The sequence below is a fragment of the Homalodisca vitripennis genome, chromosome 6 (assembly GCF_021130785.1).
Source record: "Homalodisca vitripennis isolate AUS2020 chromosome 6, UT_GWSS_2.1, whole genome shotgun sequence".
Classification (NCBI taxonomy): Eukaryota; Metazoa; Arthropoda; class Insecta; order Hemiptera; family Cicadellidae; genus Homalodisca; species Homalodisca vitripennis.
Window position 1 is genome coordinate 27615493 of NC_060212.1, and position 72089 is coordinate 27687581.

Genomic DNA, 72089 nt, shown 5'->3' on the forward strand with positions numbered 1-72089 from the left:
GGAAATTACTCAATTATTTAAAAAAGATATTACAACTTTGCAAAGCATAAAATTTGTTATTTGAAGTTTTTTATTGTAAAAATAAATTTTGAAAAGTATAATTAAAATTCGGGTATTTTCCATCGGTATTTATTACATAAAAGTGTAAAACTATTTTCCAAGGTTATTTGTTTATTTTAGCTATGTAAATTTTAATAGGTCATGTCTCTAACAACTATATTGTTTCTACCCCAAACAAACTATCAAAATAGTTGGTACATATATTATATATAATTCTATACATAACGTAGTACTTTTAGTAAATATATATATATTGTGTAAAATGTCTACCAGTAAAAACAAAAATATGAAAATCTAAAAAAAATTACTACCATCAACGGTAGTTGTACCATTCATGCCGGTAGTATAACCTTAAACAAACTTTATGGCTAATCAAGCAAGATTAATATGTACCATGGCAGAAAAAAAGAAGTTTCAATTCTCTTAGCAATTATTGACTTGTTGTAACCCAAAAACGTACGAGTGGTGATGAAACCGCCTGATTAACCCTAATAGCTTAAGTACTCTATGATTTAATTTGTGATTGTACTGAATCGATTAATCGTTGAATAAATAAACATAATCAAGATCGGTAATGTGAACTGAAGGTATCTTAGACATAGTATAGAAGTATGGAATTTTTTGGCTTCATTATTATCTGATCATTATGATAACATGTTTACCAATATTTATTAAGTTTTATTAGTTTTTATAAAATAATTACAGAATTATATACATTACATGGGCTACGTGTCTTATAAAAATGTGTTTGCATTCAGGTTAAATTAACGATAAAATATTAAAAGCATAAGAAAATAAATAATATGTTTTAATAAAGGTAACATTAAATACATGTAAATGTAAAAAATATTTACCACGACACAACACAAACCCAAAAAACGGTTTAAAAGCAGCATATTTTGAAATCAAGCTATTGATTCTTCTGTGCGTTTTGATTATTTTTATTTACCCAAATCCAATTAGAAAAAGTCGGACTGAGGTTTCCTGAATCTACAAGAACAAGTGATTAAGTCGATAAGTGATTAAAAGACTAAACCATCTCGGGACAGAACTTCAAGTGGATATTGTCCAATAGACGTGTCTAACTTCAACTTCAAGTTGGCTAACTCGTTAGTATACTTATGTTACTGTACTATCACACAGATTGCGCCATTAGCTACTAACGATAATTCAGTATATTATTTTAGTACGTAATTAACTGTCTCATAAATCTAAACATACAAGAAATTAATAGCCGAGAAAGTTTTGTGCCATTGAAAAAGTACTAAAACTTAAACTTGTTCCATAAATCATTCTGCCCTTGCTAATAATATGTTTGTATGTTCATTTCTACTGTACGTCATGTAATGAATTTATATATACCATTCCATTCTCACTCTGAATTACGCAATAAAAAGGAACCTTGAAGCATTCTGTATACAATATAAAGATAGTTTCCGGATATTTTAAGTCAGTTATACACGCTACTAGAGTATGTTACAGTGTCCGGGAGAACATAAGCAAGGGGAGTGTCCTCTGCTATGTCATGTACCGTGTGATGTATAAAACTAGCAGCCCTGATGTAAACGGCGAGTTGGCCTGTAACACAGAACATGACCACTACGGTCACTCTGCAATACGATTTATCACTCCGGTACCTCTCTACGATTATTATTAGCTAAGCTCGGACGAAAATTGTATTCGTCTAAGTTTTTATATTTAGTGTATTTATCTAATAATATTTATATGCTTGTAATAAATAGAGTAATATAGAGTATTCCTTTATTGAATTCACCACAGTTAATTTTAAATATAGTTACTTGCAGTATCTACTTAACAGAAAGTCTCCCAAAGATGTATGATTTCAAAATGTGCTGTATCGGCTTTTAGTGCTTTATTCGCTCGATTCCAGAACTCAGATCACTGAAAAATAATACAAATGGCTGCGAAAGTAAGCGTTGCTATACGGTTCTTATCTCTGCCTCTTGTTCGCTGAGAACTGAGCCGGGGCCTGTGAACTTATGTCGCTTATCCTTGTGAGGTTACTTTTGGAAAAGTTAATAACGTTGATTCTAGTGTAAAGAGGCAGGGAACTGTCAATAAACGTAATTTATCGAAGATTGGTTTGCAATAATTTTTGGAATGTATGTTTGAGGTTATACTAACAGATATTTTATACAATCTGGTTTCCGTAAATTTAAGATTTCAAGATTCTTCCCACACTGCAATCTCATGGCAGAAATGGGGAAGGAACCTAATTGAGTCATTACAAACTTTAATACGAGATATATTCAAGTAATATTCTGAGAGAATTGTAAAATATATTTAAACGCATCATATAGGAATACAGTTTAGCTTTTATACTAACTAGAACTATCTGTAACCCTACCCATAAATGAAGATATTAAAAAATTAAGTACAAGCCAAAATGTATATACATGATAGAAGCATAATTTGCATAGAGATTATTCTATAAATTAGATAATTTGTAATTGCTTACAAAATATTTTTGAGCAATTGGCTTGTATTACGGTACTTTCTTTACTGTGTTTCTTTAGTGGTATAAAAGGGGATAAATTGTATTTAAATGAGGATTATAGTTTTAAAGTAAATGTTAGATCTACTCTATTTGAAACCCTGAGTTTTTAGAAACAATGACAAAAATTACAAATAAATTAAACAGATCAAGAATTTATTACGCTCAAATGAAAAAAATGGTAATACCAAAAGCAAATCCGTCGTCGCCATACTATTCTTAATCCATAACTACTTAATAGCGTACTGTAAAACAAAATGAAGAATATTTTCTGGGACGTTCTAATGCTGAATAAACACAATTGAATCTGAATATTAGTTTACAATAATTGTTATTCCTACCTTAATATTAGCCAATCTGTTCTTAAACCTGTAATGATTTTTGGTTACGTACATGGAGTTACTTGTGCATTATATTAATGGAAAATAATTACAGCAAAATTAAAAGTAACAGTACTGGAACAGGATTTACTTACTGCTGTTATTAAAGAAAAATCTTTTAGATAATATTTGTACAATTATATGAAATATATTCCTTTACTAAATTTTAAAGCATATTATTCGATCATAATGTCACACAATCAGGAACTATACAAAATTGTGTTCCTATAATTGAGTACATAGTATAAGTACCCTATACTCAATAGCAACAAAAAATATCCAAGTCGAATTCATAAACTCTAAGAATACATGTATGTTTTGAAACCTAGTTGTTCCAAAACTAAGTTTTTTAATGCCTCACATCCACTAAGTCTTAGTCAGGGAGAAGAAAAATAAATATTCGCTAAGGAGGTGTGTAACATAATTATGCGTAAAATATACGCAGTTATATGAAATATTTACATATTGGTGTCTAGATCGGTAGGTTAATTAATTAATATTTATTGTAATAAAGGTAGAGCGTAACAAAGAAGTATATTTCCTTTTTTCTGTTAAAATGTCTCTATCAATATTTTTGCATTTCCTTAACCTAATGCCGTCAGTCGTAAAATCTCGCGTACTTAATTGATTGGATACAAAAATCTCAAATTTCCTTCACTATCGGCTTATATAAATAGTGATGGAATATAATAATCCCAAAAACTAATCACAAATATAATATCGTTTCCTGTTCCATTACTTTTACCTATACCAGAATTGTACTTGATGAACACGTGTTGATTAAAGGGGAATCTTTACAGCATGAGTGGAGTCTTAGAAGAATTATATTGAGCAACAATATTTCAATATCGGTATAATAATTTTAAAACATGATATTTTCGTAAGCCTCAAAATTAAGACTCGTCGTTGTGAAGATCGATAAGGGCCTCCAAGTCTATAAGGGCTTCAATTTATAATAATATCAATTCTGAACGAAGAACCACTAAAAAGTCATTAGGAGCGCTGTAATATAGCGTAACGGTTATATCAATATCTCTTCACAGTGTCTGTTTGATAGGAACGGTTTCCCAATCAACACAACAGCCTGGGTCTGGTGGTTCACTGAAGACGTCATTGCACCGCTGTATCTAAGAACATTCACTATACTTGAACTCGTGTAGGTTTCATAACGTCTTTTGCGCAAGTAATTTGTTCTCAATTATCTTACTATACAACAATGAAAAATATAAATACAATAGTAGTTTGGTTTTAAAATTAGATTTAAACGTGAATTGTGATATAATGAATTTAAATATTAGAAAATGTGCATTAAACTGTAGTTACCTGATGGTTTCTTGAACTGTAATTCTCAACCAACCTGGAACAAAATTGAAATAAACTGTAATATATTTAAAATCCAATATACAATAATAAATTTTTCGGCATAACAAATTGCAATTATCGTATATAAACATATATTTTTATTGGATTTTAACTACATGAAAATGTATATATATATATATATAATATATATATATATAAATACATATTTATTTATTATAGATATAAAATTTAAAATAGTGTTACATATATTCTTGCATCTTATTGTCTAAAATAATACTTCCTTTTACGAATCTCAGTTAACATGTGACATTATTAATTGCTATTTATTACTTGATTTCACACAAAAATATTATCATCAATTGTAACAAAATTCAGGTAATTCTCATTGTCTCATCAGGTACACATGTATGCTAGTTTTGTAACTGATAAGACAAGAGAATACCACTTCACCTATTTAATCGTATAAGTAGCTCTGATGTCGAAACGATATAAATATTTCGTGTTTAGCTCCATCGTCGTGGATCTTCTGTGGATATCTTCAGACGAACGTGACTCCAGATTCCAGGAGTCAGGTCTGAAACAGTGTCAGATACCAGACGCTGCATTAAAAGGATGGTGAATTTAATGTTAGGCAAAATTCAATTGAATCAATCCTTTCTACCATAGCTACGATATTTTTTATTATTATGTTCAAAATGAGTGACTTGATTTTTTTAACGAACTTACCTTAAAAGTATCACAAAAGTTTGCGTAATAATTATTTTGGGCAACACCAGCTACCGGAATGTATTTTATATATGAGGCAGTGACCTAGTAAAACAAACCTTTACAGCGTTACGGCAATACCTTATTATAAATATTCACATCATTCTTTTAATTGTATAATAAAAATCTTCACATTGTTTCTATTGTCGTATATGTTATAATATTGTACTGCTAATATAATGAGAAATTTAAAACATTCTAGCCAAACTTGTACTATGTTTACTACTTGACATTATTAAAATGGCAATCGTCGTGGATCTTCTGTGGATCTCTTCAGACGAACATGACTCCAGATTCCAGGAGTCAGGTCTGAAACAGTGTTAGATACCAGACGCCGCAATAAAAGGATGGTGAATTTAATGTTACTCAAAATTCAATTGAATCAACCCTTTCCACCATAGTTACGATATATTTTATTATTATGATAAAAATGAGTGGCTTGATTTATTTTTTATGTTCTTACCTCAAAAGTATCACAAAAGTTTGCGTAATAATTATTTTGGGCAACACCAGCTACCGGAGTATATTTTGTATATAAGACAGTGACCTAGTAAATAAATCTTCACATCATTTTTTTAATTGTATTATAAAAATCTTCACACTGTTTCTATTGTGGTTTATTTTATAATATTGTACTGCTAATATCATAACAAATTTTAAAACATTCTAGCCAAACTTGTACCACGTTTTCTAATTCACATTCATAAAGTGGCAACTTCTTTTTGCCTCTATGGATGTACGTTTTGCACTAGAGAAAATCTTTCATTTCTCGTCAGGTAACGTCACATCACGCATTTAGCTCTGTAGCCACTAGAGGCAGGACTATCGTGGCCATTTTAATATCTGCGTTTCTTCATTCAGCAGCTATCGAGTCGAGCTAGTGAGAGGTTACTGTCACCACTTTTTTATAAATCATAAATATATTGTTTTACTAACATGTTCAACAATCTCATTCAATGAATGAAAGTTATTATAACAATAATTTTCAATAATAATGTTTCATATTTAATTTAATTTTCTTTCACAATTTTCAAAAGGAAATTGAAATATCTAAGTAAATCACTGTTTCAAATCATTATAACCTTCATATATCACCGCGTAATGGATAATTACATGTATTAAACCATTTTCAAAAAGTAGAAAAAGGTTATATTCCAGAAAAAGCCAGGTAAAACAGCTCGTCATTTGATTTAGTAACGCAGTATTTGTAATTTTCCATCACCAGTCTTAGATTTCTTCGTCTCTCGAATTCTTTTTCAACGTAATCTGCTTAAATAGGTTGGTGGCTCAATTTCTGTGAATCCCTTATCAGGTACACAACTAGCACACATGTGTACCTGATGAGACAATGAGACTACCACTTTACCTATTTATAGGTTAAAACGATGTAATTTTTCGTTTTGAGCTTTTTCGTCGTCGAATTTCTTTGGGTCTCTTCAGACGAACATGACTCCAACCTCCAGGAGTCAGGTCTAAGACAGTGCCAGATACCAGACGCTGCAATAAAAGAAAGGTGAACTGGAGCTAAAATCAAAATGAAAGCACAACACATTATTATTATTTAAAGGATGGTACTTTCATGTCTGACTTCAGCTTAGCATATGGGTAACTGTAAAATTTATATTATTTTACAGTTAATATATGTTTAATAAATAAAATACCATAATTAATTAGTATTAAGTAGTATAAAATACTATTATTGTTTAAAGTAAAGAAAATATACTTAAATGAATTTTAGATTTCAGTATAGTAATTATATGAATTTTTTAAAATATGGTACAAGGTTAGCTATATTATTGTATATGACTATGATCTCAATTGAAATGTGTAGAGGGGTTTTACACCTTTGACATTCCCTTCGTTGTGGACTTCAAAGAGACCAATTTAAAGGTGATAACTCTCGCTCCGTCACCCTCATACCTCTCACGGAGACCAAAAATGCCGCGAGAAAAACAGTTTAATACACAACTCCCATTCCACTTCTCATAAATAAATAAACATATAATTATACAATAAAAACTAAGTATATTTCTCTCCGTTGTTTTAAATCATTATTTTGTATTACCTCATTTAACAAATTATACATATGCTATGATTTTACAATACAATAATTATTCGAATAGAAGAATTTTACATTATAACACACATTACTGCAAAATTTTTTATTCTTCCACTAAAAATATTCAGAATATATGAGTAGTACATTTCACGAATAAACAGCTTCTTGAGATCATAATAATCACGGATTAATAGTTTTTACATTTTGTTACCAAGCAGGATATGTTATGATGGAAAATTTTTATCAGTAAACTATTATTTGTTTATTAATAGAATTGTATGTGTTTTATCCTCCATTACAATTCACAATCGTCATATCTCTTTGATTAATCATTTGTTTGAACTGAACGTTTGAGTTCTTATGTATAGGAGCGATCCTGAAATGTTTGAAATATCTCTTTACAACTTTACATTAATAACTCTATAATTTTAGAATTGAACTTTCATTTATACGAGACTATATGTGATTATGATGATCAATAATGATTTATCACAATGACGGTAAATACATTTTTGAGAGAGAAATCTGCTAAAAACTTAGAGTAAAATTTAATTTTATCTTATCTTATCGTTTTATATCGTCAAATTAATATTTGTCCATAGGACTCCGTTAGGTTGTCCATACGCAAGACACGATCCTATAGCACACATTCCTATTATACAGGGATCTTAGGTAATAAAATAACTATAACTCTTACATAAACACCTAATATATTACAATTTACTTCCCCCTTGCGGTGGCCTACAAGAATGAAGACGAGACTCCCTGATTATGTCATTCATTTCGTCGACCTGTGGGTAAGTTTATTTTATTGTCTTTTAATACATAACATTTATATTTACCATTGAATCGAATGAGATATAAAATAATAAAAGTTAATTATTATGAAATAAATGCAGTAGAAATACCAAAAACACAGCAGTCGTAGAACTATCAGAGGATAGTGATGACAGCTGATTAATGTAACACTATTCTGATGATTCTGATTAAATCTAAGCTCATTCAAAACCTTTTAATAACTCATAATACGAAGAAAGCAATTATTTAGGAGTTCAAAATTAAGGGTTATTATAAATAAATCTATTTAATTCTCTTTGTTAATAATACTACCATAATTCACTTTTATTACTGGTCTATTGTCTCAAAAATAAATGACCAAGCTTGAGATTTATCAATAAACGTCATATTTTGCTACTATAAAACAAGTAGTAAATTATTTGATATTTCATTCAAGTTGCTAATTCTATGGTCTCGACAGGTGCATTGCATAATTCCAAAGGGAAAAGTGTTAGTCTTCACGCATAATAATATAAAACATTATTAAATTGATAATACAGTCCCATGATATAAAACGTACATATAATATTAGGGATGTTACACAGGTCACTTTGCATTTACTAAATTGTTGATCCATCAATATCTGGTATTAATAGTTTACTACAAATAAATTTGTATAGGTATTATAATTGGTAAAAGGCTTGTAATAAGCAATAGTGTGTTTCCCTTAATTACCTTCAAAGTAGCATAATAACGCGTTATTGCAAAAATCTGTAACTTAAAAAAGGCTATTAGCACTGTACTAGGACAACCTATGAAAACATAGGATATTTGCACATATTTCAGAATACTTTTAGGTTAGATTAGGTTAGGTTAGGTTTAGCTGAGAAAATTAAAGTTTACTTGGATATTTTAGTTGCATAACTTTTACGGTCACTAAAGATGGTCCAGGATGTTAACAGAGTAAGTGCCTCTGGCTCTTAAGTCGATAGATGTATACTGCTTTATAACGGTTTCTCTCTAGTTATGTTGTTATAAAATTACTATTATTTGATAAATAAATATAGTTTCTTTGTTATATTGCATTTAGAAACACTATACTTCTCGTAGCTGTTAATTTTAGAAGAATTTTAATGTAATTTACTATTATTTAAATTAAATTATATTATAGATTGTTAAAAAAAATATAAAAATGTATGAATCTCTTTATCCTCCTAAAACCTTTAATTTAAATTACATACTATGCTTATTACTATTCTAAATTATATATTTGAGTTTTCATACCTAGGTCTTCAATAAACTGTAAGATTAGTTAGCTTGCAGTGTTTGGTAAGATAATGTAACTGTTATTAATTTTATGAAATTTTGTAATGGAGTAAGAGAAATGCTATTAAAATTAATAACAATGGCATGCTTTGTTTATAAAATATATAATGATGCCTTCCATTTTAGCCTCAGAAAGTAATAGGATATTACTGAGTTTCAACTTAATAACATTTTAGATTACGTTATAAGTCCAGAAAATAGAATTAAAAGGAATGACGTTATCTGTACTAAAATATTAGTTCACTGTGAGGTGACAAATAAACGAACCTCGTCTCAGGAAGATAATTATTGTTACGTTCTGTTTTACAGACCTTCTCGCCATTAACAACAGGGCCGCTAGTTTTATACACCACAAGGTACATAACATCCCAAAGGAGACTCTCCCTCCATCAGTGTTTTCCCTGACACAGTTATTAATTTACCTGTTTTTAGTTTTTATCCTTGACGGAAGTGTATGAACCTTTAACCTTACATTATGAATTATTTTTGTCACACTAGAACTCGACCGATACCATCAGTAAATATATTTTAAGGAAGTTTTTTTTTAATTGAGAAGTTTTCTAGACCTAAATTAGCTATGGCGAGAAAGGTCGAATCAATATGAATTTTAAGTTAAGCTCTAGTTTGTCTTTCTCTCAGTGCAGCGTCTAAATTCTGACGCTGTCATTGCCTTGATTTCTAGAATCTGTAATCATATTAACCTGAAGATTTATATAAACTACACATCTTAAAAACAGTCCATACAACATTAATAGTTTAAACTTTTTATATACCACAGAACTTACAAGATTATTTATAAATATATAAAAATTTTAGTAGGCCGAGTATGGCATACAAATACAAAAAATGGTTCCTTGGAATCTACATTCAAATACAATAGCTTTTGTTTGAATGAGTGAAATTAATAGCTTTTTTAATAAATGACAATACTACAAATGATATATTATTTATGTTTCACTTATACATATTAATAGCTATGTAATACTTTGATGCGTAGTAGTTATATATAATTTTATAGACAGAAGTAAACAACACTAAAACATGTTACAATGTCTTTGAAAAGGAGACGGTAGGAGTCCCCTCTGGGATGTGATGTATAAAACTAGCGGCCCTGTTATAAACGGCGAGCTTGTCTGTAACATGGGACGTGACCACATCTGTCGCTCTGCGACGCCATTCTTTAATATGTTACTTCGCAGTGAACTATCGTTATGTTTATGGTTTTAATTTTAACGTTATATTAACTTTTTTAAGTTCTATATGCATATTCTTAGAAGAAAGTTAAATATAAGTTAGGTAGAAATAGTGATTTTGGATTACTTTTAGTTGTAATAAACTTCTTCTTATCCTATTAATAAATGATTTGCTCACAACCAATGGTAATCAATACCCAGCTAGTTTAAACCTTTCACTTGAACCCATGCTGAGTACAGCAAAAAACCGATGGGTCGCTTAAATCTGGTCACTATATAAATGTTTATGAGCGGCACATCACTAACCGTAAATGTGTAAATTCTGAGGTGAAAGAGTAATTCGATAGGTCTATTCTACTGCGGGAGATGACTGGTGGAACTGGTAAGGTTCGTTCCCTAAGTGTTAAAGATTCTTGCTAGCTTATCTAAAAATTATATTCATAATAAAAGGTGTTATTAGAAGATGTAAATATAGTAATGAATTTTGTAAAAAACATTGTAATCTAAAGACAATTTATTTTCCTTTAACGTTTTTGAAAGTAGAGCATACCTCGTTATACATCATACCACAAGATCCTTCGAATACAGGATTTATGTGTATGTGTCTAGAACTGAAAGATTTTATATACAGCACAGATATAGTTCACTAGGTTAAGCTATTTTAGCAAAAAAGTGCTTTCCTTTTCAGTTCTTCTAATAAAACAAGAAGTATAAGAAAACGTTTCATCACAATTGAAATAATATACACAGTTTGATATACTAAATTTATGTACAAAACATGCAATATTTTTGGAAGTAAATAGTAGAATAGTAATAATAAGTTATTTACAATCTAAGCAAAAGCAAGAAATGTACGTCAAGTGAATTCTTTTATAAACAACCAGAGTTATGAAATATTATATCAAGGGATTGTTTGTGTGTAGCATAATTTAAAATAAAATCACTAAGTTTATGTTTACAAATTAAATTAAAATACAGTATAAACATTTATATGTATATTCTCTTAAGATCATGTCAGGTAAGCATGCAAGGTATATGGGGTCTCCTTTTTAAAAGTTGTACTTTAAACTTAACGTGTAGCTTTCAGTCTTTATTGACAACAGTTTTGAATTGTACATAAGAGTTTTTAAAAAACCTCCTAATCAGCGGGAAATGCCATTACAGTACGCTGCAGTGTCCAGGTAAACCAATGGGAGACCCCTCTGGGATGTGACGTACAAAACTAGCGTCCCTGATGTAAACAGCGAGCTAACCTGTAACACAGGACGTGATCACAGCTGTCGCTCTGGAACGCGATTTGGTACACTGTTACCTCACTGTGAAAATACTGGTTACAAATATATTACGTTTTAATTTTTTTGTGATTCTTCTGATCTTATTTAGTTTAAGAATCATAAAGTATTATCACTATGAGTCATATTTAAGTCATAACTATTTGGAGGCAAATTTGAAATTATTGTTAATGCATTGAATGAACACGTCATAGTCATTGTATCACTAAAAATGCTGCTTCTTAACTGGTTAATAAAGTATAGTTATATGATATGCAATAAATTGAGTGGTAATGTAATTTTTCCTAATGTTTTTGGGACCATTACACATGGGTACCCAGTGAAAAATACAAATATTATAAAAGATATAAGCCATTTGAAATGATTATGCTTTAAACGAGACCATTTGTTGCCAACTATTTTTTACCTAATGGGTTGTATTTTGGGTATTTTTAAGAAGTTTCATAGGAAATAAATTGATTCCAATAACCATTCAAATGTTAAACTAAATGCTACATCCACTTTATTTTCAACCAGAACCGTCTTTAGAATCCGTGACAAAAATTAAACGTGAATTAAACATATAATTAATTTCCTACGCTCAATTGAAAAATGGTAATAACAAAATTAAATCCACCGTCGCTATAAAGTTCTGTATACACAAATACTTAATAGCCTACTGTTACAAATAATGAAGAATTATTGCTGAGACGTTAAAACATTGGACAGAGATAAATTAATCTGAACATTAGTTTAATACTATTTTATACTCTTACAATAATATTAGACAACCTGTTCTTAAAATGTTAAACATATTTAGTTACGTACAAGTGTTGAATCTCATGTATCGTATTATATAAGTTTATTATAACAAAATTAAAAGTAACAAGTCGAATCTTAATTTAAAACAGGATTGTCTTAATAAATTATTTGATTACAATTGTACAATTATATGAAAATATATACCTTCTCTACACCGTAAAGTATATTATTTGATCAAGCGTAAAATGAACGTGAACTATATGAACTTCTGATCCTATACTTGAGTACATAGGGTAAGTACGAAAACCAAAAATGTTGAAGTTGAATTCCTAAATCTAAGAATTCATGTATTTTCTAAAATTTAGTTGTTCAAAAACTAAGATTTAAAATGTCATACAACCACTAAGATTTAGTCAGACAGAAGAATAAATATTCCCTAAGAAGGTGGTTAACATGAAATACATCATAATGAAGCGTGAAATCTATTCAGCTATATGAGATATTTACAGATAAGTGTCTGTTTCCATAAGTTAATTGATAAATTTTTACTGCTATAAAGGTAAATCGTAGCAAAGAACCATATTTCCCTGTGTCTATTAAAATGAAGACCCTTTTGATGTTTGTTTTATTTCCATAGTCTAATGCCGTCAGTCCTAGGATTTGGTAAACGTAATTTTTTAAATACAAAAATTGCAAATATCCTTCACTATCGGATTGGAAATAGTGGCGAAAAATAATAATTATGGAAACAAGTCACAAACATAATATCGTTTCCTGTTCCATTACTTTGACCAACAGCAGAATTGTTTTTGATGAACATGTGTTGATTGAAGAGAGCTATTTACAGCTTCAGTGGAATCTTAGAAGATTAAAACTGTGCAACAATATTTCAAGGTCGCTATAAAATTGTTTTAAATAATATTTTCGTTTGCCCCAAAATTAAAACTCATTGTTCTTAAGATCGATTCCTCCAAGACTATAAATGCTTCAATTTCTCATAATATTAATTCTGGAGCAAGAACAAAAAAAATTAGTAGCGCTGTAGTATAGCGTAACGGTTATATCAAAATCTCTTCAAAGTATCTGTTTGATAGGAACGGTTTCTAAAGCAACACAACATACTGGGACTGGTGGCTTACTGATGACGTCATTACACCGCTGTATCTGGGAACACTCAATAAACTTGAACTCGTACAGGCTTCATAACGTCTTTTACGCAAGTAATTTGTTCTCGATTATTTAAATATAACTGTTGAAATATATACATACACCAGTGATAAGATTTTAAAAAGTCTATTAAAACATGAATAAGTAACATAATGCAATTACAGATTAGAACATTTGAAATAAACCGGAATTACCTGTTGTTTTCTCAAACCGTTTTTCACTAACCCACCTGGAACAAAATTGAGATAAATTTTAAGATTTTTGAAAAAACAATGTTTAATAGTCCATTTTAGGCATAACATACTATTCTAATCGTATAGAAACACATTCTTTTTTTTATTTGATCTACAGCAAAACATGTTATACTCATGTACATTTGCTAAAAACACCTATTTTTGATTAAATATATACGTTAAATACTTAGTTTAACTCTCATCTGCCTGCAGAGTATTGCTACAACTATGACTAAACACGAAAATTCACCATACTTAAGGTGTCAGTAGGATAATATGGTTAAAATTTCGATGATTCACTATTTATCAAAACGTCGGAGATTATAATATTTCTTTACATAGAGATTTTCAGCAATAAATACCCTGGATATACATGTAATTTAAAGAAAAAATAGTCATGCCATGTCAAAAACACAGAACGTGTAAACGGTGGGATTTACAGAAACTGAGCCATTAACCTGTTTAAATCGATTACGTCGACTAAGGATTCGATATACTAAGAAATCTAAAACTGGTGACAGAACGTCATTGCGTTACTAGACAAATGACGAGTGACTGCTTTACCTGGCCTTTTCATGAATCTAACTTTTTTATACTTTAAGATAGTGGTTTCATTCATGTCATTATTTACTAGACAAAATATATGTAGGTTATAATGATGTAAAACAGTGATTTACTTAGATATTGAGATTATTAAAAAGATTTCTATAAAATGAAAGTTAAATAGTCAGCGAGACGTCCTTATTGAACGTTTTTAGTGTATATAACCTCTCACTAGCACACCGGATAGCCACTGAACGGAGAAACGCAGATATTAAATGGCCACCATAGTCCTGCCCGTATCGGCCACAGAGCGAACATGCGTGATGTGTCGTTATGTGACTCGAAATGAATGTTTTTTCTCCGTGCGAAACGTAGTACATCCGTAGCTCAACAAAAGAAGTAATAACTTTAAAATGTAATTTTACTTTTCAAACAAGGTACAAGTTTAGCTAGAATGGTTTGGAATTGTTTATTACATTAGAATTACGATATTATAAAATATACAACCATAAAACAGTGTGAATATTTTGATAATCAAATTAATAGAATAATATGTAGTTCTATAATAAGGTATTACTGGAACGTTGTAAATGTTGTTTTTACTAGTGCAAATGTTTTTGGTGCTTTAGAGGATAAATTCATTAAGAATACATTATGTTTATTATTCTTAACCCAACAACCACAATATATATTTGTTATTTAAAGTTCGCACCTTTCCTACCTTACTTCAGTTTACCTTATACGTAACAGTAAAATATAAATTATTATAAAATAATATAGGCGGAATATATAATTATAATACCATAACAACTTCAGTATAAGGTGGTAGAAAGTATTATTATTGTTTAATTTAAAGAAAACTATAATTGAATGAGTCTTTTAAATTACGTTTTTGTCATCATATGAAGATTTTAAACATGATACAATGTTAGCTATATTATGTTATATGACAATCATCTCATGTTATATGAATTGAAATGTTTAGAGGTATTTCACACCTTTCCCAATCTTCGTGGACTTCAAAGAGACCAATTTAAAGGTGATATCTCTCGCTTCGTCACCCTCATACCTCTCACGGAGAACAAAAAAGCCACGTAACAAACAGGTTAATACACAATTCCCATTCAAATTCTCATAAATAAATAAATACATAGTAATGCAATAAAAACTAAGTCTATTTCACTTTGCTGTTTTTAATAATTATTTTGTACTAATAATTAATTTACACAATACATAAGTACAATTAATTAATCAATATGGGGAATTTTACATTAAAACATACATTACTGCAGCATTTGTTATTCTTCCACTAAAAAGATTCAGAAAATATAAGAGTATTACATTTCACGAATAAATAGTTTCTAGGGTTCATAATTATCATGTTATAGTATTAGGTACCAACAGATTACATTATAATGTAAGATTTTTTCGGTAAACTATTATTTGTTTATTATTAAAATGAATGTGTTTCCTTAGCTATTCAAATTCACAATCGTCATAATACGTAGTCGTAATACTTAGTTTGAATTGAACCTTTGAGTTTTATGTATTTGTGCGACCACAAAATGTTTTAAATTTTTATTTCCAAATTTACATTAATGTCTATAATTTTATAATTGAACTTCCATCTATATAGGACTGTATAAAATTATAATGAGCAATAATTATTTATCACACTAACGGTAAAATATATTTAAAAGAGCAATCTACTAAAAAAAGTAAAGTAAAATTATATTTATTCTTATCTTATAGTTCTTATGTCGTCAGATGAATATTTGTTCCCAGGAATACGTTAGGTTGTGCAAACCTAGGCCACCAGCCCCTAGAAATGATTCCTAAAATACAGTAACCTTAGGTAATATAATAATTGTAACTAAGAATAATACATTGCAATTCCCTTCCCTCTCGTGGTGGCATAACAGAATGAAGATGCGTCTCTCTGATTAAGTTATTAATTTCGTAGACCTCTGGGTAAGTCTTATTTATGCACAATGATTATATGATTTATCATGAACAATGAATAAATATTAAATCCAACAATACCAGGAACACATCAGTTTTAGAACTACAAGAGATATTCTATAACGACGACTGATAGTTGTTTACTGTAACACTAGTCTGATGAGTCTGATTGTATCTCGGTTCTTTACAAATGTTATAATGACGAATATTACAAAGTAACCAATTATATTTATGAGATTAAAGCTCTATATAAATGAGATTGTAAATATCTCTGTGTTAAATATACTATTATAATTCGATTTTATTACTGGTCTCTTGTCTAAAAAATATATTACCAAGTATATTTATAAATAAACGTAATATTTTGGTCGTCATATTATGAAAACCAACTTTAAAGTTTCTTGATATCACATTCAAGGTATTCATTCTATGACCTCGAAATGTGCATAACTCCAAAGGCAAATGTGTTGGTATTTGTATATAATAATATAATACCTTATTTATTATTAATGACATAGTCTCGTAATATAAAACCTAAATTAAGGCTATACAGGTCACTTTGTAAACTGTATGTTAGTAAATTGTTGCACCATCCATATCATGCGTTAATAATTTACTGCAAATAAATTAGTACAAGTATTAAGATTCGTAAAATGCTTGTAATAAACAACAGTGTTTTATTTCTTTAGTTAGCTTCATATATTTTACGTTTCCATATATTTACGTTTCCATATACATTTTACTTACATAACTTTTACGGCCACTAAAGATGATGGTTCGGGATGTTAACGGAGTAACTGCCCTTGGCCCTTAAGTAAATAGATGTATTCTACCTTATAACGGGTCTTATGTTTCATATCTTCACTTATGCTGTTATAAAAAATATTGTTAGTGTAAAAATTATACTAACTTTATTATAATTTTTTTTTAATTCATCATGCCAGTTTTATAGTATTATATATAAAATATGAATTTTCATACTTAGATCTTTAATAAACTGCAAGATTGATTTGCATGCATTTGTTGGTCAGATAATGGAATTATTAATAATTTAATGAAATTTGTTTAGTTTAGTAAGAGAAATCCTATTAAAGTTAATAAAAATAGCATGTTTTGATTATACAAAACATTATGATGCATTTCGTATTAACCTTAATAAGTAATATAGTGTTACAGAGTCTCAACCTGTTAAAAGTTTGAGTTTGAGATATTTATGGATCATAAATCTATAAAATAGAATAAAAAAGCATGTCGTGATCTGTACAAAAATATTAGTTTACTGTGAGGTGACAGAATAAGGAACCGCGAGTCAGGACGATAATTATGGTCATATATAATGTAGATTTTCTTAATTTTTATTAAAATTTGATTTCCGCCTCATCAAAAAATTAGCTGCGTTTTCTATTTTAAATTCCGGTAATTGTAAGTGGAGAATTTGTAACATATTATTTCGTAAATTTATCGTAAGGAGTAATAAATTGAACAGAAAAAGTAGTTCTTACACCCACAAAAATCTTTCATCACCTTAAATAGTAGTCGTTGTATTTTTAACATCAGTCTTCACATTCCAAGAGGATCAATTAACAGGTTGAAATAAAAGTAGTCCTCAAGGAATTTAAAGATTTCTTTTAGCATTCTATATTAAGACTTTGTATTTCCGTATAAAGACACTTGGGCAACAGGGTGGCTGGCCGATCAGGACGGCTAATACTGCTAGCAGGGTGCGGAAAATACCAATGAGGACCACCGACCATCACTAAACCCATTACTTCCAAACGTTTCCCACCTGGTAATTATCATCAATCGTTTTGCCGCAACGAATGAGTTATCCAGTAAAAAAATGATTTTCACCATTCCAAGAAAAAATAAACCTGATGGATATTTATCCTTTGTCTTATTTTTTATGTACACCAGGAACATAAATATAACTTTTGCTGCTAAAATATTAGATTTCCTATTAGGCAGTTTTAAAAGTGGAATATTTTTTATTAATTATTATAATAAAAGGTGTTTGCAACCAGATGTAAGAATATTTTCAAATGAAATGATTTTGAGCGAAAAAATTTTATTATGTAGAAAATATTTTTCTACATAAGTTTTTGAAAGTAGAGCATACCTAGTTATATTTCATAGCACAAGATCCTTCGAATACAGGATTAATGTGTGTGTGTGTGTGTGTGTGTGTGTGTGTGGCATTGAAATACTTCATGTGGAGCATAGATCTAGTTCACTAGGTTAAGCTATCCTGTGCAAAAAGTGCTTTCCAATTTAGTTCTTGTAATAAAACAAGAAGTAGAAATAAAACATTTCATCATTTAATGGGCATAATATAAACAGTTTAATGTAATAAATTTATGTAAAAAACATGCAATCATTTTGGAAGTAAATAGTAATATTAAGTTATTTACAGTTTAAGCTAAAGCAAGAAATTTACCTCAAGTGAAAATGTTGTATAAATCCTTTAGAATTATGAATTATTATTTAAGAGATTTTTTTTGTGCAGCATCATCTGAAATGAAATCACAAAGTTTATGATTACAATTAAATTATAATACCGTATAAAATGTATATGTATATTATCATAAGCTCATGAAAAGAGATGTCAGATAACCATACAAAGTATATGGGATCTCCTTTTCAAGAGTTGTATTTAAAACGTGAAGTATGGCATTCGGTCTTATTGACAAAAGTTCCGAATTGAGGACAAGAGTTTTGAAAACTCCCCAGTCAGTGGTAAACATCATTATAGTATGCTGCAGTTTCCAGGTAAAGTCAAACAAGGGAGTCCCCTGTGGATGTGATGTACCACGTGATGTATAAAACTAGCGGCCCTGTTGTAAACTGCGAGCTGACCTGTAACACAGGACGTGAACCACAACTGTCGCTCTGCAACGCGATTTGGTACTCTGTTAACTCACTGTGAAAATACTGGTTACAAATATATTACATTTCCCTTTATTTGTGTTTCTTGTGATTCCATTCGGTTTAGGAACGTATTCATAATGTATTACCATTATGAGTCATACTTAAATGACTATTTGAAGCAAGATTGAAATTTTTTCATTGCATTGAATGAATACTTAATAGTATTGTATCAATCCATAACAGCTGATTTTTAACTGGTTTATTTAATACCCAACAAATTCAATGGTATCAAAATTCGTCCTAATGTTTTGGGAGCATTAAACATGGGTACCCAGTGATAAATCCAGATAGCACATTGTTTTTCTATGTTGAAATATATATTTAGCATTATAAAGTAGTCAATTAAACTTTTTTGAAGAGAGATGGCATTATTATCATACATTTTTAACAATTTTCTAAAAACGCATATTTCTACATCTTATAAATCATTCACACTAAAATGTACCTATCTTTAGAATCTATTGAATCTTTTAAACACTATCAAATTGTAACACAAAATGAAGCACATTACAGGTGCCACAAAAGAGCAACTCATAGTTAATGTAACTGTATTTCGTAATGTACTAAGTAATTACCAAGCTAAATGCATTAATTCTATGACATCATTACATAGAATTAAAAATAGAATTAAAAGGTCGATCATTTTCTTTACAGGGGAAATCAAAATGAACTCTCATTATAATTCCATTTTAAAGAGCTGTCTTGTACAAGGTATGAATAATTGTTTGCATATTTTTTAGCTGATCGTTAGAAAACACAACCGCTCAAGAGGCTGGAAATATTTTCATTTTCTGTCTGTCTTTCTGTATGAAAACCATTTTTCAAAAATTTAGTAGCCTCATCTTTCTTGCGTCAATGGCGGAGATTGCACTGGATATTGCGTCTTTATTATTGGTTGATGGCGTTGCGATACAATTTTGTGGGGATTAATTTATCCTATTAGGTGGAAATATGCAAAACAATCTTTTAAGTCATTCTTAGATTCATATTGAATAATGGCGTCAAGGTAAGGGAAGAAAAAAAACGCTCAGTGTTAAAGTTCCCTGCAAAAAATGTCTAAAACTTCAGATCTTTTACACAAGTGGGCATTATGCTAAAAAAGATCAATCTTATACCGTGTTCTGGAGACTAGAGAGTTCCCTTGTTTTGTAACTTCTCAGCATATTTCCGAGGGACGAGTAGATTGAAGATGCTGTATATGTAGTTAATGCTTTAACAATCCTGGTTCAGCACATCTTAAGCAATGGTAACGCAGAGGACATAAAAAGATGCAGAGATAGGTTTATACAGTGCAATCTAGGTAAAAATTATTCTAATTGTCATAGGTGCAAAACCGATTGCACTACGATGTTTAGTCACGTTTTTCTAAGCATGATGGAACAACCGTGGTTTCTACACCTAACTTAGCTATGGTGGGAAGGGTTCAATTAATATGAATGTTTCAGTTGAGCTCCAGTTTACCTTTCTTTTTAGTTTAGCGCTTGAGTCTGTCACAAAACTTGACTCGTGGATTCTAGAATCATATTCATCTGAAGATATCCATGTGTTTTAAATGAATAAGGTCAAAATGTATTCTGGTTATCGTATCGACATCACAGTCACCTAGACTATAACACACACACACACACACACACACACACACACACACACACACACACACCACACACACACACACACACACACACACACACACACACACACACACACACATATATATAAACTGCTGAAATTAAATAAACTTTAAAAACTAAACAAGATCAAAACAAAAAAATTATTAAATAATGATGATATTGATGGGGCTGTTTAAAAAAGGCATGGCAAATAACTGGAAATGCAAAATCAAAGAAAATTTCTATCGTAAGCCGTAATTTGTTTTTAACAATCAATAAATTTAAAGTTTTGATGAAATAAAATATCCTGGATATAAATGTACTTTAAAAAGAAATTTCCACGTCATTTTTAAAAACACATAAAGTGAAAACAGATTGGGACTTTGAGAATCTGTGCCACTAACCTATTGAAGTAAGTTAACAAAGAATTCGAGAGACTAAGAAATCTGAGACGGGTAACTTAACATCACTGCGTTTTAGACAATTGACGAGTGACGTTTTACCTGGATTTCTTTATGCAAATAAATTTTTCTTCTGTATAAAAATATTTTCATACTTACTATAATTACATTTATTTATTCATTACACGGCAAGATATGAAGGTTGTTATAATTTGAAACAGTGAGTTACAAGAATATTGTGATTTTTTTTTATTAAAGTAAATATATAAAAGAAAAGTTTATTGATATATAAAATGCTACTATTAATTTTTTGTTTTGTTTATAACACTGTTCAAATTACTCAAAGTTATGGCTAAAAATTCTCCGCTATCGGAATTGTGAGATTTTTTATTTATGCTACATTATGTATTATGTTAGTAAAATAAAAGTTTAATGATTTATAAACAAGTAGTGACAATAATATCTTACCAGCACTCCTGGATAGCCACTGATCGGAGAAACGCAGATATTAAAATGACCACTATAGTCCCGCCCCTATCGGCTACAGAGCGATCATGCGTGATGTTACGTTATGTAGGGCGAAACGAAAGCTTTTCCTCCGTGCGAAACATACAACCATATCCCACCAAAAGAAATTGTCACTTTATTAATGTGAATTTTTAAGCATGGTAAAAGTTTAGCTGGAATGTTTTAAAGTTTGTTATTAAATTAGCAATACGATAGCAAATAATATGTCACCATAGAGACAATATGAAGGTATTACCATAACCATGTGAAGATTGTTTTTACTAGTACACCGTCTTATATACAACATACTCTAATCGCCTATGCGGTAGCTAGTGTTTTGCAAAATAATTATTACACAAACGTCTGTGGTGCTTTAGAGGATACATTACTATATAAACTATTTATCATGTTATTTATCATTTATTATTATTATTTAAAGGACTATCCTTTCATATCTGACTTCAGTTTAACCTATAATTAACTGCAGTGTAAATTATTATACAATGAGTATATACGTGATAAATGTAATATCATAATAAATTAGTGTTATGTGGTACAGTATACTATTACTGTTCAATTTAAAGAAAAATAGTTAAATGAGACTTTTAAATTGAATTAGAGTAATCATGTGAAGTTTCAAACATAATACCAAGTTAGCCATACATGAGTCATTATTTATATGATTCTCAATTGAGATTTTTAGAGGTGTTTTATGCCTTTGACATCACCTTCGTCGCGGACTTCAAAGAGACCAATTTAAAGGTGATATCTCTCGCTCCGTCACCCTCATACCTCTCACGGAGAACAAAAAAGCCGCGAGAAAAAGCGTTTATTACGCAAGTCCTATTCAACTGTTCATAAATAAATAAATACACATTGATGCATTATATACTTAATCCATTTCATTTCATTGTTTCAAATAATTAATATATACTACCTCATTTAATAAATTATTCATATGTTAAGGTTTTATTAATTTATAAAATAAATAGGTACGATTACTTAATTGGATGTGGAAAATTTTACGATAAAAATTACATTTTTGCAGTATACATTGATCTTTCACAAAAACTACTGAAAGCATACGAGTAGTATGTCTCACGAATAAACAACTTCCATCATCTATAATATTGTAACGAAGTTATATATTTTAAATCTTGTTACCAAATAGAATACATACTGATTTAAGATTTTTTTCAAGAAACTATATTTTGTTTATTAATGAAATGAGTTGTGTTTCCTTCTAAATTACAATGCACAATCACCATAATATCTCACGTTATTAGTCATTTTGTTTTTTGAACGAAATTTTTAATTTTTTCTTAACAACTTTACATTATTAACTCTACAATTTTACATCTGAGCTTCTATCTATATGGGACGGTAAAAAATTATGATTTGCAATAATTGTTTATCAAACTTTGTAAACCAAACTTTTAGAAGAGCAATCTACTAAAAAGGTTAGGTATAACTATATTTGTCCCTAGTACACCGTTAGGTTGTCCATACGCAGGTAACCAGCCCCTAGGAATCATTCCTAAAATGCAGCAATCTTAGGTAATCAAATAGTTATAACCCTTAAATAAATACATAACATAGTACAATTTACTTCTATCTCGTGGCGGCCTTCAAGAATGAAGACGAAGCTCCCTTCTTATGTCATTCATTTCGTTTACCTTGGAGTAAGTTTATGTTATTCTGTTTCAATATAAGACATTTATATTTACCATCGTAGAATGACATACCAACATTAAACATTAAATATAAGTAAATTATTATTAATTAAATCCAGCAGAAATACCAAGAACTCAGCAGTTGTAGAGCTACCAGATATAGACTATAACAGTGACTGACAGTTGATTAATGTAACTCATGAGTCTCAATATATCTCGGCTCTCTTAATACCTTTTAGTAACTAATAATACGAATAAACCAATAATTCAGGTGGTTAAAAATTTAGGGTTAATATAAATTAATTTGTTTAAATATAATTAATTCTTAATATACATATATATATATATATATATATAATTCTTAATATATATATATAGCAGACCCGACAGACGTATATATATACACATATATATATATTAAGAATTATGTATATAAAATATGTAAATTTAATGTAATATAATAATGTAATATATAAATGATAAAATATTTATATTAAAAAAATAAAAATAAATCAAAATTAAAAAATAAACAATTTGGCAAAAAGTTGTGTTTTTATTAACATTTAGTAATATTTAAAGAATTTTCCAATTGATCAAAGAGTCTACAAGAGTGGTTTTGTTTCTTTTATTAGCTTCAAGGTTGGGTAATAACGAATTATTGCAAAAATCTGTAACTTAAATAAATAATAGTTTAAAAAATTTAAAAAAACACGCTTTTATAGCTAACGAAACTAAAAAAATGTTAAAATAATTTTTAATTACAAAGAGTTTATATTATGGTAGTAGAAGGCAGAACAATCATTCATAGTCAATCACCTCAAAATAAAATTATAATAAAATTTAATTTATTAACGGAATAAATTAATTCAAAGTAAAAAGCGTGGGGTGCTTGATAGGCTATATTAAATAGTACAATCATTCTATCGGTAATTGTATTTGAGAGGAGAATTATGAAATGTAGTAAAATGCACCCCACGCTTTTAACTCTGAATTAGTTTATTCTGTTAATAGCTAAACAAATTTGTGACTAGCAATATTGTTGTGTTTAAAAGTCTCTTGTGAACGTTATCCGCAAAAGAGCCTAAGTAATAGCTAAGGTCGGTGTTTAACTGTCATTTGAGACAAATATTTATTGAATTCAGCATTGTTTGTAATTATTTAAATTAAATACGGAGATTCAAGTCAAAGTATATTTATTAGCTGGTTTAACTATTTGTTGTTAAATATCTAATTATTTACAATTGCAATATTATATTTCTTGCATACTTCGATATTTAACTTAACCAAACTTTAATAAATTTATAAATTATTAATGTGAGCGAATCTACTATCTAACACAATTTACTTTAGGTCCGCCAATATATTCGTTTCTTACAATAGATAGGAAGTCTTTGAGAGTGTCCATATACGTCAAGAACATTTAGTTTAAAGTGCCCTGATCCATTTTAGGTATAGAAATAATTTTTTGTGCTATTTGTATAGATTTTTTGTACAGGGTGTCCAGTAACCATTCGAAACAAACTATGCCACATTTTTCAGCAGGCGAAAACTAACAAATAATGCAATATAACAGGTTCCCTATTTAACTTTGTTTAGCGTATGTCTGTCTGTATGTGTTTTATTGGGAAAAGAATTACTACTCAAAAACCACTTAAGATACAGAATTCAAACTTAACAGTTATGTTAACCTAGTGTTGGTCCTTTTCAGTGAAAAAATATAAAAAACATATCTCATTTCATTTCAAAATGACAGCCGGTTACAATTTTCAAATTGTATTAGCTTTGAAACGGCTACTTTAACAACAAATTCACCAGGATAACTTTTTTAGCGTATTATATTACCAATTCAAAAATTTTTTTTTCAAAAAGATTGAATAAAAAATAACTGAGTTACAGCACCAAACGTAAAAACAGGTTAAATCCATGCATTGCAAGTACATACAACAATGTAGTGGATTTTTACGAATAAACTTTTTAAGGTTCTTTATTAAAATAATGAACAATTATTAAAACCTGAAATTTAATATTTATTTTTTAAATTTTTTTTTAAGGTAAATTAAAAAAAAGTTCTTAACCAATTGTGAATCCTGGTTTTTTAAATCTTAAAAAAAATTTTAATAGGGATACGTTATGGTTGGGTATAGGGTTTTCTTACATGGCAATTATGTGAAACAGCGTAATTAACACATTGAGTGTTTGAAAAAACACAGCAAATAGTTCTTAAACCCAAAATCCAATTTTACCATCTTAAATAGAAGCCATTGGATTTTTAACGTCAGTCTTCACATTCCAGAAGGAATCAATTAACAAATTTGAATTAAAATATTTCACATGGCATTTACATATTTCTCTTAATATTCCAGATTAAAACTTTGTCATGACAGACAACAGGGTGGCTGGCCAATCAGGACGGCTGGTACTGCTAGCAGGGTGTGGACAATACCAATGAGGGCCACCGACCATCACTAAACCTATTACATTCCAAAAATGTCCCACCGGGTAATTAACATCACGCTTTTTGCCGCAACGGATGAGGTATCCATTAAAAAAAAATTATTTCACCATCCAAAAAATGTTAAAACCAGTAGACTATTTGTCTGTTGTATTATTTTTAATGTACACTAGTAAGAGACATATCGCTACTCCTATTAAAATAATATATGTTCACCTTGACTGTTTTAAAAAGCGAATGATTTTTATTAATTATTCATAATAAAGGTGTTTGTAACCATATGTAATAATAGTTAAAATTTATTGATTTTGAGGAAACAAACATTATAGACTAATATGAAGACGATTTATTTTTGTTTGAAGCTTTTGAATGTAGAGTATAACTTGATATACCTCGTACCACAGCATCCTTCGAATACAGGATTTATGTGTGTCTAACATTAGAAAACTTCATATGGAGCATAGATCTAGTTCACTAGGTTAAGCTATTCTATTAAAAAAGCGCTCCCTTTTCAGTTCATCTAATAAAACAAGAAGGAGAACGTTTCGTTGTATAATTTAAATGGAATAATAGAATCACAGTTTAATTGAATAAAGATATGTACAAAACATGACATTTTTTAGAAGTAAATGGTAAAAAAGTAATATAAAGACATTTACAATTACTACAACAAGAAGTTTACCTCAAATAAATTTTATTATCACACCTGGAAATATGAACAATATTATAAGTATTGGTTGCAGCATCATCCGTTAAAAATCAATAAATTTGTGATTACAATAAAATTATAATACAGTCTAAAATTTGATTTGAATAGTATCTTAAGCTCATGAAGAGGGATTTCATATAAGTGTACAAAGTATATGGGTTCTCCTCTGTAAAATTTTGTTAAAACTTGAAGTGTAGCATTCATTCTTTATTGACAACAGTTTTTAATTGAGGGCAAGAGATTTTTAAAACTCCCCAGTCAGTGGTAAACATCATTAAAGTATGCTGCAGTTTCCAGGTAAAATCAAACAAGGGAGTCCCCTGTGGGATGCCATGTACTCGTACCACGTGATGTATAAAACTAGCGGCCCTGTTGTAAACTGCGAGCTGACCTGTAACATGGGACGTGACCACAACTGTCGCTCTGCAAAGCTATTTTGTAGTCTCTTACCTCACTGTGAAAATACTGGTTACAAATATATTACGTTTTCCTTTCTTTGTGATTCTTCTGATTATATTCAATTTAAAAACGTAATTATATAGTATTACCACTATGAGTCATAATTACGTAACTATTTGGTGGCAAATGTGAAATTTGTTTTAATACATTGAATGAATACGTAATAGTCTTGTATCACAGCTGATTCTTACCTGTCAATAAAATCTAGTTATTTTATTGGCAATAAATGAAGTGGTAATCGAATTTGTCCTGACGTTTTTGGAGCATTAAACATGGGTACCCATTGATAAATACAAGTATTTCATTGTTTATATGGTGATATATATATATATATATATATATATAAATATTTAAAAAATATATATATATATATATATATATATATATATATATTGTTAGTTAATTATTGCTTGTTTGACCGACGGCATGACTTTTTGAACATATAAAAATGGCGTGAGTACAATTTATACAATAATAATTATAATTATAGAACTTAATTAATACGTACAGCGACAATAACGTCAGTAAGAAGAAATAAAGTAAGACGTGAGTATAAATTTAAATATTGAAAACAAAAATTATAAATATAACAAAAACACATTGTTGAATAAGATACAACATAAATATATACAATATTAGTTTAGAAATAATTAAATATAAAAGTAAGTAAATTACCAGAAAAACAATAATAGTAAATAAATATAATAATTACATATACAAATATAATAAACAATGTTGTGCATCCAATGATGATACAGAGGAGGAAAATACATGACTGGCATGTAAAGGAATTCTTCAATTTAGAAATGGTACGTAATTTTGTTTGATCATCTTCCTCAATTTATGTAGGCTGTTCAAATGAAAGTAACATTCGCCATTTGGTCGTCACTGATCGTATAGTAACAGCTGCCACTGTTACAGTACTCTGATTCGTTGAGCAATATTATATGCAATACGTGAAGCTTCACCACTTGGTAACACTTCTCTTGTTCCAACAAGTTTTTTAATCGTTTTAATATTTTAAAAACTGAGACATTTTTGAATTGTAACATTTTAATTTCATTATTAGCATCCATTTCATTTTTCATTTCTATGCCGTTCTTATTGTTATTTTTTACTGTTAAATAATGACTATAGGATTTAAAATATATATTTAAATATATTTATTTCAGACTAGAAACAGAAGTGAGAAGGTTTGTTTTAAAAGGTTCTCAATAACTGTAGTCCGTATAAATTCTGTTCAAAAATAAAACAGTAGTGTTTGAATAACCTTAAAATAATATGGAATAAAAATTTTAATATGTTTCGTTAAATTTAGTTTGTTTAAAGACTCATCCGAACTAAAAGAATTTGTCTAGTCAGGACTATGCCTGAGGTCACAATAAAACGTATAATATACTATTTAAAGTGCTTAGGTGTAACTATAACCGATTCAAAATTAGTTAAAGATCCATACGATTCAACATACCTCTTTAATGGGCTGGGAATTTATTATGTTTATGCAAATTTGTAATAGTTAACCACAATTTACATACTGCTTTTATAATTATTTTTTTTATTAAAAGAAGGATATAGACCAGGAAATAACTTATATAATTACATGTACATGCAAATTACATTTTCATTCTGAATGCCTCTCATAATATAACCTACACATAGTTTCTTTACTTCTTTTCCGTTCTACATACTACTTTTTCGCAGCCAATAATATTGGTTTAAAATACTAATTTAATTTGTATACCCGGAAGTACAGTGATTTGTTTTACAAGCAATCAGTTTTCCCTAGAAGGATGTTCAGTTTAAAAATTATTCCCAATGTGTAGCACTCGTGTCGGTGTCGAAGCGAGTACAAAGCTATTTTAAAAATCAGCGAAAAGGTCGGAGTCTAATTGCCTGAGAGTCACCAGAGACAATGGTTTGGGGAGTTTAGCGCTGTGTGGAACAAGTTCTTTGAATGAATACGCCTTTCCAAGTCGGTACTTTTTTATGTCACTTATTTTAATACTCTACTTTTTATTTGATTAGCAAAGTCCAATAATTTAGTAATTTGATATTATAAAAATAGCCTAGTAATTAATCGTTTTAATTTGCTTACTTTACCAATTAATGGTGTTAAATTTATGAGTATCAGATCTACTACGTACATGATCTAAAAGAAACGTGTTTTTCCTGATGAATGAATGTATTCTTATTGTGAACTATATTACAAATAACGGAGTTATATTAGAAAGAGATGGTTCAATGTGAATGCTGAGCTTCAGTTTACATTCCACTTAGAGCAGCGTCTGGAATTTAACGTTGTCGCAGACTTGGAATGTGGTTTCATGTTCATTTGAACATCTTAAAAATTCAGATCCTTTAAAAATTGGGGTTCTAAAACATTTGGTGTCGAAGAAACACAAAAAGTAAATACAGTATATTTAATAATTTTTTATATAGTGTAATCTAGGTCAAAGTATTCTCTTTCTTACAGCAGGTGCAGTTCCAAACAAGAGTTCTAAAAATGATGGAACATCCAGGATTTCTACACCTAAATTTGCTATGGCGGAAGGGGATCATTATGAATGTTGAGTTTAGCTCCAGATCACCTCTCTCTCAATGCAGCGTCTGGATTTTGACGCTGTCATGGCCATGACTTCTGGAATCTGGGATCATATTCGACTAAAGATATCCATAAATAGTTGATTATGAAGAAGCTCAAAATGTATTCTTTACATCATTTCAACATCACAGTTACCTAGACTACGAAATATATGTGAAGAGCTCTTCTTATTGCCTCATAAGGTTCTTAGTAGAGTGCACCACAATTCCTTAGAAACAATCTCTATGCAGCGTAAATAAACCAAACTTTTTAAACGTAACGTAGAAAACGTTGATTAAACGTAATAAATGATTTAACTCAGTTCACCTTCCTCTTAGTGCAGCGGTAGAAATTTGTGTGTAAATTCGTAATATACACAGTTTATAGTTACAACATTAGAATATCTAAATACATTTTAACTACCTAGGTAACAGCTCAATATAAATCAGAGTGCAAAACTAAATTATTGTTATAAATAATAAATTTCTGATAAAATACTTCTAAAATAAACAATACAACTAAAAAATATAGTTAACTTTAAAACTGCTAAGTTTAATCAATAATGGTTAAATTGTTGATTGTGTTAAAATATACATGGTAAATATTTGTAAACATACAAATCAAAGGAAAATGTAATTGCAACTATAGATTATTTTATCAATTGAACTTTTTGAGCGTAACCATATGAAATTTTTGGAAAATAATTATATTTAAGGATATTTAACGTATTGCTATTCCCACTTTACTTCTGTATGCCAAATCTGGCCTCATTGCTTTCGAAAAAATAATCCAAATATATGTGCTGTGCTATAAGGATTCTTTTTCAAGCATTTCCTGTAAGATCTGTTCTGCGAAATTCTAGTTTTTGCTAAAACGAGTAAAGACTCGTCTGAGATTTTATGTTATCTCAGGTCTGAAAAATAGAATATTTCTTAATCAGAAGATGTCCGTAAAACTTATACCTTAGGGATTACAAAAATTAAATCTAAGGAAAATTAAATGAAAATACAAAAACGAATTGAAGAAAAGAATAGTTTATACTAACAGTCGACAGATATCAGTTGTCTTATGTTTTCTTGGTAACCGTCAGAGAATTAAAATGGATACTCCTCTACAGTAATCATTTTGTAGTACCGAGTTTTTCCACAATTTCTTGTTACAATACTACTTTCTTCTTTTACCAAATTTGACACCGGGTGATTTCTTCCTTTGGGGTTTCGTTAAAGACAACGTTTCTGTACCACCACTCTAAAGAACCTTCGAGTTGAAGAACCAGATCCATACTACCATAGCATCAGAGACGAAGGACATGCTTGCCCGAACACATGAAATATTGAAAATCTGTAAAAGGGTCGCGAATATGTGTGTAAAATTGCATATCGTGTGTGTTACATTTTATTACATATAAGCAGTCGAAAGACGTATATCGTTTTTGAAACACCCTGTATTTTCAAATTTTCCACTAATATATTTTTAGGTGTGAAAACAATCAGCATCTTTAACATTGGTTACTGCCAGTCAGTGATATTATTTCATACTTCTATATTAGTCATTATATAAAAAATCTAACACAACATCCATCTTAAGTCAGTCAAAAAAAAAGTTATAATTTATACTTTTTTATTTACTACATTATTTAACACATTTTTCAAGATTATTTGATTATATATATACTATATATATAAATTGGAACAAGCCGATTATGGTATAAAAATTATAAAACTGTTCCTTGAAATTTATTTTCCATTTCAATATATTTTTTATAAAAGTTTGATATTCAAACCTTCTTAAAGAAATACAGTACAAAAATTGTTGTATTTATTTTGGACTTATGTTATACTTTGGTAGTCAGGGGTAAAAACCACAAAAGTACGGTACAGTGTCCTAGAGAAGCAGACGGTAGGAGTCCCCTCTGGGATGTGATGTACGTTGTGATGTATAAAACTAGTGGCCCTGTTTTAAACGGCAAGCTTGCCTGTAACATGGGACGTGACCACAACTGTCGCTCTGCAACACGATTCTTTACTTTGTTACTTCGCAGTGAACTACCATTTTGTTTATGGTTTTAATTTTAATTTTACAATTTCTTTAAAGTTTTATATGCCCATTAAAATACGAAAGTTAAATATAAGTTATAAGATATAGTAAATTTGGATTAGTTTGGTTAATAGTTGTGATAAATTTATTCTTATCCTATTATAAATATTTTTTCACAGACCAGTGGTAAGCAATATCTAGAAGGGGTCGCTTCTGGCTGGTTTAAACCTTCTTTTTAAACCCGCTATGGACACAGCAAGAACCGATCGGTAACCTGAATCTAAACCACAAAATTCACGTTACTGATGTGCAAAAATAATTTGATAGGTCTAGTCTGCTGCAGGAGACGACTGTTGGGCTTGGTAGGGATCATTCTCTAGGTGTATAAGGTTCTTGCTAGCCTACACATAAGGGTGTTCCACACCCTGCCTGCTTTTAATGGAGAGGCTGATTCAGAGCTGGCTACCCCTTATTCCGAGGGGACATGACTTGATGTCCCAACCATAACCATCCAATACATCCTGTCACTCCGGGAGCAGCACAAGAGTCCTTATAGGACTAGGTGCAATTTTTAAGCCTCTTGTCCTAAGAGCTAAGAGACTAAGAGAAATAGAATGAGCATTCCAATTTTAGGACGTATTATTAGTTTTTGGTACAGCCTTATTTTTAAACAATGAAAATCGCTTAGTTCATTATATATTTCGTATTATGTAGTGAAGTCCGAGTCACCCTGTGTTTAGCATAGTAAAGTATAGTGTTTTACGCTAATATATTATAAATGAACTATTCTCAAACACCGTACTTAAATTAATTAATTGGATATTACCTTGAATTAATATAGTGAAGGTTATAATCATAATAAATAGGCAAAGCTAGTCTTTTTAAAAGGCGACCACTGAATTATTATGTCCTTTCAGCACGAATATTCAAATATGGCTCCTAATGGTGGTTTGGAAGTCCAAGTGTCTTAAGAGAAATGGGTATACTTCTGTTTAATGCTTCATACAAAAAGAATAATAATCATTCATTAAAGAATGACTAGTAAAATAACATACATCAATACTGTTCCATCAGACATTTTACATTTACATTTATGGAAGTATAATTCCAAAAGGAGAACAGGAGTAAAAAAAACTTGGAGGAAAGGTCAATGGGTCTTGTTGGAGGCACGTACTCGGTTTACACGCTGGATCGTCTTCAGTGACCGTGACAAAATTACACAAGTAGAATAAATAAAAAATGTAACCTCTAATTCTGAAGTGACATAGTGGTATTAAGGGCTTATGATCTTTCTGTCTGGCTTAGCAAATATAACTGTACCTAATTAAATGTACTATTGTAGTATCATTGAGGTGTACTACTAATTTGAAACGGTTTGAGCATTAAATACTTCTTTATTGTAAATCAGTATAAATCATCTGTTCCAGTACATGCCAAAAATAATTTTACGCGTTTATTGAAGTACTAAAAACCGACTCATATATATAAATATATTGCATATATTTGCATGTATTTTTGTATTTTATAAGATTCAGGTTATGTAATAAAAGGGTAAGTGGTTGGTATAAATTGTTTTAGAACATTAATGTTGTCTGGGAATGATCGGTACAAGAATTTTTTATTCTAAAACCATTATTTTAATTTTATTTAAATTATTTTTTTCTAAAAGTTGAAAGCCAAATTGAACTGTATAAAGATATAATGGAAATCTGTCCTAACAAACAAATCAACCTTCTGCCACACTAACTACGGCGGAGGTTGAAATTTCATGGTATTAAAGGGTTGAGTATATGAAAAATTTCGCTCAGATTATATTTTTTCCTACATTGGTGAAGACACCGGTCACATATAGTTATATCACCTCTAGATAACGAGGTAAAGAGATTGGAAATCGCCACATTAAAGGGTATGTATATGATCAGCTGCCAGTGATTAACATTGATTTAACTGTTTAATGGTTTGTGTTAGCAGTGTAAAGCCAAGAAACACATGATGTGATGGACGAATTGAAATTTTATAAATGTAAACATTTTGATAATCTTCTACAATTTTAAGAAGACCTAGGTTGTGTGCTTATACCCGACTTACAAACTTGTTTTAGAACATAATTCCTATTTGGTAACGAACAGTATCAATATTTGTAAATACAAAATCGTAGCAGCATTTGAATATATTTTAAGTACTATTACCTATTAGCATTACAGTAAAGTTGAATTGGGCGTGTACTAAACAAACACTGCAGCCTCGTCTCGAGTGTTAGAACACACCTACACACGGAAGAGCAATTAAAACCATTTAGTAAATGAGTCACTAAATGGTGTTCCATACTGTAAGAGCTGGAGACACGCACTTTAACTTCACGTACTTATGTGCAAATTCAGCTCTCAGAAGTTCTATTACTGTATTATTTTTTAATACCCTGTAATTACATATAATAATCTGACGTTTTACACAAAATCGTTTTTTTATATCACCTGGTTACTGTATTTATGTAATAACAAATTGCAATAATATTCATATCAAAACCACAAATGAAAAATAACATATACAGTTTCTATAAGGCGCGAAGCTTCATACTCCTTTTTTGTAATGTTAGGTGTCTATATTGTTACACTACGTTTCAAGTGCAGAGTAACCTATACAAATAAACCAATTGTATTATAGTCTCCTACATAAATAATAGTTCTCGCGAACTTTTTTTACTTTAGAACTATTGGATACAGTGGTGTATGTACAACAATATTTATGGAGGAGTGAGGAACACACTGAGTAGACTTATAAAATACCTTTAAAAATAGGGTTCAGGAATCTTTGACCTGCAATTTTTTAAGTTTTATTCCTCACAAATATGTTTTAGCTCAAAGCAAACTATTGGGTACAATTAAACTGATGTCTTTAAAACTAGTGGAAGGGGGCTTGAGCTCTATGAGCTCCACTATTTACACACCCTTGATTAGTAAACCTTAAATTCAAACATATAACCAATACATTTGTTCAATTTACATTTACAAGTTATTATAAAAAAATATCGAAATGTTTATAATTTATCGCTTAAAATTATAAAATCGTTTGGAATAGTTCTAGTTATATCTGTAAATTGGACATCTCTGATATCACCCCCATAAAAATAAGGGCGTATAAGAGTAATAATGATCTTAGGGGTAAATTTGCAAGGTTAGGACTGTGAAAAAAGATGTAGTTTAAGTAATAAGTATTTCATATAAATAAATAAATAAATATATAAATATATATATATATATATATGTATATATATTTATTTATATGAAATTATGAGGTAACAGAAGATTCTTCCAAAATTCAATTACAAAATTTAGTACAAGCATATCAATTAGTCACTAATTCAAAATTACCTTTTGGATTAAATAAGAAATGATCTGTTAAAATAGTCTAAATTAATCAAGCAAATCTAAAACAATGTATTTTCTATATTTAAACTAATTATTTTATTTATTTTTTATGAATGTACAACTACAAATCTACAAAATTGTTAATATTTAATTTAATTTTAAGCTGTTAGAACGCATTTTAATATTATTAATCTAAATTTTAATTTTAATATAAAGCCCTTTTTAGTATAATATACCAAGGAGTTTAAAAAATTACACTATAAATCAGAATAGAATATTTTATCTGATTCTAAAAATTTACGTTTACTTTAAATTCTTAGATTATATGCACGTTTTGTACATTTTTGAAAACGACAATATATTTGAAATATTAAAGTATTTATGTGAAGTCTTTTTCTTCTATTGTTTAAAGAAGCCTCTGAGCATTTATTTTATGCATACAGTATATATATTATTCGGATAGTAATATTATTACAAACCTGCTCTTGATCTACTTGTTGCAAGTTTAAGTGGTGATTAAATCTTGAGTTTATTATAAACTCTTCAGACTTTATCCGTTGTGACTCGATTTTTTGGGCATATACATGAAGGTTTGTCTGTATGTCCTTTATGGAATCGTTAAACTGATAATTATAAAAAATTTATATATATATATGTATTTTTCGAAAGAAAAGGTTTATTTGGTATGCCCATTGATGTAACTCGCCCCCCAGCTGCGATTCAAAAATTAAAAGTTTCCATAACGCCTACACATTATTAACTGCGATTGCGACAAAGTTACATAATTTAATAGCCAAACACTATTTGAAGGAACTAAGTTATAATATATTTTTGCCTTTAAAATGAATTTCTATACCACTTTATAATAAAATACATGTACGTGTACAATGGCAATAAACACACACTTTTGACAGATATTCTTGATCGTAGAAGCGAAATAAACTCTACATCGGCATTGACATACATAACTCACTTGAACTAGCAGTGCTCTTTGAAAGGTAAAGCTTACAAAAAATGTGCGGAGTCGAGGGAAACAGCTAGTTTTAGATAAAGTTTGTTTTTGTTTACAAATATAATACACTTTTACATATGTGATGATCAGAAAACATACACTTAAGCTCCAAATTTGAATTAAGCTTCTAAGAAATTTAAAGTGAAACACATTACGTGTAAATTCATAAATGTTATTTTATTACACGATCATTATTTGTTCATTATAGACTAAAAATAATTATACGTTAGTCCATGTCCACTATTAAAGGAAAGAACAAAGTTTTTATAATTATGGAAGGACAACTAGCTACTTATAAAGAGTTTCAGATAAACTATTCTAATGACAGAAAAAAGGGAAGTCAACTTTTGTTTACTTTTAGAGGAAGTCTGAAAGTGAATCAGTCGTGTCACTTATTTTGCATCACTGAACGATGGAAAATCCTCAGAAAAACTCTGTCTGCATCAGAAAACTTTATCGTGAAAACAAACTTTAAACTAAGACCTTATAATAATTAAAAACACCGTTAATTTCATCCCCGCCTCTAAAAGGTTGACTAGACTGATTAGCTTACTTCACGAACCTCAGTAATCTCTGATTGTCAGAGACTCATTTAAGTTTGTTAGGATCCTATCACACTTTTTAGCTACTCTCTATTCTACAGTTGGTCGTATTACATTAGTGTTACACGAGATAACTCATTAAAAAAAATACGAGGCATGGCAAAAAAAGCTTTAAGGCTGCCATCTGAGGTGTAAGGGGTCACGTAGCTTGAACGATAACAATTAACGTTTCGTGGCGCAGCTCTAGCGTAGGACCTCAGAACTAACTGAAATAAGACCCCGGAACTCAGAACACCATGTTAATGATTTATGTCTGTGTAACTTATAAAATGAAATATCTACCTAGAGGGTAAAATGTGAAATGTGTGATGGAAATGGAAGTTAATAATCAAACCTGCATTTTTTTATCAATAGTCCTAGTTCTTTTCAAAAAGTAATTCAAAAAATGATTGCAATAACTTTAGGCCTATATCGCTCCTTTCAACATTTCCGAAGATTTATGAGCAAAGTAATGAAGAAAAAAATTAATAAAAATTCTTGAACAAAATAAATCTTTTCTTGTAAAAAGCAGTTTGGATGTAGAAAGTGGTTTAAATACAGAAGATGCTTTAAGAAATTTTTTAGAAAAAGTTTACTTTGGTTTGAATTCAGCTAAAAAGGTTACTGGTCTCTTTCTGGATATTAAGAAAGCTTTCGATACAGTGGATCATAGGATACTCTTAGAAAAAATGTTTGGCTGTGGAATTAGAGGTAAAGTTTTAAAATGGTTTCAAAGCTATTTAACAGATAGAAAACAATGTGTAAAAGTTTGTAAAACAATCAGTGACTTTGGCATAATAAAACACGGTGTACCCCAAGGATCTGTGCTTGGTCCGATCTTATTTTTAATTTATATTAATGATCTTTGCGATGCACGTTTTCACGGTCACATAACTTCTTTTGCTGATGGATACAGCCTTGTGCTATGTTGAAGATGATTGGGAAACGGTCAAAAATTCCCTTAGTTTTGATTTGAATGCACTTCAATGGTGGTTTTCTAGTAATAATATGCTGCTAAGTCCTGCCAAGACAAAATATATAAACTTTAATTTAAGGATTGAGAAGAAATTCCAAGACTGTATAGTTTATAAATGTGCTAAATGCCTTTGTTTTCAATCCAAATGCAATATTGAATGTGCTATAGTAGTCAGACAACTACTATGAAGTATTTAGGAGTTATATTAGTTCATTAGTTAAATTGGAAGAAACATATACAAAGTTTGAAGTCTAAACTTACTAATGTATTGAATTTTTTTACTTTTTGAAAACAATTTGTAGAGAACAAGTTTTTAAGAACGGTTTTATTTCTCATTAGTTAATAGTAGTAGATTGGAATATGGTTTAATTTTTTGGGGTGGGAATTACGAATCAAATATCAAACCGATTTTTTCTTTTGCAAAAGTTTTTTTTAAGATTAATGACAGGAAAGGTTAAGAACAGAAGACGAAGCTTCCTCTATTCGTTACTAGTAAAATTCTTCCTCTGAAGCATTTGTTTGTTTTCAAGGTCCTAAAGCTGTTTTATTGTAAGAAGTGGGAATTTATCACAAAAAAATAGTAGTTATATCTCTTAAATTAAGAAATGAACTTGTATTTACTGTGCCCAAGAATAATTTAACTTTTTTTCAAAAAAGGTTACATCTTTTTAGGACCCAAAATTTACAACGTTTTGCCAAGTTTAATATAAATTGTAATAATTCTAAATCATTTTCAAAAAAATTAAAAACGTGGTTATTGTCTTTTGAAAGTGTTGATTTTCTAGTAAATATAAATAGTTGATAATTAATTTTAGGTTTATTGTTAAGTCTGTACAAACGTTTAAGTCTATATGGAAGATATAATAACTGGATATGGTTATAATTTATATTTATGGCATTTTATGTACTGAATTAGCTTTAGACTTTGAAAATTATAAAATGTGTTTTTTATTCAAATTTGTTTTATTAAAGGCTTAGTTTAAATGGGAAGATTGATCGTATTTGAATTTAATTTGTTAATTTCATTTGCTTGAGTGTTGTTTTCTTTTTTTTCTAAGAAAGTTGGAGCCTCTACACAGGCAGTTCCTTGCCTTTTGAGGTCCTATTTTGTTTTCTTGAATTTTGTTTATTGATGTACAATATAAAAAAAAGACATGTTCATATTTCTTTAACAAAAAGTTACATTGTTTTATTTTTATTTTCATGTCAATTGTGTCTACAATTAAGGAGCAATGTTTGTGTTTGTGCTTAAGGTATAAAGATGTTTATATAATTTTACTATTGTACATATTTTCAAGAAAAATAAATAATTTTTTCTATTCTATTCTATTCTATTTTTTGCTAAAATATACAGGGTGATTCAAAACTAAAACGGCTGTATTAATATAAAAAAAAGACATGTTCATATTTCTTTAACAAAAAGTTACATTGTTTTATTTTTATTTTCATGTCAATTGTGTCTACAATTAAGGAGCAATGTTTGTGTTTGTGCTTAAGGTATAAAAGATGTTTATATAATTTTACTATTGTACATATTTTCAGAAAATAAATAATTTTTCTATTCTATTCTATTCTATTTTTTGCTAAAAATATACAGGGTGATTCAAAACTAAACGGCAATCTCTCGAGAGCTTATTCTATAGCTAAAAAAAGTAAAAAAGTTCATATAACCATATGCCCGGAAAAACGCTTCGTTAGCGAGTTACGCCTAGCGAAAGATTTCGCCCGGATTTCAGAACCCTTGGTTAAGTCAGGCCGTATAAAAATGGTAAAGGTAGTTACAATGATAGAAATACGATTGTTTTTTATGTTTTTATATCTTACAAAATTTATTAAAATTCGTCCCAGAGCTGTAAATGCAATACTTTCAGAGATATCTTACGTAAAACACAAGAATTGGTGCAAAGAAATAACACACATTTTTGTGTTTAACGTAAGATTACTTCCATAAAATGTTAAATAAAGGTGATTTTTTTCTTAAAACAGATTTGTAGAACATTTAATTCTGAAAAGATTCATGTGAATTACTTAGGAAAAAAATTAATAATAGGTATTGAAATTTAGCTTTATTTAAAAATAAAACAGACGCACAAAAATGCATATTCTTATCTGCATAAAATATTAACTAATGTTTTAGGTTGTGAGTAACAGCTGATCATTTATTCAACACTTTTTATCGTCATATTTTCTTTGCAAAGGTTGGCAATATCAGCTGATCAACAATTAAGTTCATGAAGTAATATTTGAATAACCTTTATGGAGGTTTTTGTATTGTGGCGTGTGAAGATTGTATTTTGTGAGATCCTGTGATTAATTGGAAATATTTATACAAGTGTAATAAAATATTTTATTAAAATATTTATTTTTAAAATATTTTATTAAATATTTTTATAAAAAGTGTATGTAATTATCTTAGTAAATAATGGCAGATAATGTAAATGGTATGTATTCGTTTGAAGAGTATACGGACATGATACTGATTTACGGCAAAGTTAACAAGAATGGTTTAGCTGCAGTTCCAGGAATATCGTGATACTTTTCCACATCGAAGAACACCTGATCGCAAAAACATTTGAAGCTGTGGAGAGACGACTTAGAGAAAACTGGTAGCTTTAAACCGAAGCGAATAGATACTGGTCGTCAACGTTAGCGCAAGGAACTATAATAATGAACAAGCAATAAATAAATGCTGTAGAATTATCACCAACCAAAAGCACCAGACGATTATCACGTCAGTTAAATATTTGCCAGTCAAGCGTATGGCGGACACTTCATGAAGCACAGTTGTACACCCATTCCATATAACACGTGTTCAAGACATATAACGCAAGATCTTAATAAACGGAAGATGTTCTGCCGCTGGTTAAGAAGAAATTGTTTACGACATCAGTATTTTCTTCGGCGTATTCTCGTTACTGATGAATCCTGTTTTACTAGAAATGGAATTGTAAATTTTCGTAATACCCATACTTGGGCGTACGACAACCCACATGAAACTGCGACAAGGCATTTTCAACATACATTTTCAGTCAATGTATGGCTTGGTGTTCTGGGTGATAATTTGATTGGTCAAATTTTTCCTCCCTAATCGACTTAATGGAGTAGCGTACTAAAATTTTTTAAGAAACAAACCTGCCTACCCTCTTGGAAGATATTCCTGTTCAAAACAGAATAAATGCATGGTTTATGCACGACGGAGCACCTCCACATTTTTCTAATGATGTGAAAAACTATTTTAAATGATACATACGGTAGACAGTGGATTGGTCGAAATGGACCAGTAAAATGGCCACCACGTTCTCCTGACCTCACGCCAGCAGACTTTTTTCTTATGGGGTTGGATGAAGTCAATTGTTTATTCAAAACGGATTAACACCATAGAGGAGTTACGTAATCGCATTACAGAGGCGGCAGAAACTATCAAGAATGCTCCAAACGTTATGAAAACGCGCTAGAAAAGAGTGGATTCGTTGTGCGAAAACGTGCATTGCTAACAACGGAGGACACTTTGAGCAACTATTATAGGTGATTATTACAGTTTTATAAAGGTAAATACATGTTATGTTAATGTTCAGTCTAGAATAAATGATCAGCTGTTACTCACAACCTAAACATTAGTTAATATTTTATGCAGATAAGAATATGCATTTTTGTGCGTCTGTTTTATTTTTAAATAAATCTAAATTTCAATACCTATTATTAATTTTTTTCCTAAGTAATTCCATGAATCTTTTCAGAATTAAATGTTCTACAAATCTGTTTAAGAAAAAAATCACCTTTATTTAACATTTATGGAAGTAATCTTACGTTAAACACAAAAATGTGTTATTTCTTTGCACCAATTCTTGTGTTTTACGTAAGATATCTCTGAAAGTATTGCATTTACAGCTCTGGGACGAATTTTAATAAATTTGTAAGATATAAAAACATAATAAAAACAATCGTATTTCTATCTTTGTAACTACCTTTACCATTTTTATACGGCCTGACTTCACCAAGGGTTCTGAAATCCGGGCGAAATATTTCGCTAGGCGTAACTCGCTAACGAAGCGTTTCCGGGCATATGGTTATATGTACTTTTTTACTTGTTTTTAGCAATAGAATAAGCTCTCGAGAGATTGCCGTTTAGTTTTGAATCACCCTGTATAATTAAATTTTATAAACATGTTCGATTATAATGCAGCATTGATACTTGAAAAATAGACATACTTGTATGTTCTTAATAAATTAATATTCTTTTTTTAGTTCGTTATGTTATAAAATGGAAATACTTTGTTATGTTTTAAAATGGAAATACTGTAGTTAAAAATCGAGCTATATTCTGTATTGTTCATAATACAAATGTACAAGCCGTTATGAAACACAACATAGTAAACTACTTACCCGGTTTCAAACATATCGTCGTACGGTTTTACCTGTGTGGTTGTTGGTCACAGTGGTCGGGCTGTGGTTATGCACCACACTGACCGCAGTTGTACATACATGTTGTGGTAACACAAGTACACGTTACATATACGGTTTCATGCACGATATCTGTAGCTACTATTGAAATTTACATATTGCGTAAATGCTTAACTGGAAGATATTTATTTTCCATAAGGAGCATAAAGATTCAGAAAAGTTTAAACAATTTTGTGTATCCTAATTTTATTCCAAAATATAAAGTAATAAGTTACACATGATGTAACTTTTTGAGAATTTAAAAGTATAATACGTTACAATGGTTTATAGTATAAAGCAGTAATATAAAGTATAAAAGACAAGCATTTCTTACAAACTTTTATATCATCTATCACGTTTTAAAGGAACGAAGTAAGAATCCTGCCAGTACCGTAAGGTATAAGGATATGAATCACAAAATATATTTACTGAAGGCATATACGAAATTAAACAATAAAATGCTTTTTATTTAAACAAATTTATTTTTGGTTTATTGTACATATATTTTTATACGAATATTTTCCGTAATTTCATAGTAAACTGTGTCACTGTAGACGACATTAAAATGCATGTTTTAATATATTAATAGCTATATGTTTTAAAACTGCAATATAAATGTATAATTAATAATAAATTAGAGGCACTTTTATGAGAAACTATTTTACTACAAGTGAAATAACTCATAACAATTAAAACTACTATTCGTAAAATATAATTAATATTTGTAAACTTTAACCCAAAACTTTAATGCAAATGTTAAGTTTCACACCATCTCAGCTAAGTGCATTGTTAAATTTCTCCATTTCTGAGACGTACCACTGTCACAAACTTGACTCCTAGAATCTCGAGTCAACGTCTGTCCTTCTAAAGGGATAAAACGAGACAGAAACAATACTTGTACACTAGAAACTGTACTTTTGCATTTACAATACTTGTATATTAGTACTTTTCAAGATGTACTCTATGGAACACGATGAGCTCTTAGTTGTTTTTGTTTGACGACAGTGAGGTATAGGCTACATAAGGGCTTCATCTGGTTTATAAAGCAAACATCCAGTGTTATATAGATGAAAAAGTGGGATATCACGATCCCAGAACAGTGAATTTTGACATCTGATGAATTAAACTATTCTTTCCAGTAAAACTAATATCTGGTCAAGAAATAATTTTAAATTTTAGTCGTTTATGTGATTTATCATTTATTCCAATGTAAATAAATTTCACTATAAAATTGCGATAAAATACTAAATTTGTCTTTTTATATGTTTTAAACCGATATTAAAAATTTATTTGAATAATCCAACGTAATACATAGCAATGGTTGTTAAAAGAATAACAACTCATAACTTTTATCCAAAAAGACTTTCTGGAAGAAAATTAACTCGGACACAAAGGGGGTTTAAAAGAGCAAAAGGTCAAGTCAAGCCAATAAATGGGGAAAGTCTAAAAGGATCGGCAGCGACAAACGTTTTAAGTGGATTAAATCGACAAAGAGATTATAAGACTAAGACCACTTAATTAGCGGCCTTGTATAACACACAGTGTAATGTACTTGTAGCTCTCTTTACTGGTCATTCCAGTTACATTCACAAACGAGTCGTTTTATTGCTCTACTTAAAAGAGCATAGCAATTTTGCATAAATATTCAAAAGGAGGCTTTTATGGTTTGAAAATGGCACTACATATATCATATCAATATATCACAATATATATTAAATTATACAAATGTATATATGATACGGAGATTGCAGATCTTTGAAATAATATTTTAATGAAGGTTAATAATTTAAATAAATTGTTAACGGAAGTTAATAATTTTTTAACAGAAAATAAGATAAATCTTGAACTAAAAAAAGTTCAATTTGAACGAATTGAAATCATAATAAGGAAAAGATCTATTCCTTTTAATTGAAGAATGGCAAATTGCTCTTGGCCTCATTAGATTTTTCATTGTGACTATTCAATACATTTAATATACTATTACATTATACAGGCTAGAAATAATTTCTGTAATCGCAAAAAAACCTCCTTTAATGTATTATCAAAGTTGCACAATTAAGTATACCAGGATACCAACTAAGTATTAAAATGAAGTATAAATAATGAGTATATCGCTTAAATAATAATGCATCTTAATCTATCTGTAAAGCACTTGCGTGAAAGTAAGGATTTCAATGTTCAAACAAACTTTAACATATATGAATAAATGCAACTGTTTTATTGGCTTAATATTTATCATATTCATGTAAATTTTTAATAAAAACCACGATTTGCATAAAGGAAATAGTTTTGTTTGTCTTGGATACCAGCGAAACATAGACCAGAGACAATAACTGATATATTACATTTACATACCATTTACGTTTTCATTCCTATTATCTCTTATAGTATACAAATATATTCTGTACTTATATAAATCCAAAATAAATTAATTTAAACGTGCATCTTAAGGGGAGAACGTCGCCTATGCTTAATATATGAGAACTTTTACTAACTTCGTGTACCTGCAGTTCTATAACCAGTAAAGATATTACAATACCATTTTTACAGTATGTTCTGGTATGTTAGTAGATGAGCCTGTAGTAGATTGAAACATTTTAGAGCAATATAAACAATTTTATTGCATTATCAATAAACAAGTAATTTTTTACCACACTAATTTATGATTTTTATTATTTATTTCAGTAAACATGTAAGATATACTCATGATTTTACTACTAGATAAGCTAAACAGTACCTTGGGATGGTATACAAAATTTAATCTTTCTAACTTAAACAATAGCTGAGCTACAGGTACATAAGTTCAACAAACACAATTTTCGGAAAACAGCAATTGAAATAAACATAGTAGTTGATCATATGTAAAAAGACCTACAAATAAATTTAGAATGCTCCAGCACCATAGTAGCTGGTCCCTTGGTTCTCTGCGTCTTCCAGCTTCCTTTTACATTGTCTTTTCTTCACCCTCATCACATTTGCAGCCTCTAGACTAGCTTAGAGGACGTACATTTAATATAGCACATAAATTTTTCGCACCAGCTAGGCGTACTCCTATGCAACGTAGGCCTTAAACAAACCTAGTATTTAGTTTGTAGAGTTTGTTTTTCTTTTCTGATGTGTCTTTTGATACTTCATTAGCACAGTTTGTGCATGATAAGACTTGAAACAATACCTTATCTTTTACTCGAGTCTTCAGAAAATTTTAAATTGCCAATAGAGTCACAATGTTTGCATTTACATAAGGTATTGAGAGTACTTAGTGTATTTACATCAACAATAATATTTACAACATTTGATTGATATATGTCTTCAATTTCTTTACTAGGCTTATTCAAATAGGAAAGTTTTTTCTTTGATGCACTTTCAAAACTAGGCCTAGGATTTCCATAACCTAGAGTTGAGCTAATGCTAGACTCAGCAGTTTCATTACTTCTAATGTCTAATGTTGTTTGTTTAGTATATTTATTCCCTCTGAAGGTTCTTCTTTTAGTATAACTTAGTCATTTAGGCATATTGAAATACAAAACTGATTATAACTAATAAGCTCAAACTTCACAACCACTTGAAACGGTTTGTAAACAAACTACTGCACATAATATATAAACATAAAACTTTCCAAGACTAAAATACAGCTGCAGCTGGTGACAGTACAGTATCTCATAAAACTGCATAGATAATAAAAATATCACCAGGAAAGAAAATATATATGAGAATGAATACAGAAGTATAAGTTCTGGGACGATTTCTCTACAGAAAATGCGCTAAAACACTTGAACACATAATATATTTTCATTTTTACCAAGATCTTCCGTGGTTTAAAATACCAAGTGTTATATATTGCCATTTTCAGGAAGAATCCAAGAATTTTTCAGTAAAATAAAAAAAAATTCTATTTTTTAGCGATGTTATCCCCTACATTAGGATAATAACTAAATATTTAGATGCAGGCGGGTAGTAAGATCTTTACAAGCCATTAGATCAGTCTAGAAGTACGTTGATTAAAAAAATGTATGTCCAAAATGTGGCACTCGTTTGAATGTCGAAGCGAGTAAAAATCTCTTTTTGAAATAGGAGAAAACGTCAGGGGTCTAACTGGCTCAGATTTATCAGAGACAATGGTTTTGGTGAGCACAGCGCTGTGCGGAACGATTTTTTTCGAATTAATACGCTTTTTACGTTAGTACTTCCTATACTCAGTCACTTATGTTAATAGTACAATGTGGTTTATTTGATTAGAAACACTCAATAAATTTAGCAATTTATTATAATAAATAATATCGTGCTACTTAATAGTTTTATATTTTTACTTAAAAGTATTAAAATTTAGAGCAGGAGTTCTACTAAGTTACATGACGTACAAAGTTTTGTATGTCTGTTTGTGTGTCTTTGTTCCACTGAATACATTTATCCGTACTGTACATAAAGTAGCTATGGTGGGAAGTGTCTATTAAGAGTGAATATTGAGTTTATCTCTAGCTCACCTTCTTGGGCAGCGTCAGATTCTTAAAGCTGTCACAGACTGGACTGTTGGAATCTGGAGCCATTCGTCTGAAGAGATTAAAAAGAAATTCGGTGATAAAGAAACTCAGCAAGGTCTATTTGTGAGTTTCTTTGTGGAAAAATTTTTTGATCTCTTAAAAGGAAAAGGAACATGACTCTGCAGTTTCAAGGTGTAAAGTGTGAGACAGCGTCGTTCTTCAGACAATGCACTAAGAGTATGACGAGCTGGCCCTCTGATCATTTACCAATCTATTTCATTCTTCGCCTTCCCAGGAAGGCCTATTCAACATCTGTGTTTACAATTCTAAACAGCAAGTCGCCCTCCAATGTACCTTGTGATATATAAAACTAGCGACCCTCGTGTAAACGGCGAGCCGGTCTGTAACGTAGGACGTGACCACAACTGTCGCTCTGCTACGCGATTATTTACTATGTTTCTTCGCAGTGAACTACAGTTTTGTTGTTTGTCCTGTAAATTTTTATTTTATATTACATTTATAAGTCTACATGTCCATTTCATATAGCAAGGTAATTTATTCAACAGTTTTAAATGATTCTTTTAAGTTTTGTATTAGTTTAGATAAATGTCTTCCTAGTTTATTGTTAAAGTTATGTAAATTATTTGTTCAGAGGTCAGTGATAAGCCATTGAGTATTCTAATTTTAAGGAGTCATTGTATAGTGATCCTTGATTTTGGTAAATCTTATCTTTGGCACGAAAAAGTCGTTTGGTTCAACGGTATTCGGAGTAATGTAGAATTGGTTCACACAGCTAAATAGAATTTAGTATTTTACAAACAGTGAAAATTTGGAATAAAGTATCGCATACAACGTATTGAACCAAATAAAAGGGTTATCACCTTTAAACTATGCGTTATATCAAGATAAAAACGCCAAGCTAAAACTAGTATCTTGGATGGGCGACTACTGAAAGATCATGTCATTTCAGTAGCAGTATCCATACTGAACTTTTCTATCCATACTCCTAGTGGTATTTTTGAATTCTAAGAGGCTTAAAAGAAATGGGTATACGCCTATTGATATCTTCACTGGGGGGTTTCTTTTTAATAAATACGCTGTGCAGTTTAAGTGTTAGCTTTTTACTCAAAACAGCGTGTAAAAACTCTATAAAAGAAGAACATGCAATATTATATTTATTATAACTTTATATTTACTTGGTATTCTAACCTAGGTTACGATCATTTAACTAGATCCGAGTAAAATGTTCTTATGTGAAAACTTTGAATAAAGATAAATAAATGTTAGATTTGAAGAAAAGACAGTACAAACTGACTAAAGTAGGATCATTGCAGACTTTCTTTTAACGAACCGATCGATTTAGCAGAAGACTGAGTCTGGTGGCTTACCGGGGATCTCATTAAACGCTGCATCTCCCACAATTCAATACACTTGCACTCGTATGAGCTTCAGACTGTCTTTTAACAAACCGATTTTTTTACATAAGACTGAGTCTGGTGGTTTGCCGGGGATCTCATTAAACACTGCATCTCCCACAATTCAATACACTTGCACTCGTATGAGCTTCAGGCTGTTTCTTGTGCAAATAATAGTTCTTGATGGTTTATTCAACTTTGATGTCATTAGATCTGTCATAAAATCCTCTAAGAACTGCCATTTTGAGTAATATTGCACGTTTTTAATGCATTCAAGGTTTAAACATTTAAGGACCACCATCTTAAAAATGCTAAAGATAATTTCATGATATGTTTGTAAGTAATTTTTATTTTTATCATAAACCTATGAACAAAAATTGCAACATAATGTGTATATCTCATGATAATCTTGGAATATTATTAGATGAAAGATATGGTTAAGTCGAAACCTTCAATATTGTTTTCATCGAAACATATAAAGCAACTAAATTTAAATTACCTGCAAACATCTGAAGCCGTCTTTTTAAAACTGACCTGTAACAAAATGAAATCGTTAATAAAATTACAGTTTGGTAAAAAAATTTATATGATAGTAATATTAAACATAACTTCTGTTAATTACACAACAATGAAAACTAAACTGTATAGTCAAACGAACAACTCCATATATAAATATTATTATTATATATGTTTTTCAATAGTTAGTTGTAAGGCTAGCCAAGTTAATACAATACCATTTTTTCAGTGATAAATGTTACCTTTTTCAGGTCATAGATTTTATAATAAATTAATATTCATGTATTTACATCTTTATTTTATCACAATCTAGTTATTAAATTTATATTTATGTTAACGTCAGCTATTGGACCACATACGAGCATCTACTTGTTGGAAATTTAAAGTAAGCTTTTAATCTGGAGGTTATTATAAAATCTCCAGGCCACATACCTTGCGAGTCCAGTTTTTTACCATTTTAAATAACCATTGTTCTAGCTTACAAATAAGAGACACAATTCCATATGCTATGTTCCCCAGGCAAATAGACATATTAGCTTAAAAATTAAATTAATCCTCTAAGCAATCTATTATAAAATACATTAAATATCAACTAACTAAAAACTATTATTTTACTAAAAGCTCATAATTAGATAGATAATTAGATGCCATTATTAATAAATTATAATTTACGTCCATGTCCATAATAGAAAGAACAAAGACTTTTAATATAGAGGAAAGGACAACTAGGTGCTTAAAAAGCTCCAGCCAATTTTTTTATTTAAAAAATATGGGTTGACAACTTTAGCTGACAACTTTTAGTGGAAACCTGAGAATTTGTCAATCTTGTTATTATTTTTTGTTCTAGTCAACGATGGGAAACATTATAAAAAAACTATGTCACTATTAACAACCTTTATCATAAAAAAAAAACATTTAAAGAAAGAACCCGGTAGTCATAAAAAACACTGCAATTTCATCCCAACCACTTACAGGGAGGCTACCTAATTATCTTACCTCAGAAGCTCTGGTATCTCTGATTGCCACCCACTCACAAAAGTTTGTTAAGCTCCTATCACATCGTGTAAATACTCTTCATTCTTTTGTTGATTGTATTTCAGTAGTTACACCCGAGATAATTCATCAAATGCTAAAAGATGAAGCAGGAAAATATTGAGCACTCAAACTGCCATCTGTGGAGTGAAAGGTCAAGTAGTAAATATAGGGTGTCGCATAACTCTCTGGACAAAGGTATCCCATGTTTGCTCAGGTCAAGACAGATATATTTTACTATATGAACATTGGTCTCCGATGCTCAGTTTCAACGTGTTGCTTTTAATTAATATTTAAAAACTAATTAGTTAAATTTTACTAAATTTGGCTCAAATCTTTATAATAACAAGGCAGTTACTAAAAATATATATCATGAAATTACCTTTAGTATTTTTTGAATGGCGGCCATTAACACTTTTTAACTTTGAATACCTTAAGAACCTGCAATTCCTCTGAAGAATTACAAGAATACCGGTTTTAGAGGATTTTATTACAAATCTAATAACACCAGAATGTTTTAAATCGAATAATAAATAGCTGATTTAGAGCACATTAACTGTGACAAGACATCACCCATATTGAGAGCATCCGTTTATTCAGTGTTTGTATTTTTGGCCAAACACTGAGAACCTCAATGTGGGCCATGACTTCTCACACTAAATCTCCTATAAATCAGCTATTTATTATTTGATTTAACTTTGATGTCATTAGATCTGTCATAAAATCCTGTAAGAACTGTCATTTTGAGAAATATTGCAGGTTGTTAATGTATTCAAGGTTTAAACATTTAAGGACCACCATCTTAAAAATGCTAAAGATAATTTCATGATATATTTGTAATTAATTGGTTTTTTTTTCATAAACATTTGAACCACAATTTGGTATGATGTAATTGACTAATTTTTAAGATATTAATAAAAAAACACATATATACAGTTAGATGGGAAACTAAGCATCGGAGACCCATTTTAAGGTGGTAAAATATGGTTGTCTTTACTAGAGCAATTACGTGGTATACCTTTGTCCAAAGATTTACGGAACACCCTGTGTAATGGATGCAATCATAGTTAAGTGGAGCAGCGCTAGCGTCGGACATAGTGCTAATTTAAATATGCTCCCGGGCTCCAGCACAACATAAAGAAAAATGCGTTGTAACGTTTGCCTAAATAATACAATCAACGATGTAATTAGTAATTATAATTTTAAATATAAGATGTAAAGTTAAATTTCAATTATTAATATAATAGTAGTTTGTTATTAATAGTTTTGAGCCAGGATAATAATTAAAGTTAATGAACCTGTTGTATTGTGGTGAAGCATTGATGCAGAGGTCCGTAGCATATATACATCAAACCTTTGCTTTTCTTACGCAGTGACAGGATATTCTGGATGGCTAGGGTTGTGGGTAGGGGCCGCCTCTTGTCGGTATCCTTGGAAGTCTTATCTCCTTACAAGAAGAGCCTTCTCGGGCTCTTCAGCACTCACTCCAGACAGGGAATGGCACGCCCGTATGTCTAAGCTAACAACTGCCTTTAATCCTTAGGGGACCACACCAACTCTAACAGTCATATGGGAACCTTAAGTTACTTAGTTTATTAAATCAAAATATTTAAAAAAAGCTATACTATCTATCAGTGATAATACAAAAAAATTAGGCGTTACAGCATAAAAAATAATGCCGGTTGCAGGAGTAACCGGGTTTCAAACATATCGTCGTACAGTATTACCATGTGCGGTTGATGGCCACAGTGGTCGGGTTGTGGTAATGCAATGCGCTGACCGCAGTTGTACAACATGTTGTGGTAACTTAAGTACACATTACATATGTGGTGTCAAGCACGACATCTATATCTACTGTTGTAATGTACGTAATAGGTTAATGCCTAACTTGGATATATTTATTAGAATCCAATATGAACATAATTCTCTCCACTAGTAATGACTCTGAAAAGATTAAACACAATTTGTTTAAATCCTAATATAAATTGTAAAATTAAAATTTACTTACGACCTTAATAACAGTGCAGAACACCGAAGATCCTAAAATTTAATGACGTTTTAAAATAATTTATATTTTTACCAAACTGTATTTAAATCCATAAATAAATATTACATGTAAAACGTCATATTATTTTATTTTGAAATTAGCATAATTTTATTTATTGATTTTAGGACTTAAAAGTATAATTTTTACAACGTTTTTTAGTACAAAGAGGGACTACACATAATAAAAGAAATGAACTCATTAGCAGTTTGTATAATATGTATCATATTTAAAAATAACGAATTTTTGACACTGCGAGTACGGTAAGGATACAGAATATTACAATATATTTGCTGACGGTATATACAAAATAAGAAAATATTGGGATTTTTAACCATACGGAGACATGATTGTTTTATTTTACATATAATTTATACGTATAGTTTCCTAGTTTTGTAAAACACAATGTCAACATAGCTTTCATCAAAAGAGTTATATGATAATAGCTATATCTGTTTTACACCCTCAATACATATTTAATTTAGAATACATTGTAACATTTTAAACGGAACAATTTGATTAGTAGTAAAATAACTTGTAATACTAAAGCAGTACACTATATGTGGGATGTATACAAGTTTGTATCCCAAGAGTTTAATACAAATGTTGTTTAACTCTTTTTTCCCTGTTACTAAGTAAAGAATCTGACACAACGATCTGACACTGTCACAGACATGACTCCTGGTATCTGGAGGTTACGACCTTCCGTATCAAGGGATCTAGTAAGACCAATCTCCTTCTACTAAGTGAAGAGTCTTAGAACTGACACTGTCACAGACATGACTCCTGGTATCTGGAGGTTACGACCTTCCGTATCAAGGGATCTAGTAAGACGAATCTCCTTCTACTAAGTGAAGAGTCTTAGAACTGACACTGTCAAAGACTTGACTCCTGGTATCTGGAGTTTACGACCTTCCGTATCAAGGAATTTAGTAAGACCGAGCAGTGGAGTACCTTGGCAATACTACTTAGTAATTCCAAGACTAGTCAACAGGATGAGTTCTTAGTTGGTTTCATGTTGCATCATTCGACATCAGTGAGGCCTAGGCCACATAAAATATCCATCTGGTTTTTACAGCAGTTATCCAGTGTAATCAAGATGTTCTCATTGTCTTATCAGGTGCACAAATGAATATACTTCTGTGATTAAGACAAGACCCCAGAACAGTGAAATATAGCACCTGATAAATGAATTTATTTTTTTCTTCAAGTTCAATGGACCTCGGGTTGAGAAGTAAAATTATTTCTTATTGTAATGTACTTCTATATTAATCAATGCCACATTGCGATAAAATACTATATTTATTTATTCATTATTTTTTATCGAAAATTCATAACTACTTTAAGTAATCCAGTGTGTTACATAGCATACTTTGTTAAAGGAATAACAACGAATACATTTTCTACGAAAAGGCTTCCCGGAACAAACTCAGGTCGGACACAAAAGGGTTTAAAAAAAGAAAAATATCAAGTCAAGCCAATAAATGGAGAAAGCCTATAAGGATCGGCAGCGACCGACGTTTTAAGTGGATAAAGTCGACAAAGAGATTGTGAGACCACACCACTTAATTGGCGGGCTGTTTTATACGTGTCTCCGTTTGTTATTCTAGTTATATTCCATAACAACGCGTTTTATTGGTCTACCTCAATAAATAAAACAATGTTTCATAAATAATCAAGCGGAGCTTGTAATATATTGAATACAGCTTAGCATAAACATAGCAAATATTAATAAGTGATTGACAAATTATCATTATTGTACTACAATTACGACCATACAATTGATTATTAAGTAAATTAGGAAATATATAAACCTAATAATACACATACGGTGTGACAATGACAATGATGCATTACTCATAAAGTAACTGTCAAATGTTGAAAATAGAGCTAGTATTGGATATTATTAATTTAAACACTACATTTAAAAATACACCAACCAATGCTAATAACGTTTTTGTGAGGCCTTGTAAAAGCAAGACTACACTCATCAGATACATGACAAAGTCTGATGAAGATAACCTTGAAACCTATCGAAAGGCCTCACAAATTAAATGTATTAATACTGGTTGGTATTTTTTCGATGTAGTGATTAAATTATCAGTAAAATGTTGACATGGATAGTTTGATGCTTCAGAATTTGTCATTAAACACACTATGCCTGTTTGATTTCCTTGTATTAGAATGTATGGACACGCACTTCACACTGTGCACTGTTTCGGAACAAGATGTGCTACGACAGGTGACTGCACTTAGGAAAGGGTCTGCCCCGGGACTGGATGGGGTATCGGCTAACCTTCTTACAAATAATATTCACTTTACCTTAAAAACCTTTGACACATTTAATTAATACCAGTATTTCAACAGGAATTTTCCCTGATAAATTGAAATTGGCAAAAATAATTCCCATCTACAAATCTAACGACTTTACAGATAAAAGCAACTTCCGTCCAATCTCTGTGCTAAGCGTGTTCTCTGAAGTACTAGAACGAATAGTTAAAGGTCAGCTAGTATCTTACTTGGAAAACAATAACATTTTAAGTGAAAATCAGTATGGATTTAGGCGGGACAAATGTATAAATGATGCTTTATTTGACATAAATAAAGATTTAAATGACAATTTATCTAAAAACAATAGATGCATGCTCATATTCTTATACCTGAAAAAGGCGTTCGACTCAATTGATCGCAGTATTTTAATGGACAAATTAGTAGCTATAGGCGTCCGCGGCACTGCTTTGGATTGGTTTAGTAGTTATTTCAAAGAAAGGCGCCAAGTGGTTTCAATCTGTAGACATAATAGTGACGAAACAAACTGTCGATTACGGGGTAATCCAGGGCAGTACGTTAGGACCAGTTTTATTTTTTATTTATATCAATAATATTTCCAGAACTAATTTATTTGGGAAGCATTACTTGTTTGCTGACGACAGTTTAATTTTCATTTCAGGAAAAAACTGGCGAGATGTTAAATTAAATGCAATGAGTGACTTAAAGACGTTAAAAAAATGGTTTGACCAAAATATTCTTTCATTGAATATTTCCAAAACAAAATTTTTGCCTATTTCTTTGCATTCTAGTACAGAATATAATTTGACAGATCTAATAATTCATCAGTGCGGTAGTTACTCCAATTCGACATGTGGGTTCAAAGAAATAGAGCTCGTAAAACGCTATAAATACCTGGGAAGTTGTTTTTGACCCTCGCTTAAAATGGTCTGAGCACGTTGATTATGTCCATAACAAAATTAGAAAGTATATTTATGCATTTAGGAAACTAAGTGAAATTTTAGACGGAAACGAGATAAAATTAGCATATTTTGCTTACGTTCAGTCACTTCTTTCCTTCGGTAACATTGCGTTGGGTGGTGCGTATAAAACGCATCTCGAACCTCTTTTCATTACGCAAAAGCGTATACTAAAGGCAGGGTTAAGGAAAAATTTTCGTTATCCAACTGAATCTCTCTTTCAGGAATCCTCTCTACTTTCACTACGACAGTTATATATAAAAAAAGTACTAAATCACATCTACAAAAATTCTAATACAATATTACCAGAAATTGTGCACTCTTAACAAAAAAGATATTCAGAACATGTTGGTATTAATGTAATTAGATTATATAAATCCTTTTCAAAAACCAATTCTTACTATATTTCACATATTCTATTTATAAAAATATGTCACAAATTTCAGCATTTAAATTTATTTGAATCAGGTAGTATTACAAAATTTAAATATAATGTCACAGAACTGTTGTTACAAATTGGAGTTCAAGGATCCGAGACTTTCATTCACTCAGACTGGAGACCAACCTGACCTTGACCCCTCCTCATCCCCCGGCGCTCGTCATATCGTATGTGGTCTTAATTCTACCAATGGTTTTGTCTAATACGACAATATTATCTCTTATCTCCTTCATCACACAACTACATTTCTAAATTTTATGCCTTAAAACACACCGACACATAACAGCAACACTTTTTTCGACATCTAGATAACATACACTTTTTAGTACGACTCTAGCCTACGCACAGGCTGCTTGCCCATGTAGGCTAATTTCCATTTTAGAATATATGTTAATATGTAATAAATAGTTTACTTAAATTATATAAATAATATTATCCAGCTACTATACTTGAAAATTAAATTGTTATATTTTATCGCCACTTAGTATATAAGTATAGTAAAAGGGTAATTTACTATTTATCAAATGTAAATAAATCTAATATCTAAATCTATATCTAATTATCTAATATATGTTTTTGGAAAAAAAATGTTTCTATTCTATTCTATTCTATTCTATATTATGACATTGATGCTCAAATGCTTTAGAGAGACTTGCACGGAAGAGAATTGTAATATGGTCATCATTTACAGTGGAGTATTACGCAAGATTATGCGTTTATTTAACATAAGATTGTACAGGGACTATGCCGTATTTTTAAAGCCGTCCTAAACGATTCAATTCTTTAAAAAAATTAAGCTTACATAGTGAACTTCTTTACTTTTTTTGAAATTTATGGATATTTATAGCTAAAAAACATTAACTTTTCGCTTTGTTTTTGAGGTGTTTGCTTTTAGATTAATTCTTGCACTGTAAACATAAATTATTATTTTAATGTATATATTCGTAATATATTTCATGAAAGCAAGATTTCAAACTCTAATACATTGATAATAGAAAATAAAAATTTCAGCCAAAGTAACAGGAGTTTTAATCTGATCCTTAAAATAAATGCAAATAATCGTTATAGAGGTAAAACATGCCAAGCAATCATCTCCTACTAAAGGTGTAAGTGCGTCGCCTGATCTCACCATTGTCGTGGACTTCAAAGAGATCATTTAGGCTGCGATTCTCGCTCTGTCACCCTCATATCTCACGTGGAGATTCAACCTTCCGTGTAGAACCAGCAAGTCAATTTAAAGTGTTGTGAGGGATTTTGAAATTGATTTTACCTCCAGTTCTTGTTCTGGGAATGACAAATAACGCACATTTTCAGGGATCTAACCAGATGGAATTACAATATAGAAAATATGCTTCACTATGAAACTTGTAAATTTTACTTTATTCGTTTGTTTTTAATAAACCTCAATTGTAATTTTGTACGCAATGGCTTTAAAAAGCATTACCTGAGTTCTAAAACAAACCAACAAAATAATAACCAAAAATAGTTTCAGATTCTCGTAAATTTTTTGGAAATATTATGTATATTGATACAAATTTGTTATAAACGATAAAATTTCGACAAGTGTTCGCGCACAAGTTTTACATTTTGGAATTATTTTATTTCCGAATAATATAAAGAAAATAAAAATTCTGAATTGAAGTTTCTACATTTGGAAGGCCTCCCGTCACCCTGAGCATCAAAGTTTTGTTTATTGCTTATTTATTGGAATTTCTACTGAACATCAAACTTTTGTGAACAAAGTACCAAACCATTGCTAAGTTCAATATCGGTTATGACTTACTTGAAGATAAATTACAAAACCAATTTGTATACTATATATATATATATATATATATATATATAATAAAGTTGTAATTTACATGAAATGTTATCGTGTTAAGTTGTATTAATCTAGTATTAAATAAATTTTTAAGATTATTTACAATAATAGTACAAAGTTAGGTAAGGCTAAAGTGATAGAGCCTTTAATAAATTCCCAGGTTCCATCAAAATTAGATCGAAAAAATAAGTTATTTAAAACTGTACACAAGATGCCATATAATACATTAAAACATTCTCTACTACAATGACTACCAGAAAATAAAAATTAAATTAACAAAGTAGAAAATTACATAAATATTTTATTTTCAACTGCCATTGTGATAAGAATAAATTATGAACGAAATCAATGGAATATCATCTTAGAAATGGGTTCAATGGGTTGAATTAAATAATGACGAAGTGATAACAGAACCTCGCGCTGTTATAGGTTAGATAAAGACATATCATCTTTCAGTACATTGGGATCAAGATAACGCTGTCTCCGACCTAGGTATACTCAATTTAAATAGTATACTTAACACTATCTTTTGCACTATTTTCTACAGCTGGCTCAGAAGTGCTTAATACTATTAAAGTGTATGAAATGGAATAAAATAGTTTTGTATTAATCAACCAGATCCCGAAATAATATTACTTTTTTATCACATTTTAATTTCAATTAATATAGACATCTTCGTAATAAGATAAAGGGCAGATTGCATATTAGTTCCTTTATTTAAAAATGGCTGAATAAAAATGTATAATTTAATACCTAGTAGTTTGTAAATAGTTTTCTCTAAAGTTTTCAGAATAGTAAAATGAAGACTTCGTATACGTTTTGCTACAGATGAATCATGGTATTCTCTTACATCTCTTTTGGTCTCATGTGACAAACAAACTCCAAATATTATACTAGTTTATAGCTGATGGTACTAGGCATGATTCATTACCAAAACTTTTAAAAATTATGTTCCTCAGGGCTCTATATTGGGACCCGTTCTTTTTTCCGAAATATACGGATGCCTGCCGCAACATGTTTCGCACGCTCAGTGTATGAAAGAGTACTTTTCCACTTCCCATCTGTTTGGCAAATACAAGTTTAAAGATTTTTACTTGGTAGGTAAAATTTGCATGCTATATATTTTGAGAAAGATCTAACTGATAAAAGACGTATAATATGTTTTGAAATTAATAATTCATTTAAAGAGTAGCAAGGATTTAATTCATTTCTAAATAAGCTGAAAAATTATTTTATTAACCAATGTGCTTATAAAATCTTTGATACGTCAGCCATGTATTGAATAGGCTGACGTATTTAAGTACAGTATATAAACATTGAATACATAAGATTTCTTTTCAGATGTGAGAAGAAATCAGCTTAATTCGTTCTGAAGCTTTCTGTCTGGGCAGGAACCGCAGTTGAGTATCAGCAAGCGTCTTAGCGAGCCGCTACCTGTCACAGCTGGTATATCTCAAGGCTCAGTCATCTCCGCGAATTTTTTTGTTAGTATAAATGATCTGTAAGAATGGGAGCTAAAAGCAAAACTTACAGCTTATTAAGAGGAAAGTATGTTTATGGATGATATAGCATTTCATACAATAGTATTTACATACAAATATATTATCATTAAAAAACTTTATATTTGAAGACATTACAAATTACGGCCTCAACAACTAACCTGATCAACATATACTCCACAATTATCAATGGATCCGTAGATCTTAGAAAAATGTTGTGAAAATTGTTCTTAACTTGTAGATTCGTCCTTTTAATTCCAAATGTGTTTTATAACATTCGTAATTTGTTCTATACACCTTTTATGGTTTAATGGTACCCTAAACATAAAAGTGGCGCTATTACATATAGTAGTTATTTAACCCCAGTTTTTACTGTAAAGTTCTTTCCTCTTTCTGTTTCTCTCTTCACAAACAACCTAAACTTACTGTTTATTTATAGATAGTCTATGCGAATTATTGAAAACATTCGTAAAAAAATACAAGCTATTAATTATTTATGAACGGGCGTAAATGTAATAATATAATGTTTTACTTAAACATTCTGTAGTAGGCCGATTAAAAATATAACAAAATACATAGTGGAATGTATGTACGCCTTTGCTAAAAGCCTTACGTCACGGACGAACGTTTCTCTATGTCCTAGAATATATATATATATATATATATATATATATATATATATATATATATATATACACATTTTGGGTCAAGGGGACTATTTCCACAAATGATCACGTCTGATTTTGATCGGAAATCTAAAATACAAACAGCCACATTTTTACTGTACATGTCCCTGCAGTTTATTTTATGAATACAGGTTAGCTTATTTTTATCGCCATTTGCAACACAGATGAAGACAAATAATACGCTTATTTTAGAGCAAAAATATTGTAATTTTAAATCAAATTACAGTTATAATAGTCAGAGTGTAATATACTCGCGGAACGGGAAGAATTTCGTTTTTACCTACATGTCTGCCAAAGTTAAAGTTAATGAACTTTGGAGATTAATTTTTTGGTCACTATTTTCAGGATCAGTGTTTTTTTAAAAGTTTTTGTATAGTCAGCACCCAAGAAAATAGGTATGTATACTACACCAAGTACATTAATTTAAATGTACGTTGGAACTGTTAAAATTTGGAGTGCCTGTAGCACGGCATTAGAACAATAAATTATTTTTCAACAATAAAAGATCCAGTATTCATTTTCAATTCAAAAAACGAAGTAATTATACCCTTTTCTTACAAATTCAATGCATTTGATATAAATCTCCGTATACAAATTTTTATTTAATTAATATATGAGTACTGTGTTTTTGTTTTATTACCTAAATAATAAAATAATTAATTGACTGTACTTCATTGTAAATACATTGTTATAATAAACCTTTTTCAAGAGCTATCGTTATATCCATGCAAGGTTATGTATTAATGGAAGCTTCAATGTATAAATAATATATTTACACCTTAACAGTTTGTTGTTTTAACATTTCTTTCACAAATATAAAACGTTTTTCTCGCACAAAATATCATTTGTCTGAACTTGTAACCACACATAGATTCATGTTTGTTGCATTCAAAGACGAAAGTTCAATAGTAGGCTACAGGATTTTTGCTTTTGACACTAAACCGATGCTTCTATTGTTATAGTTTCCATTCTGCAGCTTACTGGCAGCTTTCATTGATCAAACCGTAAAGCAAAGTATAGAAGGAATAGTAAAGTTAAAGTCGAAATAACAATTACGTTTCAATTTTTAGTTTTACAAAGAAATATATAAATAAATATATATAATGTGTATATATACTGTATATATATATATATATATATATATATATATATATATATATTGTGAAATAAGTTCAAATCAAACTCTTTCAGGACCAACCTACCAATATAAATTTGATAAATACTTAATAATTATCCCTTAATTTTAATTTAATATTCCTTGCGGTATGAGCCTCACAAATGAACTGAGCTATTTAAAACTGTACGTTTTGAAAACTGTAAAAATATGTTTTTCAACTGAGAGAGTCACGTAAATTGTACAGCACGTTCAACCCTCCTACTGAGAAGACTGTAGTAACGTCCGGTTGTAACAAACGTCGCAGAAAGCCGGTTCTTTATCTGAGCTTGCTTTGTAACAAGGATTTATACTGATCATTTGTTGTGTGTACAAAACATCGGCCATCGCCTGCCGTCTGTTACTCTTGCACACAGCCTTTACTTACAATGCTGCTTTTACCTTTAATATTACCTATGTATACATATAATTTACAATGTGAGTGGTAGTGAGCACAAAATACATCAGTAAAATATTTTCATCGTGCTCTCTTGTTTAATTTAACAGATAGCTTCGAGATCTTGTAATGAATGAGCCAACTTTAAATATATTAAAATAAAACCAGTTTTTCTAATGAGACATAGCTGACTCTGAAAGTTAATTTTGAATCCATAAACTAAGATAAGTACTATGTCCAAAAACATATTATTATTTTCTAATGTTTTACTTATTTTAAAATAAGTTCTGCTAAAACGAGTTCCCTCGATTTCACGAAAAACTGAGTTGTGTGTCTAGGCCAATGTAATTCAATAATTAAAATTGTTAAATACTGAGTGTAAAGGTATGGATTTTGATGTGTTATTGGAGTTTGCTAACCTGCTTCCTTTAAATATTCTTGCAAGAAAAGTCTCGGTGTAATGTTTGTGCCACAACGTTTCATCACCTAGTGAAAATTACTTACAATGTGTGATTATGTTTAATGGTTTCCAGCCTCCAGCTCATTCAAAGAGAAGTAGCAAAAATATACACAAAAATATAAAATATTATAATTGGTATGATTTAACGTTTCCAACTTAATTTCAATATTATACAAGATATTAATACACTACCTTAATATGTTAGTCTGTATGTACATAGAGGCAAAAAATAGAAAAATGTTAATCTGCATGTTTCAACGAGAGAAATACAATGGGTAATTTAGGACCTCAATTTTAAAAGAACAGAGAGATAATTTAGATAACATCGATTATGGAACGCAGTAGTTGAGATTCTATATTACCATTTAAAACTACTTTGGCCTTAATCTGCACTATCGGCGTGAAGTTATTACAAATGTCTGGAAACAAAGCTGAAATTATCTTTATCCATTTTTATGCAATTTACATTCTAATACAATGAGTCATTAGATTGATTTTTGGAGGGAAAGCCTCACGTTTCTTATCCAAACTTAATGGTAATATTGTTAGCGTCATCATTAGCGTCCACTGAACTGAAAAACTGAAATGTGTAGAAATAGGTTGATTTGGTGGAGAGATATCCTTACGCTATTTATTCTAACTTAATTTTGATATATCATCATGAGAGTCCACTGATCTGTCCTACTTGTAAAAATTGATTGAACTGGTGGAGGGATATAATACCGTATATTATACAATATTAATTGTGATGTGTCATCATGAGAGTCCACTGATTTGTCCTACTTGTAGAAATGGATTGAACTGGTGGAGTAATATAATACCGTATATTATACAATATTAATTGTGATATCTCATCATGGGAGTCCACTAATCTGTCCTACTTGTAGAAAATGTATTGAACTGGGTGGAGGGATATAATTCCGTATATTATACATTATTAATTGTGATGTGTCATCACGAGAGTCCTCGTACTGCCCTACTTGTAGAAATGGATTGTACTGGTGGAGGGTTTATAATTCCGTATATTATACATTATTAATTTGTGATGTGTCATCACGAGAGTCCTCGTACTGCCCTACTTGTAGAAATGTATTGAACTGGTGGAGGGTTATAATTCCCTATATTATACATTATTAATTGTGATGTGTCATCACGAGAGTCCTCGTACTGCCCCTACTTTTTAGAAATGTATTGAACTGGTGGAGGGTTATAATTCCCTATATTATACATTATTAATTGTGATGTGTCATCACGAGAGTCCTCGTACTGCCCTACTTTTAGAAATGTATTGAACTGGTGGAGGGTTATAATTCCCTATTATTACATTATTAATTGTGATGTGTCATCACGAGAGTCCTCGTACTGCCCTACTTTTAGAAATGTATTGAAACTGGTGGAGGGATATAATTCCGTATATTATACATTATTAATTGTGATGTGTCATCACGAGAGTCCTCGTACTGCCCTACTTGTAGAAATGTATTGAAACTGGTGGAGGGTTATAATTCCCTATATTATACATTATTAATTGTGATGTGTCATCACGAGAGTCCTCGTACTGCCTACTTTTAGAAAATGTATTGAACTGGTGGAGGGTTATAATTCCCTATATTATACATTATTAATTGTGATGTGTCATCACGAGAGTCCTCGTACTGCCCTACTTTTAGAAATGTATTGAAAACTGGTGGAGGGTTATAATTCCCTATATTATACATTATTAATTGTGATGTTCATCACGAGAGTCCTCGTACTGCCCTACTTGTAGAAATGTATTGAACTGGTGGAGGGTTATAATTCCCTATATTATACATTATTAATTGTGATGTGTCATCACGAGAGTCCTCGTACATGCCCTACTTGTGAAATGTATTGAACTGGTGGAGGGTTATAATTCCCTATATTATACATTATTAATTGTGATGTGTTCATCACGAGAGTCCTCGTACTGCCCTACTTTTAGAAATGTATTGAACTGGTGGAGGGATATAATTCCGTATATTATACATTATTAATTGTGATGTGTCATCACGAGAGTCCTCGTACTGCCCTAACTTGTAGAAATGGATTGAAACTGGTGGAGGGTTATAATTCCGTATATTATACATTATTAATTGTGATGTGTCATCATGAGAGTCCTCGTACTGCCCTACTTGTAGAAATGTATTGAACTGGTGGAGGGATATAATTCCGTATATTATACATTATTAATTGTGATGTGTCATCACGAGAGTCCTCGTACTGCCCTACTTGTAGAAATGTATTGAAACTGGTGGAGGGTTATAATTCCCTATATTATACATTATTAATTGTGATGTGTCATCACGAGAGTCCTCGTACTGCCCTACTTGTGGAAATGGATTGAACTGGTGGAGGGTTATAATTCCCTATATTATACATTATTAATTGTGATGTGTCATCACGAGAGTCCTCGTACTGCCCTACTTTTAGAAATGTATTGAACTGGTGGAGGGATATAATTCCGTATATTAATACATTATTAATTGTGATGTGTCATCACGAGAGTCCTCGTACTGCCCTACTTGTAGAAATGGATTGAACTGGTGGAGGGTTATAATTCCGTATATTATACATTATTAATTGTGATGTGTCATCAATGAGAGTCCTCGTACTGCCCTACTTGTAGAAATGTATTGAACTGGTGGAGGGATATAATTCCGTATATTATACATTATTAATTGTGATGTGTCATCACGAGAGTCCTCGTACTGCCCTACTTTTTTAGAAATGTATTGAACTGGTGGAGGGATATAATTCCGTATATTTACATTATTAATTGTGATGTGTCATCACGAGAGTCCTCGTACTGCCCTACTTGTAGAAATGTATTGAACTGGTGGAGGGTTATAATTCCCTATATTATACATTATTAATTGTGATGTGTCATCACGAGAGTCCTCGTACTGCCCTACTTTTAGAAATGTATTGAACTGGTGGAGGGTTATAATTCCCTATATTATACATTATTAATTGTGATGTGTCATCACGAGAGTCCTCGTACTGCCCTACTTTTAGAAATGTATTGAACTGGTGGAGGGTTATAATTCCCTATATTATACATTATTAATTGTGATGTGTCATCACGAGAGTCCTCGTACTGCCCTACTTGTAGAAATGTATTGAACTGGTGGAGGGTTATAATTCCCTATATTATACATTATTAATTGTGATGTGTCATCACGAGAGTCCTCGTACTGCCCTACTTGTGGAAATGGATTGAACTGGTGGAGGGTTTATAATTCCCTATATTATACATTATTAATTGTGATGTGTCATCACGAGAGTCCTCGTACTGCCCTACTTTTAGAAATGTATTGAACTGGTGGAGGGATATAATAATTCCGTATATTATACATTATTAATTGTGATGTGTCATCACGAGAGTCCTCGTACTGCCCTACTTGTAGAAATGGATTGAACTGGTGGAGGGTTATAATTCCGTATATTATACATTATTAATTGTGATGTGTCATCATGAGAGTCCTCGTACTGCCCTACTTGTAGAAATGTATTGAACTGGTGGAGGGATATAATTCCGTATATTATACATTATTAATTGTGATGTGTCATCACGAGAGACCTCGTACTGCCCTACTTGTAGAAATGGATTGTACTGGTGGAGGGTTATAATTCCGTATATTATACAATATTAATTGTGATATCTCATCATGAGAGTCCACTGATCTGTCCTACTTGTAGAAATGGATTGAACTGGTGGTGGGATATAATTCCGTATATTATACATTATTAATGTGATGTGTCATCACGAGAGTCCTCGTACTGCCCTACTGGTAGAAAATGGATTGTACTGGTGGAGGGGTTTATAGTTCCGTATATTATACATTATTAATTGTGATGTGTCATCACGAGAGTCCTCGTACTGCCCTACTTGTAGAAATGTATTGAACTGGTGGAGGGTTATAATTCCCTATATTATACATTATTAATTGTGATGTGTCATCACGAGAGTCCTCGTACTGCCCTACTTTTAGAAATGTATTGAAACTGGTGGAGGGTTATAAATTCCCTATATTATACATTATTAATTGTGATGTGTCATCACGAGAGTCCTCGTACTGCCCTACTTTTAGAAATGTATTGAACTGGTGGAGGGTTATAATACCCTATATTATACATTATTAATTGTGATGTGTCATCACGAGAGTCCTCGTACTGCCCTACTTTTAGAAATGTATTGAACTGGTGGAGGGTTATAATTCCGTATATTATACATTATTAATTGTGATGTGTCATCACGAGAGTCCTCGTACTGCCCTACTTTTAGAAATGTATTGAACTGGGTGGAGGGATATAATTCCGTATATTATACATTATTAATTGTGATGTGTCATCACGAGAGTCCTCGTACTACTGCCCTACTTGTAGAAATGTATATTGAACTGGTGGAGGGTTATAATTCCCTATATTATACATTATTAATTGTGATGTGTCATCACGAGAGTCCTCGTACTGCCCTACTTGTGGAAAATGGATTGAACTGGTGGAGGGTTATAATTCCCTATATTATACATTATTAATTGTGATGTGTCATCACGAGAGTCCTCGTACTGCCCTACTTTTAGAAATGTATTGAACTGTGGAGGGATATAATTCCGTATATTATACATTATTAATTGTGATGTGTCATCACGAGAGTCCTCGTACTGCCCTACTTGTAGAAATGGATTGAACTGGTGGAGGGTTATAATTCCGTATATTATACATTATTAATTGTGATGTGTCATCATGAGAGTCCTCGTACTGCCCCTACTTGTAGAAATGTATTGAACTGGTGGAGGGATATAATTCCGTATATTATACATTATTAATTGTGATGTGTCATCACGAGAGACCTCGTACTGCCCTACTTGTAGAAATGGATTGTACTGGTGGAGGGTTATAATTCCGTATATTATACAATATTAATTGTGATATCTCATCATGAGAGTCCACTGATCTGTCCTACTTGTAGAAATGGATTGAACTGGTGGTGGGATATAATTCCGTATATTATACATTATTAATTGTGATGTGTCATCACGAGAGTCCTCGTACTGCCCTACTGGTAGAAATGGATTGTACTGGTGGAGGGTTATAGTTCCGTATATTATTACATTTATTAATTGTGATGTGTCATCACGAGAGTCCTCGTACTGCCCTACTTGTAGAAATGTATTGAACTGGTGGAGGGTTATAATTCCCTATATTATACATTATTAATTGTGAGTGTCATCACGAGAGTCCTCGTACTGCCCTACTTTTAGAAATGTATTGAACTGGTGGAGGGTTATAATTCCCTATATTATACATTATTAATTGTGATGTGTCATCACGAGAGTCCTCGTACTGCCCTACTTTTAGAAATGTATTGAACTGGTGGAGGGTTATAATTCCCTATATTATACATTATTAATTGTGATGTGTCATCACGAGAGTCCTCGTACTGCCCTACTTTTTAGAAATGTATTGAACTGGTGGAGGGTTATAATTCCGTATATTATACATTATTAATTGTGATGTGTCATCACGAGAGTCCTCGTACTGCCCTACTTTTAGAAATGTATTGAACTGGTGGAGGGATATAATTCCGTATATTATACATTATTAATTGTGATGTGTCATCACGAGAGTCCTCGTACTGCCCTACTTGTAGAAATGTATTGAACTGGTGGAGGGTTATAATTCCCTATATTATACATTATTAATTGTGATGTGTCATCACGAGAGTCCTCGTACTGCCCTACTTGTGGAAATGGATTGAACTGGTGGAGGGTTATAATTCCCTATATTATACATTATTAATTGTGATGTGTCATCACGAGAGTCCTCGTACTGCCCTACTTTTAGAAATGTATTGAACTGGTGGAGGGATATAATTCCGTATATTATACATTATTAATTGTGATGTGTCATCACGAGAGTCCTCGTACTGCCCTACTTGTAGAAATGGATTGAACTGGTGGAGGGTTATAATTCCGTATATTATACATTATTAATTGTGATGTGTCATCATGAGAGTCCTCCTCGTACTGCCCTACTTGTAGAAATGTATTGAACTGGTGGAGGGATATAATTCCGTATATTATACATTATTAATTGTGATGTGTCATCACGAGAGACCTCGTACTGCCCTACTTGTAGAAATGGATTGTACTGGTGGAGGGTTATAATTCCGTATATTATACAATATTAATTGTGATATCTCATCATGAGAGTCCACTGATCTGTCCTACTTGTAGAAATGGATTGAACTGGTGGTGGGATATAATTCCGTATATTATACATTATTAATTGTGATGTGTCATCACGAGAGAGTCCTCGTACTGCCCTACTGGTAGAAATGGATTGTACTGGTGGAGGGTTATAGTTCCGTATATTATACATTATTAATTGTGATGTGTCATCACGAGAGTCCTCGTACTGCCCTACTTGTAGAAATGGATTGAACTGGTGGAGGGATATAATTCCGTATATTATACAATATTAATTGTGATATCTCATCATGAGAGTCCACTGATCTGTCCTACTTGTAGAAATGGATTGAACTGGTGGAGTAATATAATTCCGTATATTATACAATATTAATTGTGATATCTCATCATGAGAGTCCACTGATCTGTCCTACTTGTAGAAATGGATTGAACTGGTGGAGTAATATAATGCCGTATATTATACAATATTAATTGTGATATCTCATCATGAGAGTCCACTGATCTGTCCTACTTGTAGAAATGGATTGAACTGGTGGAGTGATATAATGCCGTATATTATACAATATTAATTGTGATATGTCATCATGAGAGTCCACTGATCTGTCCTACTTGTAAAAATGGATTGAACTGGTGGAGTAATATAATGCCGTATATTATACAATATTAATTGTGATATCTCATCATGAGAGTCCACTGATCTGTCCTACTTGTAGAAATGGATTTGAATCGGTGAAGGGATATAATACCGTATATTATACAATAACAATTGTGCCGTGTCATCATGAGCGGTCTACTGACCTGTTTCACTTTTAGAAATAGATCTAATTGGTGGAGTGATATTTTGAAAATTTGGATTGAAACAGAACTACACCACCAACCCATAAAAAACCAACTTTAAGGTGAAGGATTGTAGAAATGCAGTCACTTGGCATGGAGACAAGGGTATTAGACCATTTAACCCTTAAGGGTAATTGTACTTTATCAATAATTATTGTACAAAGCAATGTTTTAAAAAATTACATATTTAGTAACTGAAATTTACTGATTCTTTATTCATATACCCCTCTATGTAATTCTTGATTAGTTATTTTACAACTGAAATTACTAATTTTAAATGTTTAATATAATATAATAGATAATATGCGATCTTAAATAATATCCCAAATTCCAGAAAGTTAAAATCAAAATAAGCAATAAATAGTTCAAATAGAAAATAGAACGAATGTCTCAATATTTTCAAACATTCCTAAAGAATATGTAATCTAATACAGTTTGTGCTGAACCAGCGGTACGAAGCAACTTCCAAATATTGCTCTTCTTCAATGCAACGGTTTTATTCAGTTCCTTTGTACTGGATCCAAAACTTGTATATATTTATATCGATAACCTTTCTTTTTATTAACTCTTTATCTGTTCCTTGCCTGACCTAAGACATACAGCTCGCACTAGCATTTAACTGCTGTGAAGATCAGAGTCTTCGCCATTTTTAATGGACCTTTTGAGGGTCCTGGGTTACAATATTGATTGTATAGAGGATGTATGCCAATTTTGAGTTAAATCCATAAAACCGTATGACTTCATGGATTGAAATGAAATGAAAAATGCCTCTATTAAAGAGGCGGAATTAGGGCTATCAAGACCTTTGTACTACTCAAACCTTAGTATCGTGTACAGTAAATTTATAATAATTGAATACAGAAACTATAAACTTTTAACATACTTATATATTATGATGAAATGTAGACCAAATTGCTTAATCCGTAGAAAATAAATACCAAAATTACCAATTTAATTCTCAATGACATGTTGAGAAAAGAAGTTAATCATGTAAAAGAGAAACTAAAAAGAACAATAACACACTGTCTGACCTGACACAGGACTCAAGGAATGTATATGATTCAAGTAAAATTTTAATGAAAATGAATGTATATGCCACACATTAAATATGAAGTAATCTTACAATACATAATAATACATGAATTCAATATTGAATTGTTGCGCAGAAAACTATTTTTGCCCAGCCGCTTTGAATTAATCAGTATTTGTTTCATGAAACATGTATGATAATGACTGTACATTATAGTAGAGAGATTATTTAGACTTTATATGATCGTATGTTTTCTTAAGAAATCTATATTTATTTGATATTTATTAAGATATCTATATTAAGAAATGATATTTATTAATTCACCGATACGAAATAAACTGGTAGGTATTTTTATTTGTATAAATATGGTTACTTCATCAAAAATTATGCAAAATGAATATATATATATATATATATATATATATATATTTATTTATTATTTAATGTATAAAAAGAAACAGGAGATGTCTAAAATAAAAAAAAAACATTTTCACTGAGCCAGCTGCAAGTATCTAATGGCGGGAGATTAGCCGGCCCGGTTGTATGACCTCTGAGGTTTACAACATGGACGTGACTAACACTGGTACTTCCGGCTTTATATGGCAACTGTAGTCTCAATCACACGAGTTTCCTGTTTTATGGAAAGTACTGCTAAGTAAACAAGTTTTTGTAATAAGCTACAGAAACTGACAGCATTTTCTCATAAGTTTGTTGTTTGTTATTAGAACTAAGATAATGGAAAAAGTATTGAGTCATATTTAAGTACATCATATTATTGAACTATTACAATCAGGTAATCTTATAATCACGTATGAATACAATATTTTCATGCGATTAAGTTTTAAAATCAAAATGTTTAATTTTAATAATTTAAAGTTAAAAAGAATTAACACTATAAAATTGTTTATACAAGTTTGAATCAAGTATTTTTAAATACGAGTTTATTAAATTAGTTGAACATTCGATGAATATTAATTTACTAAACAAGGCCATGTTCTACCTAGCATTTCGAAATATTTGTTATAATTTAACTATGACATAGTATACTTGAAAATTTGAAAGTGCATATCAATAAATAAATTTAGGTTTCTGAACAAGACTGAGGGATAATGTCTAATCCGTATTGCAATAAGCTATATTTTTTCTGAAACGTTATCGTGTTTATTGGTGAATTAGAGTTACGAAATAGTTTGATTAGAAATTATATTTTAATAACATAAATGTGTATAATAATATACATATAAATATATATATATATATATATATATATATATATATATATATATATTTATGTACATACATATTTTACATATACTAATCATATATGTGTGGTTTTAAAAATTTTTTAGTTTAAGTTAAAAATATAAAGGAAGAATAATATTACAATCATAATATTGGTTAATTATTATGATGAAGAAGTCTTATAAAAGCGTAAGATAAAATGTTTAACCAATTATTTTTAAAAACATTTATAATTTTAATAATTTAAGACACAATAATATAGACAATGTTTTTTAAATATATATTATTTTTTAATTAAAACTAATGAAATATTTTATGGGAAGTAATTTACGAAACAAGGACACGTTTCACCTAATATTTAAACTAAAAGACACGTATAATTAAAACTACAGCAGAGAGACTTTGAGGATTAAAATAGTAAGAATCAGGAATACAGTCTAAGCAAATTTGCAAAAAGTTATATTTAATATTATACATTGCGATCTTTATTGGTAAATTTTACTAAGAATTCAGTTTGAGAAGTTATTTATTCTGAAATAAAGTAGATAATAAAAATCGGTAAAATGTATTTATACACTATTTGAATGTAAATAAAGGATTTATAAAAAAAATGCAATTGAAAGGAGGGACTATGGAACTAAATTAAAAAAGAATATATTTATAAAATATTGTAACAATTAAAAAACGTTACGTTAATCTATAATAATTATTCGGTATCCAAATTATCTTTATTATTGCATAGGCTCACTATGTAACAATATATGTAGTAAACCTATAGCTGAAAGTCACAAAATAGATAATATTGACAGATTTTTATTAAAGGTTTCAAAATATATCCAGACAGGATGGCTGGAGTCACGTATTGTGAACCAGCTTTGATGATCCACTAGCTCTGATTGGCTCCAATCCTTTTGATTTGTTCCCTTTAGAACATTACACCTTTTGTCTGCCTGCCGAACCCCAAAATCTGGGAATCTTCAACTGAATCTAATTTTGTGTAACTCATTTTACCGGTGGTTTACATCGGTACGATTTATACTCTAACGCCATTACAAATTATAATTTTAATAGTGATATTATCAAAGCATATAAACAGATAGGTTATAAGTAAAAACCATTTAAATATTTCATTATCACATATGGCACGTACTACGAGTGATTGTATTATTTACACAGAAGTAATTTATACAACGCTACAACGTTGCTGAGGCACTGCAAAAGTGATAAGTCGGAATGTCATCTATGTAATGAGAGATTAGTTAAAAATATTTGAACGTTAACAATTAACATACGTGGCGCAGCACTATCGCTGGACCTCAGAAATAATTTTAGTAATACCTTGATCCTTCGCATACACAGTCTATATGAATTATTTATTTCCTGGGTAACTAGTAGATTTATGCTAGCATTATACTAATTCTTTGTTTGAAGGTTATTTTTGACAATGGAAGGATTGTGAAGGAAACAGGATTTTTCCGGAAATTTTAGTAA